The 72,089-nt window shown below is 37.1% G+C and overlaps 6 protein-coding genes across 6 annotated transcripts; all 6 read right to left on the bottom strand.

The window, feature by feature from the left end:
• Positions 1-3,279: 3,279 nt before the first annotated feature.
• LOC145903472 (uncharacterized) lies at positions 3,280-4,895 on the bottom strand. Its single transcript, XM_082991551.1, has 2 exons — positions 4,105-4,895; positions 3,280-3,899 (listed from the first exon to the last, which is right to left on the bottom strand). The coding sequence occupies exons 1-2, from the start codon at positions 4,513-4,515 to the stop codon at positions 3,606-3,608; spliced, it is 705 nt and encodes a 234-aa protein (XP_082847677.1). The 5' UTR covers positions 4,516-4,895; the 3' UTR covers positions 3,280-3,605.
• Positions 4,896-10,536: 5,641 nt separating this feature from the next.
• On the bottom strand, positions 10,537-13,681 carry LOC145902515 (uncharacterized). The gene is made up of 6 exons (XM_082990522.1): positions 13,188-13,681; positions 12,667-12,987; positions 12,458-12,541; positions 12,368-12,398; positions 12,165-12,257; positions 10,537-12,015 (listed from the first exon to the last, which is right to left on the bottom strand). The coding sequence occupies exons 1-6, from the start codon at positions 13,596-13,598 to the stop codon at positions 11,078-11,080; spliced, it is 1,878 nt and encodes a 625-aa protein (XP_082846648.1). The 5' UTR covers positions 13,599-13,681; the 3' UTR covers positions 10,537-11,077.
• A 6,966-nt stretch (positions 13,682-20,647) lies between these two features.
• LOC145902990 (uncharacterized) lies at positions 20,648-23,627 on the bottom strand. Its single transcript, XM_082991080.1, has 6 exons — positions 23,217-23,627; positions 22,529-23,020; positions 22,332-22,418; positions 22,241-22,271; positions 22,038-22,130; positions 20,648-21,981 (listed from the first exon to the last, which is right to left on the bottom strand). The coding sequence occupies exons 1-6, from the start codon at positions 23,625-23,627 to the stop codon at positions 21,083-21,085; spliced, it is 2,013 nt and encodes a 670-aa protein (XP_082847206.1). The 3' UTR covers positions 20,648-21,082.
• A 13,164-nt stretch (positions 23,628-36,791) lies between these two features.
• Positions 36,792-39,771, bottom strand: LOC145902989 (uncharacterized). The gene is made up of 6 exons (XM_082991079.1): positions 39,361-39,771; positions 38,673-39,164; positions 38,476-38,562; positions 38,385-38,415; positions 38,182-38,274; positions 36,792-38,125 (listed from the first exon to the last, which is right to left on the bottom strand). The coding sequence occupies exons 1-6, from the start codon at positions 39,769-39,771 to the stop codon at positions 37,227-37,229; spliced, it is 2,013 nt and encodes a 670-aa protein (XP_082847205.1). The 3' UTR covers positions 36,792-37,226.
• A 14,950-nt stretch (positions 39,772-54,721) lies between these two features.
• Positions 54,722-55,924, bottom strand: LOC145903633 (uncharacterized). Its single transcript, XM_082991742.1, has 2 exons — positions 55,851-55,924; positions 54,722-55,794 (listed from the first exon to the last, which is right to left on the bottom strand). Exons 1-2 carry the CDS (start codon positions 55,903-55,905, stop codon positions 54,896-54,898), a joined length of 954 nt encoding a protein of 317 aa, XP_082847868.1. The 5' UTR covers positions 55,906-55,924; the 3' UTR covers positions 54,722-54,895.
• Positions 55,925-65,693: 9,769 nt separating this feature from the next.
• On the bottom strand, positions 65,694-67,426 carry LOC145903347 (uncharacterized). The gene is made up of 5 exons (XM_082991423.1): positions 67,015-67,426; positions 66,317-66,808; positions 66,115-66,202; positions 66,025-66,055; positions 65,694-65,914 (listed from the first exon to the last, which is right to left on the bottom strand). The coding sequence occupies exons 1-3, from the start codon at positions 67,417-67,419 to the stop codon at positions 66,128-66,130; spliced, it is 972 nt and encodes a 323-aa protein (XP_082847549.1). The 5' UTR covers positions 67,420-67,426; the 3' UTR covers positions 65,694-65,914; positions 66,025-66,055; positions 66,115-66,127.
• Between the last annotated feature and the right edge of the window lie 4,663 nt (positions 67,427-72,089).

The following is a 72,089-nucleotide window of genomic DNA, read 5'->3' as shown; positions in this document are numbered from 1 at the left end:
ACGTCCCAAATTCCAACCTCACCCTATGGGGAGACACTGCTGCTCATGGAACCTTTCGCCCACTTATACCTTTTGGTTTTAGGAAACAGATTTTTGATTCCATACACAGGCTAGCTCACCCAGGACCTAAGAAAACTAGTGCTCAGATATGCAGCCGTTACGTTTGGCCACACATGAGAAAGGACATTCAGGTCTGGACAAAAAGCTGCGACCATTGTCAGTTGACTAAAATTAACAGGCATAATAAAACCCCTTTGATGAGTTTTCTGCCCGTATCTGATAAGTTTCTCAGAATTCATGCTGACTTAATTGGCCCTCTACCGCACTCTAATGGTTGTGCATATATTTTTGTTATCATAGACCGGTTCACTCGTTTCCCAGCGGCAGTGCCTTTGCCCAACTGCACAACTCAGACAGTCTTAAACGCGTTTATGCATAATTGGATTGCGTTATACGGCGTTCCAGAATCAATAACCACCGACAGAGGTTCACAATTCACAAGTGAAATGTGGAACAACGCAATGGCCTTCCTAGGTATCCAGCATATCACCACTACTGCGTTTAATCCCAAAAGCAATGGCCTCGTGGAACGATGCAATAAGACAATAAAATTAGCTTTGAAATCTTTAACTAACAACCCCGACTGGTATTACCAGCTCCCACTCGTCCTTTTGTCCATACGCTCAGCGCATAAGGAAACGCTCCAAGCATCACCAAGCGACATGCTGTATGGCAAAGCATTAAGATTACCAGGTCAATTTTTTGGGTTAAACAGCGCCGACAATATCCAAGACCCTTCAACGTTTATTAAGGCCCAGAACGATTATTTCCGGAAATTCACATATACGCCGCCCCGTTTCCCAAAGTCTAGACCCACGTATTTGGATAAACAATTAGCGAATTGCAAAAATGTGTACGTGCGAGTGGACCATCATAAGCCGCCGTTGATACCCGCTTACCAAGGCCCTTATAAGGTTCTGAGTAAAACTAACAAAACGTTTACCATAAGCAAGAACGATAAACCATATGTAGTGTCAATAGACCGCATTAAGGTCGCCACAAGTTTACTAGATATATTAGAAACCCCCAAGAATCTTCCACATAAACCCAGCGTTTCTCCTCCAGATGATTCAAATCATACCCAGACTAACAAAACGAGCAAGGAAGGCGAAGCCTCTACCACAGAAGCAGAACGTAGCGCACCGTTCACAACCACTCGGGTTTCCGGTAAACGCGTTGTCCGCATGCCGCCGCATTTACAAGATTACTCGTTGCAATATTAGCTCCTCACGCCAACCCCCTTTGTACATAATTGTATTATTGACCATGTCAGGAGCACAAACTACCCCATTTATGTCCCTGGGCCACTGCAAAATCAGCACAGGCCAATGCCTTGCCCATTCCCAAGTTTATGTTTGGACCCCGCAAGCAAACATAAATTGCCCTACCCTTACCCCAGTAGCATCCACGACCTTATTGCAACACCTTAATGATAAGCAACAAGCCTATCACCTAGAGATACCATCTCTTCAAATGTCCGTCCACCATTGGAAAAATTGTGAAGCATATAACTGCCTTCACAAGGTCGCAATTTGCACGTACAGTCACCTTGTCCTACAACCAATCCAATGCGATTTAGTCCAGCCCAATTATCAAGCACTATTACGCTCGCCTGCTGAGTCCACCTCGACTGCAATTGGTTTTTACCTAAACGATTTAAATGATCAATTACGATCAAGTTTCCAACACCTGAATGCCGATGTATCCTACCTGGAATGTCAACTGCAATCTTATCTCTCGTTGCTACTTGCAACTAACACGCGCATTAACCTCTCTCTTACTTTATCATTACTCACGGGACAACAGAAAGCAGCCATTACTGGAGAAACTATCACAGAGATAGGCTGCACGTACCGAAATGTACGCCTACTGCGCTCCTTACAATATAACAATGTATTTGCCACACGTCCTTTGTTTACCGAATTAGCCTGGCCAGCTAACTCGAAGCAAACCGTTTGGCAGCTGTACTCTAACGGTGAATTACACTCAAAGGTACAGTTTGTAGAGCACTACCAACCTAATAGGATTTTTCTCTTTAAAATACAAGGAAAAACCTACCGGTTTATTAATTGTACAATGTCCCATGTTGATACGAATATCAACCAATTAACCCCGCAATTGCTTCCTATAAATAAGTCGATTAAGTAAGATAACTTTATCGAAGCTTCCAACATTCTATAGAATGTTCCTATAGGAACCCCTCATTACCCGCTGAGGGATCTAGACTCAATTCTTGCGTCACTGGCACAGACCAAACGGCAGAATGAACGCTTAGACTCGTATTTTGGAGGCAAAAGGACTTCTCCAAAACGTCGGATGTGGCAAACTTTCGCATCCTCAAGCAGCATCCATTCAGTACTTAAACAAAGGTTATTAATGACACTCTCCTTTATAACAGACCCATTTTGGAGCAGTATTTTGGCTATTTTAGTCATTTCATCCTTAATTTGGGGTGTCATATTAACAGGCTTTGCAATTAAGCATGTCTGGCTACGCCTATACCCACGTGTAAGACCAACTATTGCTCATTATATAGCACGGGCTCGGACAAACTTAAATCCCTTTAATAGGAATGCACCAGGTAACGAACCTGAAGCAGCAGTACAAAACGAGGCTGAAAATAATCCCTTGCATGAATTGTACCCTGATTTACAAAATGTAAATGCCCAGCAAGAACCAGCCGCACCTCCCACTGCATAGGCGCATGGCCCTATCCATAAATCTTCTCGCATTGTTATCACCCCCACGACATGGTAATGACCCTTTGTGTATTCGCATGTCATTGCACATTTGTTGTGACTTTTCCTTGTGCACCATTATAACCGAGATTTCTCTATTAATAACATACCAAATTTGCGTATTATATCATATTTTTTCGCACCCACCATTTGCAATTCACTCGTTCAATCGCATTAACAACCTTTTTCATCGCCAACAGCTGATGTTATATTCATCACCTGCAAATCTGGGGGGAAGTATTTGTAACATACGTCACAGAAACCAGTGTTTGTATTGCGTAATGATTTGCGTGTGTAACATACGTCACAGAAACCAGTGCTTGTATTGCGTAGTGTTTTGCGCGCAACTTTGCACATGTACTGCATAATCCCACAATGTGACCCAAATCATTGAGCCATCGAATATTCTCGAGTAAAGTGATTCATTCAACATCCTGTTTACCACATAAAATGTTCTCCTATGCTTATGTCACATCACACCTATGTTCTTGTATTATATTACTTCAAGCGCCTCATGATATCACGTGACATTATTGACCAATCAGCTCTCATAATGGAGAGCGTTAAAAAGCCCTGGTTAGACCGGTAAATTCATTCTAATTCTATTTGATTCTACTTGATTCTATTTGCTGGCATACTAACAACGTTGTATTGAAAGTTGTAATGTACCGTCGTAATGAAGAAGATAACAGAAATGAATACAATTATTCGGGAAGAGATCTTGGTTCTGGGTGCTTTATAGAACGGGGCAGAAGTAGGTTTAACCATCCAAGAGACTCAATAACCGCTCAGGCCATCGAGACACTGTTAAATATCTTTGAGACCCTTAGAGTTATTTACAAACCAAACTTCCGCTATTTGCTTACAATTTAAAAAAATATATTTCAACGCTGTCAATGCAGGAATGGCTTTGATGATATCAGCTACTGCTGTAACAATGGTGCTGACGCCTTCCCCAAATCCTAAGAAACTTGCAGTTGTTCCTGTAGCTTTAATTTCAATCTTGCCACGGTGGTTTATTTTGGAAAATGTTGATGAGGCTCCCTCTGTGGCTTCACACTTCGATTCATTTCGGTGAACACTGAGCAACACTCCCGAATCCTGCCACACAAGGGTTTTTGCTTTAAATGTGAAGTTAGTTTGTGCTACTACTACATTGCTAATGGGGATTCTTCGTAAAGATGAAACATTCAAAAGTAATTTTTGTTATAATCTATGGATTGAGTGTGTGCGGAAAAAACTTTTGAATTAAAAACGCGCATTGGTATAATTTATTTACTTTTGGGATTAGATGTTATTTCTATACCTGTTTTTCCGATGTTGTTTTGCTCCTGTTGTAATACTCATCGAGCGACATTGAAAAATCATTCAAGAATTTTTCCAGCTTAACAGATACGGAATCCACGTCATATCCTTGTTCAATGATAAGTTTGTTGATATTTTCTTCAGTTTGTTTTACATCAGCGAAGATGGGAGAAAGATCCAAGGCTTTTGTGTCGATGATTTCCACAACAACAGTTGAGTGATCATGTTCAACAACATAACAACTCGAATGTGGATATAACTCCTCAAATGACTGAAGAAGACACGGAAAAACCTTTATGATCTCAAATTCTTCTTTTGATTGTGATTTGCTTTCTTCATCATCCTCAGTTGAACACCGTTTTAAATCAATCTTGATGTTTACTAAGTTTACAGATATATCTTTGGGAGCCATGACTATGTCCAAGTAACAATATCTGGATGTAATGAGCGACTGTTGTTTCTCAACGAACAGAAATGTGTCGTTACGCTGTAGCAGTTCTAACGCCAACGCTTCTCTTTTTTTAACGAATGCTCCAATCCTCGTTCTACCTCAACGAACAAAACGATCACGCGCTCAAAGAAAAAAAAAGGAAAAACGACAGCGCGAAACTTTAGTTTCGCCTGGAAAATATTTGTTCGCAACTTTGCGCGGTATACAGCAAATTCAAACAACGTTTAACCACATTTTCGTCCTGCAAACCGGAAATATACTGTTTTGCGCTATTTTCGATCGCTTCTGGCGGGAGAATAAAATTGTGGTTATGGTTATACCAATCGCTTATAAATTGACGATGATAATTTAAGATTTGACTCAAGGTGAATTGTTACAAACATTTTAAAGTGTCAGTCTTATTATGTCAGATAGGCAACATTTATTCAAAAGAAACCAGTACCAATTCTTTTATTGCTGCAATCCAACACCACCACAAACTTTCCTACAAAGTCAGTATTAATTCAAAGAAAATGAAGCTATCTGACTTAATCCAACATTAATAGTGTTTAAGTCGGTTAGACATCTAAACGTAATAAAAAGAGACCTGTTTTAAGATTTTCATTATTAGCAAACGCCTCCTTGCAAAACTACCACCATTATACAATTAACATAAGAATGGCGCTGCCTATTCAATCCTGTGCTTCCTTATTTATAAGCATCGCAGAATCGCGCAGACGGTTTTGCTTGACGAATTGGGAGAGGAACTATTGGTTAAAAGCCAGTCAACCATGAATATCGTAGAAGTCATAGCAAAAACGTCTGTTGTGCAACAAATGATGCTGCTACTATCTTATACGTTGCTATTGTTTTGTTCGCTCTCGGCTGTAAGTCCTTTTCCACAAAACTGTGTATTCGATATATAGAACTGTTTACCGTGTACAACTGCCAGTCCTGTATGTAGCCACTTGTCGTTATTGGCTCATTTGCAAATATCATTGAGAGCCAGTAGTACACACGATTCAGGGTTTCGTCAGTTCAGCTGGTGACTGTATCACTGGCTAGCTTTTGAACTAGCAGGCACAGAAATTTCCTTTTTACGGTACCTTTCGGTCCACGTCGATTCGATAGGTACTCAACTGGGTATCAACAACAAAACCACTGACATATGTGGATAAAATGAGCGAGTATTGTTTTGAAACGAACCGAAATGTTTGTCGCTACGCTGTAGCGATTCTTATGACAACCAAAAGGTTTTTGAGAAAGTAACAACGAAGCTACCGCTGCTCTGTACTTACTCGCCATGCGCATGATTGTGTCAGGTTGTAAACTAACTGCGTAAGGCCAAGAATGAAAACATGTCAAACATTTCTCTTTGTTTCAAATGATGTGTTCCCTCAGAAAAACTCGGTCGTTTCCTAAGTTTTATGTCGTGCTGAGGTCAGCGAATATCACCGAGTTGTCTCAAGCGCGCCGTCTCGTGGCTAATATTAACGACAAGTATATTTTGGGACCAGGCATCAGGAAAACGAAACAGTGGCCATCTGTCTGCAGCTTATACACAATTCGTTTTATTGGCTCCACTTTGCTTATCATTGATATTACCTGTGTTTGACACATGCAACGCTGACAAAAGTATCACAATATTGCCAATATAACAACTTGGTAAAAAACATGGTTATGAATTTTGTGTGGCGGTTGGTTATAAGACATAGTTCAATCACAAGATTACAAAATATTTTAATATGAGCAAGAAAATATTTTTTTTAAACAAGACTGATGATTAACATGAAGGAATGTCAACAACAATTTTCAGTTGCGGACATCAAGAAAATTTATACCGAAATTGGTGATAAAATTAGCCGAGCTCTACTTGAGGTTTTAGATGAAAGTGGGGCAGTTGCGACAACAATAAGGAAGAGTTCATTGGGTGATTATATTAAGAAATAATCCATCACATAACAAAAAATGCATGGGAAAAATGGAGCGGTAACGTTCATATGTACGAATTCAATTATCTAACAACACAAACAGATTCTGTGCACGTATAGCTATTTGCTATCAACAAGATAATATTTGCTATCAGCAAGATAATATTTGCCATCAAGATGGACCATGTTTGTTATTAGTTTCATCTCGCTGTAACAATTTCCAAAATGCTTGCATTGGCAGCTAGCTTAAACTTGAATAAGGTTTGAAATTTTAAAGCTTTTCGTGGTTGATCGGTCACGATTAAACTTTTTCGTTCGTGGTTGGTCATGCAGAACCACTACTTGCCGAGTGTTGGAAGCACAAGAGAGAAAAGAAACGTTGCAAGAAATCCTTTCATTTAGACAGGGTTAAGTTTCGTGCATAATTGTGCAATGTTGTTATCTGGCTCATAAATGGGTCAAAAATGGTGCGATCCACATTTTTCTTCATGAAAAGAAAAACACGAAATATCCAGATTTGTAATTTTCAAGAGGAGAAGGTTGATAGTTTGTTTGTGGTATAGGATAACATACAGAATACATATAGGATTTTTACAGCGTTCCGTCGTACTAACTAACTGGCAGGTATTTTCGTACATAAATTGTGTGCGCAGATATAAACTCACATACGTGATACGCAAAAAGGTACATAGTATTATTTTTAGGGATACTTTAGTGCATGTGACACAAAAATCCAACATTTTAATAAACTAAGAGATGTTCATAACTTTAAAACATTTTTTGCGAAAAAAGTTGCTTGATACGGCGACTGGTTTCTGAGATACAGCTGATGAAAGTCGCATATTTACCGCTGCGAACGAAATTGTGCGAAAGCGAGATTATTATTGCGTGACGTCATAAAAGGCGCTTTGGTCGTGCGAGTGCTGGCAGCAAGACTTATGCTAAGGAATGGAAAACATTGTAAAACTGGTTTAGTATAGTATTGCATTAAATAGGGGACAACAAGTGAACAAGTGCAACAAACGGATTTTGATGTTAATTTGAGTTGCAGACAGATGGCCGCTGTTTCGACCTATTATGTCTTTTTTAGTTGTGTAACAGTAAAACAGTTACTGGGACAGGGTGTTCTTGTTGTTACAGCATTTATGATCGCTAACGTGTTGCATGAACTTGAAAACACGACAGAGACAAACTGTTTTGCATTGTCGTTTTGTTCACTCACAGCAAAAGATAGTATAGGTTAATTGAATTTCATCCGCCGAGAAAGGCCAACCAAATTAGTTAATTATGCAACACTGTAATTCTGTCATTGTACCAATTTTTGCCTGGCAGTAGCGTTGCCTACGAGTTCGCGTCATAAAATGACTCGATGTATCGTACATATGTGACTCATGTGTTCTTCTTCTGTATTTATTACTTTATAAAATGGATTTTTTGAGGACAAAACACGTGTCATGGATTACAGCTCCACATGAAATCTGCAGCAAAGCAGAAAAATATTGAAATTGGTTATTTTCTATGTAGATAAAATGGATAATTTGAATATAATGAATCAAACGTGTTGCTGTTGATGGTAACCTGCAATGAATTAACTTTTACATCTATAGAGGTATTTAGTTCAATGACCATTCGAACGCCAGGGACCAAGCAAAACGAATGATGTTTGAAAACAATCAGAAATAGAATATACGAGATAAAGTTGAAAATCTATGTACGGTAATAGATGGCTGGTTTTAACAGGTTTAAAAAATTCGGTTTTCTTTGCAATAGTAAGCATGGTAAAAGCTTTGAATACAAAAAATAAAATTGTTAATACTACAATCTTTTCCAAAAAAATATAAAGAGCCAGAAAGTAAAATCCTTTGGATAGTGCAAAACACTTTTGCTAATTTTTGTAAACCTTTTTCCCCACAGTTACATAAATGTTTAATTTTTGCTTATGACGAGGGGAACGATTGGCTGAGAAACACAGAACAGGTTTACCTAGCAGTAATTTGTAGTGATTAGCCAACTGAGAATTTAACAGGCCCCCGCAAATGCCTTGGAAAATATGTCAATACGCTTGCGTAAGATTAAAACACAGCATTTTTGTTTAGATATGGTTCAGATTGGCAAGGACAAAACAGTTACCTTTGGTCATTTTTACAACCGTTCATATTTTCTGCAAAAATAGCTTAAAACCGCTTGGTAGAGAATTTGGTTTGTCATATTTCGAAACCTTTTTATCTTTTGTTTAAACTTGGTCTTTTGAAACTGCTTCCTATTTTTTTACATTTACACTGTATCTTTCTGTCGCTTTCGCTGGTTATCTCGCTTGCGTTACTTCTTCTCTCCTTTGTCGTGTAATCGCAGCAATTATCTCTTTGTTTCTGCTTCGTCTCTAATATCTCCCTATATATTTGCGACTCTTTACACAGTTTACACTTTACTCTTTTACACTTTACACAGAAGTACACAGATCATGGTTTTCGGCCAAACAGATCACATCGTGACCTCGCAGATCTTGGCCTTTGGTCTCATAGATCATACCTTGTTGTCTCATCGACTATCACAGATCTCGGTTTGTTCTGACAGGAACTGCAGCATGGTTTCTCACCGGGACTTTCTTGGCAGGTTTGATGATGGGTTTGCGGTGATGCAATTCGGTTCAAACCTTTCGACAAACAACAGCGACCCTTCAGCTTTATCACTGGAACAACATAACCCCAAAAATGGTGTAAAAGAAATAATCCAAACGAGTCATACCATACATTGCAGCAGCCGCCGTAGGAGTGGCAGGATGTGCTTCATTGGCCGCATTACCTGCATTTCTCGCATTTGCAGCCGCTGTTGAGTTTTCCACTTTGGCTGTCGTTGCAGGTGGTTCAGTTGCTATGGGTAGCGCAGGTGGTCTAGCGACCGGTGGTTTTACAGGTGTCATGACCGAGGTTTTCCAATTCACGATATGCGTCACTTGCCTACAAAATCAAAAGTATAAATTAAAATCATTGATGTTCTCTAAATTGGACGTTTTATGGCGTGCTTGCTCTTTATTATTATGTCGCTACAGTTTGTCGTTTATTATTGTTGTGATTCCCAGCATATGATGCTTTCATTTTTGCAATATTCGTAACATAGATATTTCCAGAATTGTAGTAAATTTTGTTTATTTTACTTATAGATTATGGTTGAACGGATAAAACATTTGATTTGTTCTGAACATACACAAAGTACAAAATATCATTGCTGTTTGTAGCTGCTGACGTATTGCACAAATAACCTCATAGTTTTATTTAGCTTCAGTCCCACAATTTGGTGTTGGATAAAAATTATCAAGCCGCGGTTGCATCCGGAAAGATTATAAAATAAGTTTTAAATGCGTTTAAATGTTACAAATAACTCACCTAGCAGCCTTGGAAGAAAGATGTAGCGTTATATAGACTTGCATTTTGGCAAACGTCCTGTGGAAACTAATCTCGATGTATCGTTCTTGAATAGTTTACAGTTGTTTCATAAGGAAGGTTGTAGATATGGAAGTTTATTTGTATTTTGATTTGAATCTTTGAACCGAATTAATTAACGCATATTGGGCCTAAATCTCGTTTTTTTTTACTGTAGGTCGGGAGTTCGACCGCTGTTGTCAATTTCCTGCTTGTATATTTATAGTTGTCAGTGGTTGTAGCGTCACCTAACGTAAGAATTCATTTGTATAACCAGACACAAGGTGTTGATGTTTGACTAACTGAAAGGCATGGGAATGTCTGTCTAAAATTTACCTTCTTTTTATTGTTTTGAACTCACTTTTGATATTTATGAAGTTTGGAAGCATACGAATGGTTCTTGGGACAACCAAGCCAATGTTTACGAAAAATATTGACGAAATCACCTTTACTCCACCACACTACTGCTCATATCCTTGACGCTCACAGACAACGAAAACGCGAAACTTAGTTTCGACCGAAAAACTCTTTTCTACAACTATCTGTTCTGATTACACCAAAGACATTCAGACAACGTCAAATAAGTTTACTACCCTTTTTGAAACTTCCATGCAATTACAAGGAGCTTAATTTATGTGGTCGTTCCTTCATGAGAAATATATTTTCAATAAGGCGAAATGAGCAATTCGCTTGTTGGTTGTAAAAGCAATCGCTTTATGTGTGTTCGTATTTTACTTACTTATTGGATTCGCCAGACAATAAGCTAACTTCCTTTCATAGAACTTTAATAGCATTTCGATTAAAAACAGTATTGTGTCGCAACTTATTTTGTAATACTACATTTATTTACAATTACTGTGATTATGTTAATTCGTTACACACACTATAGAGCGTTCAAACTAACAAAAATTTGCATTAATAACGGTTTGCATCAGGATTACTAAACACAGTTACATTTTAGGACTTTACGCAAAATTAACACAGATTCACAATCAAAAGTTCGCAGGAAAGAAAAAAATGTCATAAGCTTTCTAAATTTTACATGAACACGTGCTGACATTACGAAAACTAAAATCGGAAATCATCATGGTAGTCACGACACAAAAAAGTGATAAGAGTCCTCAAGCACGCAACGCTCGTTTCAAGTCAGTACACAGGAAAACTTTTGATGCGTAAAAACATACGATAACAAAACTACAGATGCGATTTCCTATGAGTAGACAAAGACAATACTAAGGTGCGTTTTAAAAAACAGAAAATCACTTTATGTTTTTTTGCACATTTAGAATTAATTTGTCTCATTTTTTGCAATTTATTCAAGCCGGTTTCGCTCCGCACATAAGGAAATTGAGCCAGCCCAGAAAATATTTGAAGCCTACGACTTTTGTCCTCGTCGCTCGAGAAATCTTTTGCTTTGCTGTAGATTTCTTTTGCTTTTTTTACGTATTTTACGTATTCCTTGTGGTATGCCTGTCCTTTGTACGAGTACATTTTGGCAAGCAATTCGTGGCATTTTCCAAAAACGACGTAGTCTTCAGCGTTCTCTCCCAATTTCTCGGTCACATACTCAATAGCTCCCTCCAGCGTGTCTTTTTCTTCCATGCCCACCAAGTTCGCCTGGATGTTTGCCAAAATTAATTTTCCTAATGTAATTCGCACAGTTTTTCTGATTGGATCTTCAGGGATCTTATTATCTAACTCCTTGATGCATTTTTCCATGAGCGGGACTGCAAACTTTTTTATAAAGTTGTTTAGATGCTTGTGTTTCTGAATCATTCTTTTCACGATGTCTTTGATCGCAGTCATCGAACGTTCAACATCATCAGCTGTGGAATTTTCCAGTTGTATGGATATGTAATGGAATAGAATAGCTTCACAGAAACATCCCTGGTGATATTTATTGTAGGCCAAATGCGTTACGTCCTGTGTTGAAACATGTTGCAGATTTTCTCGAAAAATGTCTAATAGTTCCGCAGCTATTTCTTCAGCTTCTGGGTATCGTCTTGTTTTAAGTAGGACAGAGTAGTATTTAAGCAAGAAATTTCCGTCCCTTAAATCCCTGCCTATTGCGTATCTTTCTTCTAGTGCTTCGAAAAGATCATTGTCTTCTATGTCGGTGTCATATGAAACATCTGTAAAAAAAATTATGCTCATTAAGTATAACCCAATAGGCTTCTAAATTACAACACTTTGGACAGTTTGCTACGATCATGATGTCAGGGAGATGTGTTTGTGAACCATTTGAATTTTTTATTCCATTTTAAAGTAGACTATACCATACCTGATTCAGAAAAAAACTTTTCCAGATCTTGGATATTGGGATTGCTTGGTTTTATTGATTTAGTCTCTCGCCCTTCTGCTGTTTCGTAGCTCCCTATATTGGATAAAATGCATCATTACGACAGGACAGTTTCTATTCAAAGTTGTCATTGTTACTGGGACTAGCCACTGTCATTGTAAATAGGATTTGCTTGCAATTCATACCTTTGCGCTTGTGTTGTTGAACAGGAAGCCTCTGGAACGACAGAAACAAATTTAAATCCAACGTTTTACAAAACGACCACATATACTTACGTCCTGTTCTAAATCACTCTTGTCCTTTAAATTATCCGCTTTGTTGGGTTTTGAAAGAACCTCCGCTTTGTATTTGTTAGTGATCTGCAAAATGACAATGTATTTGAACGCAGTTTATTACCTTTTTTAAAAATCGATGAGCTGTATATGTACTGGTTTGCATATATTGTACAAGCAGTGTTATCAGAATTTATTAGAGCTCTTATTACATTTTGACTTGATGTCTCATCTTCACTAAACAATTCAAGAACCAAACTTCCGCTCGCTACACCGGTTATTACGGATTTTAAATTCCAAAAAACATCTTTCAACGCTGTCAATACAGATGCAGGAATGGCTTTGATGATATCAGCTCCAGCTGTAACAACGGTGCTGACGCCTTCTCCGAATCCTAAGAAAATTGCAGCTATTCCCGTAGCTTTAATTTCAATCTTGCCACGGTGTTTTATTTTGGAAAATGTAGATGTGGTTCCCTCTGTGTTTTCACACTTCACTTTATGTTGAAAAACACTGGGCAACACTCCCGAATCCTGCGACACAAGGGTTTTTGCTTTAAATGTGAAGTTAGTTTGTTCTACTAATACATTGCTAATGGGGATTCTTCGTAAAGATGAAACAGTAAGAAGTAATTTTTGTTACAATCTATGGATTGGGTGCGGAAAAAACTTTGAATTCAAAGCGCGCATTGGTTTAATTTATTTAGTTTTGAAGTTAGGTGTAATTTCTATACCTGTTTTTCTGATGTTGTTTTGCTCCTGTTGTAATACTCATCGAGCGACATTGAAAAATCATTCAAGAACTTTTCCAGCTTAACAGATACGGAATCTATGTCACATCCTTGTTCAATAATAAGTTTGTTGATATTTTCTTCAGTTTGTTTTACATCAGCGGAGATGGGAGAAAGATTCAAGGAGTTTGTGTCGATGATTTCCACAACAACTGTTGAGTGATCATGTTCCACAACATAACAACTCGAATGTGGATATAACTCCTCAAATGACTGAAGAAGACACGGAAAAACCTTTATGATCTCAAATTCTTCTTTTGGTTGTGATTTGCTTTCTTCATCATCCTCAGTTGAACACTGTTGTAACTCAATCTTGACGTTTATTAAGTGTACAGATATTTCTTTGGGAGGCATGGCTATGCTTAAGTAAAAATATCTAGATAAAATGAGCGACTATTGCTTCTAAACGAACAGAAATGTGTCGTTACGCTGTAGCAGTTCTAACGGCAACCAAGCCAAATGTTACATTTTCGTTATTTATCAACTAAGCCAGCGCTTCCCTTTTTTTTAACGAATGCTCCAATTCTCGTTCTACCTCAACGAACAAAACGATCACGCGCTCAAAGAAAAAAAAAGGAAAAACGACATCGCGAAACTTTAGTTTCGCCTGGCAAATATTTGTTCGCAACTTTGCGCGGTATACAGCAAATTCAAACAACGTTTAACCACATTTTCGTCCTGCATACCGGAAATATACTGTTTTGCGATATTTTCAATCGCTTCTGGCGGGAGAATAAAATTGTGGTTATGGTTATACGAATCGCTGACAAATTGACGATGATAATTTAAGATTCGACTCAAGGTGAATTGTTACAAACATTTTAAAGTGTCAGTCTTATTATGTCAGATAGGCAACATTTATTCAAAAGAAACCAGTACCAATTCTTTTATTGGTGCATTCCAACACCACCACAAACTTTCCTACAAAGTCAGTATTAATTCAAAGAAAATGAAGCTATCTGACTTAATCCAACATTAATAGTGTTTAAGTCGGTTAGACATCTAAACGTAATAAAAAGAGACCTGTTTTAAGATTTTCATTATTAGCAAACGCCTCCTTGCAAAACTACCACCATTATACAATTAACATAAAAATGGCGCTGCCTATTCAATCCTGTGCTTCCTTATTTATAAGCATCGCAGAATCGCGCAGACGGTTTTGCTTGACGAATTGGAAGAGGAACTATTGGTTAAAAGTCAGTCAACCATGAAGATCGTAGAAGTCATAGCAAAAACGTCTGTTGTGCAACAAATGATGCTGCTACTATCTTATACGTTGCTATTGTTTTGTTCGCTCTCGGCTGTAAGTCCTTTTCCACAAAACTGTGTATTCGATATATAGAACTGTTTACCGTGTACAACTGCCAGTCCTGTATATAGCCACTTGTCGTTATTGGCTCATTTGCAAATGTCATTGAGAGCCAGTAGTACACACGATTCAGGGTTTCGTCAGTTCAGTTGGTGACTGTATCACTGGCTAGCTTTTAACCCTTTAAGCGCCACGGTCAACTGTGTACCAAAGGGGGGATTTTCCCTAAAATTATATCTCCCGTTGTAATTGGCCTGGCGACCTAAGGTTTTCAGCAACAAACAGCTTGAAGTTTATCATAAAAAAAAAATATACATATATTTGCATTGAAATTTTTCGAGTAATTAGTCACTTTTTGATGATGATTTATCATAAAAAACAAACCAGCACAGCATGTGGTCTGATTGCATGTCTCAACAAACGGCCGATTACCCTTTGGGAGTAGCGCGAAACGTTCTACAGACGAATTGTGCGCGAGGGTCTCAGCTTTCGATCGGCGGTTTCCGTTTCTCTCTGTGACGTCACAATGACGAGATGTACGCATGCAAATTTAGACTTGTGGGAATGCTGTAGTTTTTGCGTACAAAACAACAAAATAGCAGGGAGAAATGTACATAACATAAAATAAACATTTTGAGAGTGCAGTATAAAAAAAAGTAAAAATTATAATAAATAAAGAAAGAAAAAAAAATTTTTTTCGCCGAAGCCAAAAAAAAACTCCAATTTACAAAAAAAGGAGAAAACCTTCATTTATTTTAGTTACAGGTTTTTATTCTGGTTCCATAACACTGGTTTTGCTTCCTAACAACAGACAATTGAGTAATTCTTTCCGCAGCATAACAATCGCCAATGGTTTTCGGAAGGGTATATCCAAGCATATCCACAAAAAGTTCAATGATGATGATTTGGTCATGTCACAGTCACCTATGTAACATCTCTGATGCATAATTTGCTATCAAAGCATCATATATGGAAGCATACTCATGTAATTTGTTCAAGAATCAAACACAAGTGGATGTGGCTGTGGGCGTCACCTAGTAACTAGGGTAGCTTTAATTTCATACAACTGATTTTTTCCTTGTCTTTTTTCTACATTGTCTTTGTTATGTTGTGGAAAAGGTTTATATGCACTGGTAGAAGGCTTTTCCATTCAATTATCAATACATATTGATGTTATGCCTTATTTTTCATCAATATATATTGACGTTTCATGTCGTGCTGAGGTCAGCGAAAATTATCGAGTTGTCTCAAGCGCGCCGTCTAGTGGCTAATACTAACGACAAGTATATTTTGGGACTAGGCATCAGGAAATCGAAACAGTGGCCATCTGTCTGCAGCTTATACACAATTCGTATTATTGGCTCCACTTCGTTTATCATTGATATTACCTGTGTTTGACATATGCAACGCTGACAAAAGAATCACAATATTGCCAATATAACAACTTGGTAAAAAAGATGGTTATGAATTTTGTGTGGCGGTTGGTTACAAGACATAGTTCAATTACAAGATTACTAAATATTTTAATATGAGCAAGAAAATATGTTTTGAAAAATAACAGTGATGATTAAAATGAAGGAATGTCAACAACAATTTTCAGTTGCGGACATCAAGAAAATTTATACCGAAATTGGTGATTATATTAGCCGAGCTCTACTTGAGGTTTTTGATGAAAGTAGGGCAGTTGCGACAAAAATAAGGAAGAGTGCATTGGGTGATTATATTAAGAAATAATCCATCACATAACAAAAAATGCATAGGAAAAATGGAGCGGTAACGGTCATATGTACGAATTCAATTATCTAACAACACAAAAAGATTCTGTTCACGTATAGCTATTTGCTATCAACAAGATAATATTTGCTATCAGCAAGATAATATTTGCTATCAACAAGATATACGTTGTTTACTATTAGTTTTATCTCGCTGCAACAATTTCCAAAATGCTTGCATTGGCAGCTAGCTTAAACTTGAATAAGGTTTGAAGTTTGAAATGCCTTTCGTGTTTGATCGGTCATTCTCGTTCGTGGTTGGCCATGCGGAACCACTACTTGGCCGAGTGTTAGAAGCACAAGAGATAAAAGAAACGTTGCAAGAAATCCTTTCATTTAGGCAGGGTTAAGTTTTGTGCATAATTGTGCATTGTTGTTATCTGGCTCATAAATGGGTCAAAAATGGTGCGATCCACATTTTTCTTCATGAAAAGAAAAACACGAAATATCCAGATTTGTAATTTTCTAGAGGAGAAGGTTGATAGTTTGTTTGTGGTATTTGATAACATACAGAATGCATATAGAATTTTTACAGCGTTCCGTCGTACTAACGAACTGGCAGGTATTTTCGTACATAAATTGTATGCGCAGATCTAAACTTACATAAGTGATATGCAAAAAGGTACATAGTAGTTTTGAGATACAGTTGATGAAAGTTGCACTTTTACCGCTGCGAACGAAATTGTGCGAAAGCGAGATTATTGTTGCGTGACGTCATAGAAGGCGCTTTGGTCAAGCGAGTGCTGGCAGCAAGACATGCGTAGGAATGGAAAACATTGCAAAATTGGTTTAGTATAATTTTGCATTAAATAGGGGACAACAAGCGAACAAGTGCAACAAACGGATTTTGATGTCAATTTGAGTTGCAGACAGATGGCCGCTGTTTCGACCTATTATGTCTTATTTAGTTGTGTAACAGTAAAACAATTACTGGGTCAGGGTGTTCTTGTTGTTACAGCATTTATGATCGCTAACGTGTTGCATGAACTTGAAAACACGACAGAGACAAACTGTTTTGCATTGTCGTTTTGTTCACTCACAGCAAAAGATAGTATAGGTTAATTGAATTTTATTCGCCGAGAAAGGCCAACCAAATTAGTTAATTATGCAACACAGTAATTCTGTCATAGTACCAATTTTTGCCTGGCAGTAGCGTTGCCTACGAGTTCGCGTCATAAATGATTTATTTAATTCGCCACAATCAACCACTAACGTAATTTTTGCAATATAGTTCGTAACTAGAAATTGGAATCATCAAATTAAAGTCAACACAAAGGTGAGGTAAAAGTTATGACATCACACCCAAAATGACGTCATTTAATGTCACTGAGCAAAGAAACGCACCATTCCCGTTTTGTGTGTTGTAAAACCCTGTCCTGACCTTTGAGTCAACGTAATCTGTGTTTGAAACTATTCGATATCTGCAATATAAGGCGCCTTCTCCTATCTAAACAGTGCATTTTTTCGACGCAAGCGCCTTGTGTGATGTCATTTTCGCCACAGCGCAAAAGGTTTACGATTTTTTGTCGCCGCTACTTTTTGTGTAGTTTTCTCCATTTTTTAGTTGACGTAGAACCGATAAACTTTGGATATATGTTTGTTGCATACGTACCTTTACTTTGACGCAAAGTTGACATGCACTTTAACGGAGGAGTGGGGAGAAAAAGGCAGGAATTTTTTAGGTTTTTCAAGTAACAGCTACAGCGTCAACTGGAGACCAAAGTAATTTTTTCACTCGAAATACAAACCTTTACTGACAACTATTATATATATGGGAGATGATCTATTGAAGTCACATATGTGACTCATGTGTTCTTCTTCTGTATTTATTACTTTAAAATCGTTATTGTGCACAAGTATATGGAATGGATTTTTTGAGGACAAAACACGTGTCATTGGTTACAGCTCCACATGAAATCTGTAGCAAAGCAGAAAAATATTGAAGTTGGTTATTTTCTATGTAGATAAAATGGATAATTTGAATATAATGAATCAAACGTGTTACTTTTGATGGTAACCTGCAATGAAGTAACTTTTACATGTATAGCGGTATTGAGTTCAATGACCATTCGGACGCCAGGGACCAAGCAAAACGAATGATCTTCGAAAACAATCAGAAACAGGATGTACGAGATAACGTTGAAAATCTATGTAGGGAAATTGATGTCTGGTTTAAACAGGTTTGAAAAATTCGGTTTTCTTTGCAACAGTAAGCATGGTAAAAGCTTTGAATATAAAAAATAAAATTGTTAATACTACAATCTTTTCCAAAAAAAAATACAAAGAGCCAGAAAGTAAAATCCTTTGGATAGTGCAAAACACTTATGCTAATTTTTGTACACCTTTTTCCTCAAAGTTACAACAATGTTTAATTTTTGCTTATGACGAAGGGAACGACTGGCTGAGAAAGAACAGGTTACTTGCCTTGCAGTAATTTGTAGTGATTAACCCACTGATAATTTAATAGGCTCCCGCAAATGCTATTAAAAATATGTCAATACGCTTGCGTGATTAAAACAGGTCATTGTTTTTAGATATGGTTCAGTTTGGAAAAGTCATGTCGAAAAAAGAAATTCGAATTTAAACAAGTCCTAGAGAGAAGGAAAGACAGCATAATATAAGCTATAACGTCGACAAAATTTGATCAGAAAATTGCTTTACTTTCCAAAGAGTGTCGCAAAAGAAATAACAAAGCTAAAAGCATTGCTGCAATTGGAGTGGCCGCGGTCACGGCTTTAACAGCTGCGGGCATTGCAACTTGGTTGCTGTGGGTCCACCATGATTGTTTTTCTGTTTGTGGGGGTAATTTGTTTCATGCAAAATCGACATTGTCATCATGTTGCAACCTTGAAATGTTGTAGTTTAGACTAATCATTAACTTTGAGGTTTTAATAATGATTATACCATATTGATGGTATGGCAAAATTACTCAAAATTTAGTAAAAATTGGTGTTTTTTTGAAGTGTAATTTGCTATTTTTTGCCACGTTATTTACGTAATTTATGCCAGAAGAGCAGCCCTGTTTAAATTGTAGCAAATGAGACACAATAAATGATGTTTTTCTATCAGTAACAAATTCTCTAAGTCGCTGAGCAGTGTTTTGAATGCATAAGTGCGTTATTAGTAATATAATACGTATCGTATACTTCAGTAATGCAAATACTCGTCACAATAAAACATGTTATATGTTTTTGAAAAAAATATTTCAAAACGGTTTTGGTTTCACACTTCACTATATGTTGATAAACACTGGGCAACACTGACGAATCCTGTGACACATAGGTTTTTGCTTCAAATCTAAAGTTAGTTTGTTCCACCACACGGTTGATTGATGAAACGTTTTCAGTTGTTGCGTAAAGAAGGTTGTAAATATGAAAGTATATTTGTAGTTGGATTTAAATCTTTGTGCCGAGTTAATTAATGTCATACTGGGCACAAATCCCGTTTAGGTTTTCCATTTGGTTTATAAATATTATATAGATGCAATATTTTACCACATCGGGATTCGAACCAAAGGCACCTGGCCAGGAGTCCTGACTAGGCTTACCTGTTGAATTATAGGTTAGGAGTTCGACCGCTTTTGTCAATCGCCCGCTTGTATATTTGCAGCGGTCTGTGGCTGAAGCGCCACCAAACGTAACAATTCGTTTGTATAACCAGACACAAGGTGTTGATGTTTGTTTAACTTCAATCAATTGGGCGCAATTGCAATCGACCCAAAAATGTAAAATGCACCTTCCTACTATTGTTTTAAACTTAATTTTGATATTTATAAAGTTTGCAAGCATACGAATCATTCTTGGGACAATCAAGCCAATGTTTACGAAAAATATTGACGAAATCACCTTTACACCACCACACCACTGCCCATATCCTTGACGCTCACATAAACTCTTTTTCACAACGACCTGATCTAATTACACCCAAGACACAATGTCAAGTAAGTTTGGTGCAATTGTTAAAAGTTTCATGCAATTACAGCAATGGTGGTTAATTCATGTGGTCGTTCATTCATACGAAATATATCTTCACTAACGCGAAAAGAGCAATTCGCTTGTTGGTTGTAAAAGCAATCGCTGTGTGTTCGTATTTTACTGACTTGTTGGATTCGCCAGACAATAAGCTAACTTCCTTTCATAGAACTTTGATAGCATTTCCATTGAAAAAAGTATTGTTGTTGCAACTTAGTTTGTGATACCACATTTATTTACAACTACTATGATTATGTTAATTCGCTACAGCGCACACAGCGTTCAAACTAACAAAAATTTACATTAACAAACGGTTTGAACAGGATTACTAAACACAATTACATTTTGGGAAGACAAATGCGTACAGAGGAAAACTACTGATGCGAAAAAGCATACGATAACAAAACTACAGATGTGATTTCTTATGAATAGACAATATGTAAGGTGCGTTTCAGAAAACAGGAAATCACTTTGGACATAGTCAACGTCTAGAACAGGATATTATTGTCTATTCCCAGGACATTTCCAACATAGTCTAGCGCCTCCCACGCAATAACACACAGTTATTTGACCATATGAATTGGATGACGCAATTCATTGCCTAACAGCACTGCTAGCTACAAATCACCGAAACTTGAATGCTAATACACATGGAGCTAAAGTCAAATTGTAATTACAAATAATGTGTTCAATTAAATTTTTAGATTCATTATATGATGCAATCATATGAAATTCATTTACACATATTTTATGCACATTTCATTTCTTTACAAGCACAAAACTGCATTAATATGTGTCTTTGTCGTAGAGGTCAAAACCAATAACTCCGCCTTTAAGCATTCTCCTTAGGTCAGTTTTACTCCCCAAAGTGAATTCACGATGCATGTCTGCGGGAGGAAATTTAGTCAGCAGAGAAATTTTTTGAAGTCTATGACTTTTGTCCTCATCACTCGAGAAATCTGTTGCTTTGTTGTAGATTTCTTTTGCTTTGTTCAAGTGATTGTCGATTTCCTTGTGGTATGCCTTTCCTTTGTGGATGTACATTTCGGCAAGTAATTCGTGGCATTCTCCAAAAACAACGTAGTCTTCAGCTTTCTTTCCCAATTTCTCAGTCACATACTCAATAGCTCCCTCCAGCGTGTCTTTTTCTTCCATGCCCTTCAAGGTCGCCTGGATGTTCGCCAAAATTATTTTTCCTGACGTAACTCGCAGGGTTTTTGTGATAGGATCATCGTATATCTTTTTACCAAACTCCTCGATGCTTTTTTCCATGAGTTGGACTACGAACCTTGTGATGAAGTTGTTTAGATGCTCATTTTCACGAATCATTCTTTTCACGATGTCTTTGATCGCAGTCATCGAACGTTCAACGTCATCAGCTGTGGAATTTTCCAGTTGTACGGATATGTAATGGAATAGAATAGCTTCATAGAAACATTCCTGGTGAAATTTACTGTTGGCCAGATGCGTCACATCCTGTGTTGAAACATGTTGCAGATTTTCCCTAAAAAAGTGTAATAGTTCTGCAGCTATTATTCCAGCTTCTGAGTATCGTCTTGTTTTAAGTAGGACGGAGTAGTATTTAAGCAAGAACTTTCCGTCCCTTAAATCCCTGCCTATTGCATATCTTTCCTCTAGTGCTTCGAAAAGATCATTGTCTTTAACATCGGTGTTATGTAAAAAATCTGCAAGGAAATGCTCATTAGATATTATCTAAATAGGCTGAAGTAGACTACCATACCTGATTCAGAAAATAACTTTTCCAGATCTTGGATATTGGGATTGCTTGTTTTCATTGACTTAGCCTGTCGCCCTTCTGTTGTTTCGTAGCTCCCTGCATTGGATAAAATGCATCATTACGACAAGACTATACCCATTCAAAGTTGTCATTGTTACTGGGACTAGCAACTATTATTGGAAACGGGATTTGCTTGCAATTCATACCTTTGCGCTTGTGTTGTTGAACAGGAAGCCTCTGGAACCACAGAAACAAATTCAATTTCTATAAGTTTACAAAACGACCACATATACTTACGTCCAGTTCTAAATCACTTTTTTCCTTTAAAGAACCCGCTTTGTTGGGTTTTGAGAGAAGAGCCTCCGCTTTGTATTTGTTAGTGATCTGCAAAACGACAAAGTTTTTGAACGCTTTTTTTAAACCGATGATCTGTGTATGTACTGGTTTGCATATATTGTACAGGTAGCGTTATCGGAATATATTTTTTTGTTTACCTTTAGCAGCTTTTCAGATTTATCAAGAAGATCTTCCCATGTTAATTTTTCCAGCACAGTATATTCGAACGAAAGCAACGTGAAGTTAAAATTTACAGATCTGTCAAAATGGTCTCGCAATGCCAAATTAACTTCATTTTTAATTTGGCCACTAAATAGAGCTCTTATTGCATTTTGACTTGATTCCTCATCTTCACTAAACAATTCAAGAACCAAACTTCCGCTCGTTACTCCGGTTATTACGGATTTTAAATTCCAAAAAACATCTTTCAACGCTGTCAATACGGATGCAGGAATGGCTTTGATGATATCAGCTCCTGCTGTAACAACGGTGCTGACGCCTTCCCCGAATCCTAAGAAACTTGCAGCTGTTCCTGTAGCTTTAATTTCACACTTGCCATTGCCTTTTTTTTTAAAAAATGTAGATGTGGTTCCTTCTGTGGTTTCATACTTTGCTTCATTTTGGTAAACACTGGTCAGCACTCTCGAATCCTGCGACACAAAGGTTTTTGCTTTAAATTTTAAGTTAGTTTTTTTGACACATTGATGAAAAGGTAAGAAGTTATTTCTATTATAATCTATGGACGTGATTTGCGCGGAAAGTTTAAGTTTTTCAAAAGGTTTTTCGAAAGTCAAAGCGCGCATTGGTTTGATTTATTCAGTTTTTGGGTTGGGTATCATCTTATACCTTTTTGTTTGATGTTGTTTTGCTTCTGTTGAAATACTCCTCCAGTGACATTGAAAAATCATTGAAGAACTTTTCCAGCTTAACAGATACGAAATCTATGTCACATCCTTGTTCAGTGATAAGTTTGTTGATGTTTTCTTCAGTTTGTTTTACATCAGCGAAGATGGGAGAAAGATCCAAGGCTTTTGTGTCGATGATTTCCACAACAACAGTTGTGCGATCATGTTCCACAACATAACAACTCGAATGTGGATAGAACTCCTCAAATGACTGAAGAAGACACGGAAAAACCTTTGTGATCTCAAATTCTTCTTCTGATGGTGATTTACTTTTTTCATCATTCTCAGTTGAACACTGTTTCAACTCAATCTTGACGTTTATTAAGTGTACAGATATCTCTTTGAGAGCCATGATTATCTCTAGGTAAGAATATTTGGATATAATGAGCGACTATTGTTTCTAAACGAACAATAATGTTTGTCGTTACGCTGTAGCGATTCTAACCACCACCAAACGTAGCCTTTTCGTAAATTAGAAACAAAGCCAACGCTTTCCTGTATCAATAGTGACTGCTCCAATCCTCGCTCTTCCTCAACAAATCTTTGTTACTATATTTAAATTCAATGATAAGCCATATCAAAGGCTCTACGTTTGTGTCAAAAATTTATTACTTGCTATGAGTCTATAAATTATAGCTTATTACCTTGCATATTGACGTACTTCCTGTCAAGGCTGTTTAATTCGGCCCTGTCTATACATCAGAACCTTTTATCTGTGTTTATAAATCATAGTCGTTTTAATAGCTTTGCTAATTGACGTATTTCCTGCCAAGTCTGTTTTTATTTCGGCTCTGCGTTTGCGTCTTTTTGGAGCTTGCAGTGAGTTTGTGCCTTGATTGATCACTTTACTTATTGACGTTTCCCGTCAAATCCAGATTTGGCAATAATTCTTACTTACTTACTTACGTTTCTTTGTACAATCATTTATTATTATAAATCAACATAGTACAAGTATGATAAACGACTACAAGTTAAGTTAAAGGGAGAATTAAAACCTACACATTAGTGCGGATCTATTCAACATTTTATTGTACATAATGTGCTTGATCATGTTAGAGTAGTGGAAAAATCGTGTTCATGTTTTAACCTTGTTATTTGTTGCTATTTACTTGTAAACTTCATAAAATGTATTTTTACTCTACTTTTATGTAAACTAATTATCATGGCCCCTTTGTTTGTGTCAAACTTTTATCACTTACTACGAGTCTATAAATTATGGCTTTTTACCTTGCATATTGACAAACTTTCTGCCAAGGCTGTCCTGTGTTATATCTATACATCAGAACCTGTTAACTGTGTTCATAAATTAGAGACTACTCTATTGCTTTGCTCATTGACGTATTTCCTGTCAAGTCTTTTTTTATTTCGGTTCTACGTTTGTGTCAGTGCTGTAGAGCTTGCACTGGGTTTGTGCCTTGATTGATCACTTTACTTATTGACGTATTTCCCGTCAAATCCAGATTTAGCAATAATTCTTACTTGCTTACGGTTATTTAGACAATCATTTATTATTCGAAATCAACCTAGCATAAGTATGATAAACGCCTAAAAGTTAAATTAATGGAAAATTATTAATAATATTTTTAATTTCAGCGAGAGGTTAAACCTACGCAATAATGTTGATCTATTCAACATTTTATTGTCCATGTTGCTTGATCATGACAGTGTAATGCCAAACTTATCTTGATTTTTCACTTTGCTTTATGTTGCTGCGCCAAATCCGTCAAGCACATGAGTACATTTCCAGTTGTGAATATGATGTATATTCTGTTGTTCTGTTTGATTGATAAGTGGTTGGCCACTTCTTGGCCACTTCTTGACCACTTCATTAAAATGACCGCTTCTTATGTCCGCACGAGATCTCACGCGATTGTTTGCAGAAGGTTCGCTTCTCTCACATGACTGCCTCATACGGCATTATTATGCCTTTAAGCATTTTACTGCTTTTTTTCACGTTGCCTTTAGTTCGAAAGCGACCATCGTACACTTGATGCATTGTCAAGATTTGGCCAAGAGACATAACTCGTGCAGCTCGGTGGTTTGACGCGTTTTAAACATCTTGACCCTTATCAACTCTAAAAGTACGATAGCTACAGCATTCATCTTCGCAGTACTTATAGTGGATACCAACATGAACCAGCACAGCGAATTTCAGCTCTATGAATACAAAAATGTGTTAGATATTGAATGATTATCGTTGAAACAGGCCGCTAATCAGAATTTCAAGTAGCTTGACCCTTATTAACTCCAAAACTACTCAAGCCACAACATTAATCTTTACAGTAGTATTAGAGGATGCCAACATTAAACATTACAGCGAATTTCAGCACTGTACATCGAAAAATGTGTAGGATATTCGATTATTTGCCTTAAAACGGGCGCAAATTCTATGACGGTGGTTTGACGCGTTTTCAACATCTTGACCCTTATCAACTCTAAAAGTACGATAGCTACAGCAGTCATCTTTGTAGTACTTATAGTGGATACCAACATGAACCAGCACAGCGAATTTCAGCTCTATGAATACAAAAATGTGTTAGATATTGAATGATTATCGTTGAAACAGGCGCGAATCAGAATTTCAAGTAGCTTGACCCTTATTAACTCCAAAACTACTCAAGCCACAACATTAATCTTTACAGTAGTATTAGAGGATGCCAACATTAAACATTACAGCGAATTTCAGCACTGTACATCGAAAAATGTGTAGGATATTCGATTATTTGCCTTAAAACGGGCGCAAATTCTATGACGGTGGTTTGACGCGTTTTCAACATCTTGACCCTTATCAACTCTAAAAGTACGATAGCTACAGCAGTCATCTTTGTAGAACTTATGGTGGATACCAACATGAACCTGCACAGCGAATTTCAGCACTATGCATACAAAAATGTGTTAGATATTGAATGATTATCGTTGAAACAGGCGCGAATCAGAATTTCGAGTAGCTTGACCCTTATTAACTCCAAAACTACTTAAGCCACAAGATTAATCTTTGCAGTAGTATTAGAGGATGCCAACATTAAACATTACAGCGAATTTCAGCACTGTACATCGAAAAATGTGTAGGATATTCGATTATTTGCCTTAAAACGGGCGCAAACTCTATGACGGTGGTTTGACGCGATTTAAACATCTTGACCCTTATCAACTCTAAAAGTACGATAGCTACAGCATTCATCTTTGCAGTACTTATAGTGGATATCAACATGAAACAGCCCAGCGAATTTCAGCACTATGCATACAAAAATGTGTTAGATATTGAATGATTATCGTTGAAACAGGCGCTATTAAAAATTTCAAGTAGCTTGACGCTTATTAACTCCAAAACTACTCAAGCCACAACATTAATCTTTGCAGTAGTCTTAGAGGATGCCAACATTAAACATTACAGCGAATTTCAGCACTGTACATCGAAAAATGTGTAGGATATTCGATTATTTGCCTTAAAACGGGCGCAAACTCTATGACGGTGGTTTGACGCGATTTAAACATCTTGACCCTTATCAACTCTAAAAGTACGATAGCTACAGCATTCATCTTTGCAGTACTTATAGTGGATATCAACATGAAACAGCCCAGCGAATTTCAGCACTATGCATACAAAAATGTGTTAGATATTGAATGATTATCGTTGAAACAGGCGCTAATCAGAATTTCAAGTAGCTTGACGCTTATTAACTCCAAAATTACTTAAGCCACAACATTAATCTTTACAGTAGTCTTAGAGGATGCCAACATTAAACATTACAGCGAATTTCAGCACTGTACATCGAAAAATGTGTAGGATATTCGATGATTTGCCTTAAAACGGGCGCAAACTCTATGACGGTGGTTTGACGCGTTTTAAACATCTTGACCCTTATCAACTCTAAAAGTACGATAGCTACAGCATTCATCTTTGCAGTACTTATAGTGGATATCAACATGAAACAGCCCAGCGAATTTCAGCACTATGCATACAAAAATGTGTTAGATATTGAATGATTATCGTTGAAACAGGCGCTAATCAGAATTTCAAGTAGCTTGACCCTTATTAACTCCAAAACTACTTAAGCCACAACATTAATCTTTGCAGTAGTCTTAGAGGATGCCAACATTAAACATTACAGCGAATTTCAGCACTGTACATCAAAAAATGTGTAGGATATTCGATTATTTGCCTTAAAACGGGCGCAAACTCTATGACGGTGGTTTGACGCGTTTTAAACATCTTGACCCTTATCAACTCTAAAAGTACGATAGCTACAGCAGTCATCTTTGCAGAACTCATAGTGGATATCAACATGAAACAGCACAGCGAATTTCAGCACTATGCATACAAAAATGTGTTAGATATTGAATGATTATCGTTGAAACAGGCGCTAATCAGAATTTCAAGTGGCTTGACGCTTATTAACTCCAAAACTACTTAAGCCACAACATTAATCTTTGCAGTAGTCTTAGAGGATGCCAACATTAAACATTACAGCGAATTTCAGCACTGTACATCGAAAAATGTGTAGGATATTCGATTATTTGCCTTAAAACGGGCGCAAACTCTATGACGGTGGTTTGACGCGTTTTAAACATCTTGACCCTTATCAACTCTAAAAGTACGATAGCTACAGCATTCATCTTTGCAGTACTTATAGTGGATACCAACATGAAACAGCCCAGCGAATTTCAGCACTATGCATACAAAAATGTGTTAGATATTGAATGATTATCGTTGAAACAGGCGCTAATCAGAATTTCAAGTGACTTGACGCTTATTAACTCCAAAACTACTTAAGCCACAACATTAATCTTTGCAGTAGTCTTAGAGGATGCCAACATTAAACATTACAGCGAATTTCAGCACTGTACATCAAAAAATGTGTAGGATATTCGATTATTTGCCTTAAAACGGGCGCAAACTCTATGACGGTGGTTTGACGCGTTTTAAACATCTTGACCCTTATCAACTCTAAAAGTACGATAGCTACAGCAGTCATCTTTGCAGAACTCATAGTGGATATCAACATGAAACAGCCCAGCGAATTTCAGCACTATGCATACAAAAATGTGTTAGATATTGAATGATTATCGTTGAAACAGGCCGCTAATCAGAATTTCAAGTAGCTTGACGCTTATTAACTCCAAAATTACTTAAGCCACAACATTAATCTTCGCAGTAGTCTTAGAGGATGCCAACATTAAACATTACAGCGAATTTCAGCTCTGTACATCGAAAAATGTGTAGGATATTCGATGATTTGCCTTAAAACGGGCGCAAACTCTATGACGGTGGTTTGACGCGTTTTAAACATCTTGACCCTTATCAACTCTAAAAGTACGATAGCTACAGCATTCATCTTTGCAGTACTTATAGTGGATATCAACATGAAACAGCCCAGCGAATTTCAGCACTATGCATACAAAAATGTGTTAGATATTGAATGATTATCGTTGAAACAGGCGCGAATCAGAATTTCAAGTAGCTTGACCCTTATTAACTCCAAAACTACTCAAGCCACAACATTAATCTTTACAGTAGTATTAGAGGATGCCAACATTAAACATTACAGCGAATTTCAGCACTGTACATCGAAAAATGTGTAGGATATTCGATTATTTGCCTTAAAACGGGCGCAAATTCTATGACGGTGGTTTGACGCGTTTTCAACATCTTGACCCTTATCAACTCTAAAAGTACGATAGCTACAGCAGTCATCTTTGTAGAACTTATGGTGGATACCAACATGAACCTGCACAGCGAATTTCAGCACTATGCATACAAAAATGTGTTAGATATTGAATGATTATCGTTGAAACAGGCGCGAATCAGAATTTCGAGTAGCTTGACCCTTATTAACTCCAAAACTACTCAAGCCACAACATTAATCTTTGCAGTAGTATTAGAGGATGCCAACATTAAACATTACAGCGAATTTCAGCACTGTACATCGAAAAATGTGTAGGATATTCGATTATTTGCCTTAAAACGGGCGCAAACTCTATGACGGTGGTTTGACGCGATTTAAACATCTTGACCCTTATCAACTCTAAAAGTACGATAGCTACAGCATTCATCTTTGCAGTACTTATAGTGGATATCAACATGAAACAGCCCAGCGAATTTCAGCACTATGCATACAAAAATGTGTTAGATATTGAATGATTATCGTTGAAACAGGCGCTAATCAGAATTTCAAGTAGCTTGACGCTTATTAACTCCAAAATTACTTAAGCCACAACATTAATCTTTACAGTAGTCTTAGAGGATGCCAACATTAAACATTACAGCGAATTTCAGCACTGTACATCGAAAAATGTGTAGGATATTCGATGATTTGCCTTAAAACGGGCGCAAACTCTATGACGGTGGTTTGACGCGTTTTAAACATCTTGACCCTTATCAACTCTAAAAGTACGATAGCTACAGCATTCATCTTTGCAGTACTTATAGTGGATATCAACATGAAACAGCCCAGCGAATTTCAGCACTATGCATACAAAAATGTGTTAGATATTGAATGATTATCGTTGAAACAGGCGCTAATCAGAATTTCAAGTAGCTTGACCCTTATTAACTCCAAAACTACTTAAGCCACAACATTAATCTTTGCAGTAGTCTTAGAGGATGCCAACATTAAACATTACAGCGAATTTCAGCACTGTACATCAAAAAATGTGTAGGATATTCGATTATTTGCCTTAAAACGGGCGCAAACTCTATGACGGTGGTTTGACGCGTTTTAAACATCTTGACCCTTATCAACTCTAAAAGTACGATAGCTACAGCAGTCATCTTTGCAGAACTCATAGTGAATATCAACATGAAACAGCCCAGCGAATTTCAGCACTATGCATACAAAAATGTGTTAGATATTGAATGATTATCGTTGAAACAGGCCGCTAATCAGAATTTCAAGTAGCTTGACGCTTATTAACTCCAAAATTACTTAAGCCACAACATTAATCTTTGCAGTAGGTTTAGAGGATGCCAACATTAAACATTACAGCGAATTTCAGCACTGTACATCGAAAAATGTGTAGGATATTCGATGATTTGCCTTAAAACGGGCGCAAACTCTATGACGGTGGTTTGACGCGTTTTAAACATCTTGACCCTTATCAACTCTAAAAGTACGATAGCTACAGAATTCATCTTTGCAGTACTTATAGTGGATACCAACATGAACCAGCACAGCGAATTTCAGCACTATGCATACAAAAATGTGTTAGATATTGAATGATTATCGTTGAAACAGGCGCTAATCAGAATTTCAAGTGGCTTGACGCTTATTAACTCCAAAACTACTTAAGCCACAACATTAATCTTTGCAGTAGTCTTAGAGGATGCCAACATTAAACATTACAGCGAATTTCAGCACTGTACATCGAAAAATGTGTAGGATATTCGATGATTTGCCTTAAAACGGGCGCAAACTCTATGACGGTGGTTTGACGCGTTTTAAACATCTTGACCCTTATCAACTCTAAAAGTACGATAGCTACAGCATTCATCTTTGCAGTACTTATAGTGGATATCAACATGAAACAGCCCAGCGAATTTCAGCACTATGCATACAAAAATGTGTTAGATATTGAATGATTATCGTTGAAACAGGCCGCTAATCAGAATTTCAAGTAGCTTGACGCTTATTAACTCCAAAATTACTTAAGCCACAACATTAATCTTTGCAGTAGTCTTAGAGGATGCCAACATTAAACATTACAGCGAATTTCAGCACTGTACATCGAAAAATGTGTAGGATATTCGATGATTTGCCTTAAAACGGGCGCAAACTCTATGACGGTGGTTTGACGCGTTTTAAACATCTTGACCCTTATCAACTCTAAAAGTACGATAGCTACAGCATTCATCTTTGCAGTACTTATAGTGGATATCAACATGAAACAGCCCAGCGAATTTCAGCACTATGCATACAAAAATGTGTTAGATATTGAATGATTATCGTTGAAACAGGCGCTAATCAGAATTTCAAGTAGCTTGACCCTTATTAACTCCAAAACTACTTAAGCCACAACATTAATCTTTGCAGTAGTCTTAGAGGATGCCAACATTAAACATTACAGCGAATTTCAGCACTGTACATCAAAAAATGTGTAGGATATTCGATTATTTGCCTTAAAACGGGCGCAAACTCTATGACGGTGGTTTGACGCGTTTTAAACATCTTGACCCTTATCAACTCTAAAAGTACGATAGCTACAGCAGTCATCTTTGCAGAACTCATAGTGGATATCAACATGAAACAGCCCAGCGAATTTCAGCACTATGCATACAAAAATGTGTTAGATATTGAATGATTATCGTTGAAACAGGCCGCTAATCAGAATTTCAAGTAGCTTGACGCTTATTAACTCCAAAATTACTTAAGCCACAACATTAATCTTTGCAGTAGTCTTAGAGGATGCCAACATTAAACATTACAGCGAATTTCAGCACTGTACATCGAAAAATGTGTAGGATATTCGATGATTTGCCTTAAAACGGGCGCAAACTCTATGACGGTGGTTTGACGCGTTTTAAACATCTTGACCCTTATCAACTCTAAAAGTACGATAGCTACAGAATTCATCTTTGCAGTACTTATAGTGGATACCAACATGAACCAGCACAGCGAATTTCAGCACTATGCATACAAAAATGTGTTAGATATTGAATGATTATCGTTGAAACAGGCGCTAATCAGAATTTCAAGTGGCTTGACGCTTATTAACTCCAAAACTACTTAAGCCACAACATTAATCTTTGCAGTAGTCTTAGAGGATGCCAACATTAAACATTACAGCGAATTTCAGCACTGTACATCAAAAAATGTGTAGGATATTCGATTATTTGCCTTAAAACGGGCGCAAACTCTATGACGGTGGTTTGACGCGTTTTAAACATCTTGACCCTTATCAACTCTAAAAGTACGATAGCTACAGCAGTCATCTTTGCAGAACTCATAGTGGATATCAACATGAAACAGCCCAGCGAATTTCAGCACTATGCATACAAAAATGTGTTAGATATTGAATGATTATCGTTGAAACAGGCCGCTAATCAGAATTTCAAGTAGCTTGACGCTTATTAACTCCAAAATTACTTAAGCCACAACATTAATCTTTGCAGTAGTCTTAGAGGATGCCAACATTAAACATTACAGCGAATTTCAGCACTGTACATCGAAAAATGTGTAGGATATTCGATGATTTGCCTTAAAACGGGCGCAAACTCTATGACGGTGGTTTGACGCGTTTTAAACATCTTGACCCTTATCAACTCTAAAAGTACGATAGCTACAGCAGTCATCTTTGCAGTACTTATAGTGGATATCAACATGAAACAGCCCAGCGAATTTCAGCACTATGCATACAAAAATGTGTTAGATATTGAATGATTATCGTTGAAACAGGCGCTATTTAAAATTTCAAGTAGCTTGACGCTTATTAACTCCAAAACTACTTAAGCCACAACATTAATCTTTGCAGTAGTCTTAGAGGATGCCAACATTAAACATTACAGCGAATTTCAGCACTGTACATCAAAAAATGTGTAGGATATTCGATTATTTGCCTTAAAACGGGCGGAAACTCTATGACGGTGGTTTGACGCGTTTTAAACATCTTGACCCTTATCAACTCTAAAAGTACGATAGCTACAGCATTCATCTTTGCAGTACTTATAGTGGATATCAACATGAAACAGCCCAGCGAATTTCAGCACTATGCATACAAAAATGTGTTAGATATTGAATGATTATCGTTGAAACAGGCGCTAATCGGAATTTCAAGTGGCTTGACGCTTATTAACTCCAAAACTACTCAAGCCACACCATTAATCTTTGCAGTAGTCTTAGAGGATGCCAACATTAAACATTACAGCGAATTTCAGCACTGTACATCGAAAAATGTGTAGGATATTCGATGATTTGCTTTAAAACGGGCGCAAATTTTATGACGGTGGTTTGACGCGTTTTAATCATCTTGACCCTTATCAACTCTAAAAGTACGATAGCTACAGCATTCATCTTTGCAGTACTTATAGTGGATATCAACATGAAACAGCCCAGCGAATTTCAGCACTATGCATACAAAAATGTGTAAGATATTCGATGATTATCTTTAAAACAGTTGATTCGAATTTGATATAGCTTGTATCCACTGAAGTAGTAAACCTGCAACATTCATGATAGTGCTCTTACGGGTCTATCCATCAGTTGAACAACACTATTCCGATATGAAATTTTTTTTTTGATTTTATTCACAATAGAATATTTTGTTTACAGAAGTGAAATTTTGTTTACAAACTCAAAATTTTGTTCTCAAAAGGGAAATTTTGTTTGCAAACTTGAAATTTGGTTTACAAAAGGGAAACTATGATTTCGTTTGATGTTTACAAAAGAAATTGTAGTTCGTCGTGTTTCCGCCAAAGTTTTCACCTAGGATTGTTTGGCATTTTGATAGTGCATTATAAAAGTTTTCATAAAATCAACACCGAACATCTACCTAGCGTTTTCTCATTCCCCGCTACTTCCTAAAACAAATTCATGAATGCTTTTTGGTGTGGCAAGAAAAACATAAAACATGTAGCGTATTACGTTTTTCAATGATCGTCTTGACGTGGCTGCAGTATATATCTGCTAAATTTCAATTCGCTTGTATGTAAAAGTAAATACTTACATGCGATCACCTGTAAAAGACAAGGTTATTACGCGCTATACGTCAAAATAAAGAGAAGTTTTTCGGCATTGTCTGCTACATGACTGTGGTATTTGTCTGCTAAATTGCAAATCAATTAATTTAGTCCACCATTGCGACAATTAACAAGAATTATTATTTCCTAAATCGAAGTGTCCGACGAACATTTGCTACACCTACAGCTAAATCACGCAAATTTGGGTTTGATTGTAATGCCAGTTGATGTTATCCAGTATTTCTATGATAAGATCGTTTAAGAACTAAGAATCAATCGCCAAATCAAGGCAAATTGTACCGCATATCTACATAGTCCTCTTGCGACACCATGCGAAAAATTGGAAATTTGAAAACAAAATTTCAAAACGAAAATTTCGTTTTCAAATTTTTTTTTTGTGTCGGACCGTGCTATAGGGCACCTACTAGCAGCTCCATATGAAATCTGCAGCAAAGCAGAAAAATATTGAAATTGGTTATTTTCTATGTAGATAAAATGGATAAAATATAATGAATCAAACGTGTTACTTTTGATGGTAACCTGCAATGAAGTAACTTTTACATGTATAGCGGTATTGAGTTCAATGACCATTCGGACGCCAGGGACCAAGCAAAACGAATGATCTTCGAAAACAATCAGAAACAGGATGTACGAGATAACGTTGAAAATCTATGTAGGGAAATTGATGTCTGGTTTAAACAGGTTTGAAAAATTCGGTTTTCTTTGCAATAGTAAGCATGGTAAAAGCTTTGAATATAAAAAATAAAATTGTTAATACTACAATCTTTTCCAAAAAAAAATACAAAGAGCCAGAAAGTAAAATCCTTTGGATAGTGCAAAACACTTATGCTAATTTTTGTACACCTTTTTCCTCAAAGTTACAACAATGTTTAATTTTTGCTTATGACGAAGGGAACGACTGGCTGAGAAAGAACAGGTTACTTGCCTTGCAGTAATTTGTAGTGATTAACCCACTGATAATTTAATAGGCTCCCGCAAATGCTATTAAAAATATGTCAATACGCTTGCGTGATTAAAACAGGTCATTGTTTTTAGATATGGTTCAGTTTGGAAAAGTCATGTCGAAAAAAGAAATTCGAATTTAAACAAGTCCTAGAGAGAAGGAAAGACAGCATAATATAAGCTATAACGTCGACAAAATTTGATCAGAAAATTGCTTTACTTTCCAAAGAGTGTCGCAAAAGAAATAACAAAGCTAAAAGCATTGCTGCAATTGGAGTGGCCGCGGTCACGGCTTTAACAGCTGCGGGCATTGCAACTTGGTTGCTGTGGGTCCACCATGATTGTTTTTCTGTTTGTGGGGGTAATTTGTTTCATGCAAAATCGACATTGTCATCATGTTGCAACCTTGAAATGTTGTAGTTTAGACTAATCATTAACTTTGAGGTTTTAATAATGATTATACCATATTGATGGTATGGCAAAATTACTCAAAATTTAGTAAAAATTGGTGTTTTCTTGAAGTGTAATTTGCTATTTTTTGCCACGTTATTTACGTAATTTATGCCAGAAGAGCAGCCCTGTTTAAATTGTAGCAAATGAGACACAATAAATGATGTTTTTCTATCAGTAACAAATTCTCTAAGTCGCTGAGCAGTGTTTTGAATGCATAAGTGCGTTATTAGTAATATAATACGTATCGTATACTTCAGTAATGCAAATACTCGTCACAATAAAACATGTTATATGTTTTTGAAAAAAATATTTCAAAACGGTTTTGGTTTCACACTTCACTATATGTTGATAAACACTGGGCAACACTGACGAATCCTGTGACACATAGGTTTTTGCTTCAAATCTAAAGTTAGTTTGTTCCACCACACGGTTGATTGATGAAACGTTTTCAGTTGTTGCGTAAAGAAGGTTGTAAATATGAAAGTATATTTGTAGTTGGATTTAAATCTTTGTGCCGAGTTAATTAATGTCATACTGGGCACAAATCCCGTTTAGGTTTTCCATTTGGTTTATAAATATTATATAGATGCAATATTTTACCACATCGGGATTCGAACCAAAGGCACCTGGCCAGGAGTCCTGACTAGGCTTACCTGTTGAATTATAGGTTAGGAGTTCGACCGCTTTTGTCAATCGCCCGCTTGTATATTTGCAGCGGTCTGTGGCTGAAGCGCCACCAAACGTAACAATTCGTTTGTATAACCAGACACAAGGTGTTGATGTTTGTTTAACTTCAATCAATTGGGCGCAATTGCAATCGACCCAAAAATGTAAAATGCACCTTCCTACTATTGTTTTAAACTTAATTTTGATATTTATAAAGTTTGCAAGCATACGAATCATTCTTGGGACAATCAAGCCAATGTTTACGAAAAATATTGACGAAATCACCTTTACACCACCACACCACTGCCCATATCCTTGACGCTCACATAAACTCTTTTTCACAACGACCTGATCTAATTACACCCAAGACACAATGTCAAGTAAGTTTGGTGCAATTGTTAAAAGTTTCATGCAATTACAGCAATGGTGGTTAATTCATGTGGTCGTTCATTCATACGAAATATATCTTCACTAACGCGAAAAGAGCAATTCGCTTGTTGGTTGTAAAAGCAATCGCTGTGTGTTCGTATTTTACTGACTTGTTGGATTCGCCAGACAATAAGCTAACTTCCTTTCATAGAACTTTGATAGCATTTCCATTGAAAAAAGTATTGTTGTTGCAACTTAGTTTGTGATACCACATTTATTTACAACTACTATGATTATGTTAATTCGCTACAGCGCACACAGCGTTCAAACTAACAAAAATTTACATTAACAAACGGTTTGAACAGGATTACTAAACACAATTACATTTTGGGAAGACAAATGCGTACAGAGGAAAACTACTGATGCGAAAAAGCATACGATAACAAAACTACAGATGTGATTTCTTATGAATAGACAATATGTAAGGTGCGTTTCAGAAAACAGGAAATCACTTTGGACATAGTCAACGTCTAGAACAGGATATTATTGTCTATTCCCAGGACATTTCCAACATAGTCTAGCGCCTCCCACGCAATAACACACAGTTATTTGACCATATGAATTGGATGACGCAATTCATTGCCTAACAGCACTGCTAGCTACAAATCACCGAAACTTGAATGCTAATACACATGGAGCTAAAGTCAAATTGTAATTACAAATAATGTGTTCAATTAAATTTTTAGATTCATTATATGATGCAATCATATGAAATTCATTTACACATATTTTATGCACATTTCATTTCTTTACAAGCACAAAACTGCATTAATATGTGTCTTTGTCGTAGAGGTCAAAACCAATAACTCCGCCTTTAAGCATTCTCCTTAGGTCAGTTTTACTCCCCAAAGTGAATTCACGATGCATGTCTGCGGGAGGAAATTTAGTCAGCAGAGAAATTTTTTGAAGTCTATGACTTTTGTCCTCATCACTCGAGAAATCTGTTGCTTTGTTGTAGATTTCTTTTGCTTTGTTCAAGTGATTGTCGATTTCCTTGTGGTATGCCTTTCCTTTGTGGATGTACATTTCGGCAAGTAATTCGTGGCATTCTCCAAAAACAACGTAGTCTTCAGCTTTCTTTCCCAATTTCTCAGTCACATACTCAATAGCTCCCTCCAGCGTGTCTTTTTCTTCCATGCCCTTCAAGGTCGCCTGGATGTTCGCCAAAATTATTTTTCCTGACGTAACTCGCAGGGTTTTTGTGATAGGATCATCGTATATCTTTTTACCAAACTCCTCGATGCTTTTTTCCATGAGTTGGACTACGAACCTTGTGATGAAGTTGTTTAGATGCTCATTTTCACGAATCATTCTTTTCACGATGTCTTTGATCGCAGTCATCGAACGTTCAACGTCATCAGCTGTGGAATTTTCCAGTTGTACGGATATGTAATGGAATAGAATAGCTTCATAGAAACATTCCTGGTGAAATTTACTGTTGGCCAGATGCGTCACATCCTGTGTTGAAACATGTTGCAGATTTTCCCTAAAAAAGTGTAATAGTTCTGCAGCTATTATTCCAGCTTCTGAGTATCGTCTTGTTTTAAGTAGGACGGAGTAGTATTTAAGCAAGAACTTTCCGTCCCTTAAATCCCTGCCTATTGCATATCTTTCCTCTAGTGCTTCGAAAAGATCATTGTCTTTAACATCGGTGTTATGTAAAAAATCTGCAAGGAAATGCTCATTAGATATTATCTAAATAGGCTGAAGTAGACTACCATACCTGATTCAGAAAATAACTTTTCCAGATCTTGGATATTGGGATTGCTTGTTTTCATTGACTTAGCCTGTCGCCCTTCTGTTGTTTCGTAGCTCCCTGCATTGGATAAAATGCATCATTACGACAAGACTATACCCATTCAAAGTTGTCATTGTTACTGGGACTAGCAACTATTATTGGAAACGGGATTTGCTTGCAATTCATACCTTTGCGCTTGTGTTGTTGAACAGGAAGCCTCTGGAACCACAGAAACAAATTCAATTTCTATAAGTTTACAAAACGACCACATATACTTACGTCCAGTTCTAAATCACTTTTTTCCTTTAAAGAACCCGCTTTGTTGGGTTTTGAGAGAAGAGCCTCCGCTTTGTATTTGTTAGTGATCTGCAAAACGACAAAGTTTTTGAACGCTTTTTTTAAACCGATGATCTGTGTATGTACTGGTTTGCATATATTGTACAGGTAGCGTTATCGGAATATATTTTTTTGTTTACCTTTAGCAGCTTTTCAGATTTATCAAGAAGATCTTCCCATGTTAATTTTTCCAGCACAGTATATTCGAACGAAAGCAACGTGAAGTTAAAATTTACAGATGTGTCAAAATGGTCTCGCAATGCCAAATTAACTTCATTTTTAATTTGGCCACTAAATAGAGCTCTTATTGCATTTTGACTTGATTCCTCATCTTCACTAAACAATTCAAGAACCAAACTTCCGCTCGTTACTCCGGTTATTACGGATTTTAAATTCCAAAAAACATCTTTCAACGCTGTCAATACGGATGCAGGAATGGCTTTGATGATATCAGCTCCTGCTGTAACAACGGTGCTGACGCCTTCCCCGAATCCTAAGAAACTTGCAGCTGTTCCTGTAGCTTTAATTTCACACTTGCCATTGCCTTTTTTTTTAAAAAATGTAGATGTGGTTCCTTCTGTGGTTTCATACTTTGCTTCATTTTGGTAAACACTGGTCAGCACTCTCGAATCCTGCGACACAAAGGTTTTTGCTTTAAATTTTAAGTTAGTTTTTTTGACACATTGATGAAAAGGTAAGAAGTTATTTCTATTATAATCTATGGACGTGATTTGCGCGGAAAGTTTAAGTTTTTCAAAAGGTTTTTCGAAAGTCAAAGCGCGCATTGGTTTGATTTATTCAGTTTTTGGGTTGGGTATCATCTTATACCTTTTTGTTTGATGTTGTTTTGCTTCTGTTGTAATACTCCTCCAGTGACATTGAAAAATCATTGAAGAACTTTTCCAGCTTAACAGATACGAAATCTATGTCACATCCTTGTTCAGTGATAAGTTTGTTGATGTTTTCTTCAGTTTGTTTTACATCAGCGAAGATGGGAGAAAGATCCAAGGCTTTTGTGTCGATGATTTCCACAACAACAGTTGTGCGATCATGTTCCACAACATAACAACTCGAATGTGGATAGAACTCCTCAAATGACTGAAGAAGACACGGAAAAACCTTTGTGATCTCAAATTCTTCTTCTGATGGTGATTTACTTTTTTCATCATTCTCAGTTGAACACTGTTTCAACTCAATCTTGACGTTTATTAAGTGTACAGATATCTCTTTGAGAGCCATGATTATCTCTAGGTAAGAATATTTGGATATAATGAGCGACTATTGTTTCTAAACGAACAATAATGTTTGTCGTTACGCTGTAGCGATTCTAACCACCACCAAACGTAGCCTTTTCGTAAATTAGAAACAAAGCCAACGCTTTCCTGTATCAATAGTGACTGCTCCAATCCTCGCTCTTCCTCAACAAATCTTTGTTACTATATTTAAATTCAATGATAAGCCATATCAAAGGCTCTACGTTTGTGTCAAAAATTTATTACTTGCTATGAGTCTATAAATTATAGCTTATTACCTTGCATATTGACGTACTTCCTGTCAAGGCTGTTTAATTCGGCCCTGTCTATACATCAGAACCTTTTATCTGTGTTTATAAATCATAGTCGTTTTAATAGCTTTGCTAATTGACGTATTTCCTGCCAAGTCTGTTTTTATTTCGGCTCTGCGTTTGCGTCTTTTTGGAGCTTGCAGTGAGTTTGTGCCTTGATTGATCACTTTACTTATTGACGTTTCCCGTCAAATCCAGATTTGGCAATAATTCTTACTTACTTACTTACGTTTCTTTGTACAATCATTTATTATTATAAATCAACATAGTACAAGTATGATAAACGACTACAAGTTAAGTTAAAGGGAGAATTAAAACCTACACATTAGTGCGGATCTATTCAACATTTTATTGTACATAATGTGCTTGATCATGTTAGAGTAGTGGAAAAATCGTGTTCATGTTTTAACCTTGTTATTTGTTGCTATTTACTTGTAAACTTCATAAAATGTATTTTTACTCTACTTTTATGTAAACTAATTATCATGGCCCCTTTGTTTGTGTCAAACTTTTATCACTTACTACGAGTCTATAAATTATGGCTTTTTACCTTGCATATTGACAAACTTTCTGCCAAGGCTGTCCTGTGTTATATCTATACATCAGAACCTGTTAACTGTGTTCATAAATTAGAGACTACTCTATTGCTTTGCTCATTGACGTATTTCCTGTCAAGTCTTTTTTTATTTCGGTTCTACGTTTGTGTCAGTGCTGTAGAGCTTGCACTGGGTTTGTGCCTTGATTGATCACTTTACTTATTGACGTATTTCCCGTCAAATCCAGATTTAGCAATAATTCTTACTTGCTTACGGTTATTTAGACAATCATTTATTATTCGAAATCAACCTAGCATAAGTATGATAAACGCCTAAAAGTTAAATTAATGGAAAATTATTAATAATATTTTTAATTTCAGCGAGAGGTTAAACCTACGCAATAATGTTGATCTATTCAACATTTTATTGTCCATGTTGCTTGATCATGACAGTGTAATGCCAAACTTATCTTGATTTTTCACTTTGCTTTATGTTGCTGCGCCAAATCCGTCAAGCACATGAGTACATTTCCAGTTGTGAATATGATGTATATTCTGTTGTTCTGTTTGATTGATAAGTGGTTGGCCACTTCTTGGCCACTTCTTGACCACTTCATTAAAATGACCGCTTCTTATGTCCGCACGAGATCTCACGCGATTGTTTGCAGAAGGTTCGCTTCTCTCACATGACTGCCTCATACGGCATTATTATGCCTTTAAGCATTTTACTGCTTTTTTTCACGTTGCCTTTAGTTCGAAAGCGACCATCGTACACTTGATGCATTGTCAAGATTTGGCCAAGAGACATAACTCGTGCAGCTCGGTGGTTTGACGCGTTTTAAACATCTTGACCCTTATCAACTCTAAAAGTACGATAGCTACAGCATTCATCTTCGCAGTACTTATAGTGGATACCAACATGAACCAGCACAGCGAATTTCAGCTCTATGAATACAAAAATGTGTTAGATATTGAATGATTATCGTTGAAACAGGCCGCTAATCAGAATTTCAAGTAGCTTGACCCTTATTAACTCCAAAACTACTCAAGCCACAACATTAATCTTTACAGTAGTATTAGAGGATGCCAACATTAAACATTACAGCGAATTTCAGCACTGTACATCGAAAAATGTGTAGGATATTCGATTATTTGCCTTAAAACGGGCGCAAATTCTATGACGGTGGTTTGACGCGTTTTCAACATCTTGACCCTTATCAACTCTAAAAGTACGATAGCTACAGCAGTCATCTTTGTAGTACTTATAGTGGATACCAACATGAACCAGCACAGCGAATTTCAGCTCTATGAATACAAAAATGTGTTAGATATTGAATGATTATCGTTGAAACAGGCGCGAATCAGAATTTCAAGTAGCTTGACCCTTATTAACTCCAAAACTACTCAAGCCACAACATTAATCTTTACAGTAGTATTAGAGGATGCCAACATTAAACATTACAGCGAATTTCAGCACTGTACATCGAAAAATGTGTAGGATATTCGATTATTTGCCTTAAAACGGGCGCAAATTCTATGACGGTGGTTTGACGCGTTTTCAACATCTTGACCCTTATCAACTCTAAAAGTACGATAGCTACAGCAGTCATCTTTGTAGAACTTATGGTGGATACCAACATGAACCTGCACAGCGAATTTCAGCACTATGCATACAAAAATGTGTTAGATATTGAATGATTATCGTTGAAACAGGCGCGAATCAGAATTTCGAGTAGCTTGACCCTTATTAACTCCAAAACTACTTAAGCCACAAGATTAATCTTTGCAGTAGTATTAGAGGATGCCAACATTAAACATTACAGCGAATTTCAGCACTGTACATCGAAAAATGTGTAGGATATTCGATTATTTGCCTTAAAACGGGCGCAAACTCTATGACGGTGGTTTGACGCGATTTAAACATCTTGACCCTTATCAACTCTAAAAGTACGATAGCTACAGCATTCATCTTTGCAGTACTTATAGTGGATATCAACATGAAACAGCCCAGCGAATTTCAGCACTATGCATACAAAAATGTGTTAGATATTGAATGATTATCGTTGAAACAGGCGCTATTAAAAATTTCAAGTAGCTTGACGCTTATTAACTCCAAAACTACTCAAGCCACAACATTAATCTTTGCAGTAGTCTTAGAGGATGCCAACATTAAACATTACAGCGAATTTCAGCACTGTACATCGAAAAATGTGTAGGATATTCGATTATTTGCCTTAAAACGGGCGCAAACTCTATGACGGTGGTTTGACGCGATTTAAACATCTTGACCCTTATCAACTCTAAAAGTACGATAGCTACAGCATTCATCTTTGCAGTACTTATAGTGGATATCAACATGAAACAGCCCAGCGAATTTCAGCACTATGCATACAAAAATGTGTTAGATATTGAATGATTATCGTTGAAACAGGCGCTAATCAGAATTTCAAGTAGCTTGACGCTTATTAACTCCAAAATTACTTAAGCCACAACATTAATCTTTACAGTAGTCTTAGAGGATGCCAACATTAAACATTACAGCGAATTTCAGCACTGTACATCGAAAAATGTGTAGGATATTCGATGATTTGCCTTAAAACGGGCGCAAACTCTATGACGGTGGTTTGACGCGTTTTAAACATCTTGACCCTTATCAACTCTAAAAGTACGATAGCTACAGCATTCATCTTTGCAGTACTTATAGTGGATATCAACATGAAACAGCCCAGCGAATTTCAGCACTATGCATACAAAAATGTGTTAGATATTGAATGATTATCGTTGAAACAGGCGCTAATCAGAATTTCAAGTAGCTTGACCCTTATTAACTCCAAAACTACTTAAGCCACAACATTAATCTTTGCAGTAGTCTTAGAGGATGCCAACATTAAACATTACAGCGAATTTCAGCACTGTACATCAAAAAATGTGTAGGATATTCGATTATTTGCCTTAAAACGGGCGCAAACTCTATGACGGTGGTTTGACGCGTTTTAAACATCTTGACCCTTATCAACTCTAAAAGTACGATAGCTACAGCAGTCATCTTTGCAGAACTCATAGTGGATATCAACATGAAACAGCCCAGCGAATTTCAGCACTATGCATACAAAAATGTGTTAGATATTGAATGATTATCGTTGAAACAGGCCGCTAATCAGAATTTCAAGTAGCTTGACCCTTATTAACTCCAAAATTACTTAAGCCACAACATTAATCTTTGCAGTAGTCTAAGAGGATGCCAACATTAAACATTACAGCGAATTTCAGCACTGTACATCGAAAAATGTGTAGGATATTCGATGATTTGCCTTAAAACGGGCGCAAACTCTATGACGGTGGTTTGACGCGTTTTAAACATCTTGACCCTTATCAACTCTTAAAGTACGATAGCTACAGAATTCATCTTTGCAGTACTTATAGTGGATACCAACATGAACCAGCACAGCGAATTTCAGCACTATGCATACAAAAATGTGTTAGATATTGAATGATTATCGTTGAAACAGGCGCTAATCAGAATTTCAAGTGGCTTGACGCTTATTAACTCCAAAACTACTTAAGCCACAACATTAATCTTTGCAGTAGTCTTAGAGGATGCCAACATTAAACATTACAGCGAATTTCAGCACTGTACATCGAAAAATGTGTAGGATATTCGATTATTTGCCTTAAAACGGGCGCAAACTCTATGACGGTGGTTTGACGCGTTTTAAACATCTTGACCCTTATCAACTCTAAAAGTACGATAGCTACAGCATTCATCTTTGCAGTACTTATAGTGGATACCAACATGAAACAGCCCAGCGAATTTCAGCACTATGCATACAAAAATGTGTTAGATATTGAATGATTATCGTTGAAACAGGCGCTAATCAGAATTTCAAGTGACTTGACGCTTATTAACTCCAAAACTACTTAAGCCACAACATTAATCTTTGCAGTAGTCTTAGAGGATGCCAACATTAAACATTACAGCGAATTTCAGCACTGTACATCAAAAAATGTGTAGGATATTCGATTATTTGCCTTAAAACGGGCGCAAACTCTATGACGGTGGTTTGACGCGTTTTAAACATCTTGACCCTTATCAACTCTAAAAGTACGATAGCTACAGCAGTCATCTTTGCAGAACTCATAGTGGATATCAACATGAAACAGCCCAGCGAATTTCAGCACTATGCATACAAAAATGTGTTAGATATTGAATGATTATCGTTGAAACAGGCCGCTAATCAGAATTTCAAGTAGCTTGACCCTTATTAACTCCAAAATTACTTAAGCCACAACATTAATCTTCGCAGTAGTCTTAGAGGATGCCAACATTAAACATTACAGCGAATTTCAGCACTGTACATCGAAAAATGTGTAGGATATTCGATGATTTGCCTTAAAACGGGCGCAAACTCTATGACGGTGGTTTGACGCGTTTTAAACATCTTGACCCTTATCAACTCTAAAAGTACGATAGCTACAGCATTCATCTTTGCAGTACTTATAGTGGATATCAACATGAAACAGCCCAGCGAATTTCAGCACTATGCATACAAAAATGTGTTAGATATTGAATGATTATCGTTGAAACAGGCGCGAATCAGAATTTCAAGTAGCTTGACCCTTATTAACTCCAAAACTACTCAAGCCACAACATTAATCTTTACAGTAGTATTAGAGGATGCCAACATTAAACATTACAGCGAATTTCAGCACTGTACATCGAAAAATGTGTAGGATATTCGATTATTTGCCTTAAAACGGGCGCAAATTCTATGACGGTGGTTTGACGCGTTTTCAACATCTTGACCCTTATCAACTCTAAAAGTACGATAGCTACAGCAGTCATCTTTGTAGAACTTATGGTGGATACCAACATGAACCTGCACAGCGAATTTCAGCACTATGCATACAAAAATGTGTTAGATATTGAATGATTATCGTTGAAACAGGCGCGAATCAGAATTTCGAGTAGCTTGACCCTTATTAACTCCAAAACTACTCAAGCCACAACATTAATCTTTGCAGTAGTATTAGAGGATGCCAACATTAAACATTACAGCGAATTTCAGCACTGTACATCGAAAAATGTGTAGGATATTCGATTATTTGCCTTAAAACGGGCGCAAACTCTATGACGGTGGTTTGACGCGATTTAAACATCTTGACCCTTATCAACTCTAAAAGTACGATAGCTACAGCATTCATCTTTGCAGTACTTATAGTGGTTATCAACATGAAACAGCCCAGCGAATTTCAGCACTATGCATACAAAAATGTGTTAGATATTGAATGATTATCGTTGAAACAGGCGCTATTAAAAATTTCAAGTAGCTTGACGCTTATTAACTCCAAAACTACTCAAGCCACAACATTAATCTTTGCAGTAGTCTTAGAGGATGCCAACATTAAACATTACAGCGAATTTCAGCACTGTACATCGAAAAATGTGTAGGATATTCGATTATTTGCCTTAAAACGGGCGCAAACTCTATGACGGTGGTTTGACGCGATTTAAACATCTTGACCCTTATCAACTCTAAAAGTACGATAGCTACAGCATTCATCTTTGCAGTACTTATAGTGGATATCAACATGAAACAGCCCAGCGAATTTCAGCACTATGCATACAAAAATGTGTTAGATATTGAATGATTATCGTTGAAACAGGCGCTAATCAGAATTTCAAGTAGCTTGACGCTTATTAACTCCAAAATTACTTAAGCCACAACATTAATCTTTACAGTAGTCTTAGAGTATGCCAACATTAAACATTACAGCGAATTTCAGCACTGTACATCGAAAAATGTGTAGGATATTCGATGATTTGCCTTAAAACGGGCGCAAACTCTATGACGGTGGTTTGACGCGTTTTAAACATCTTGACCCTTATCAACTCTAAAAGTACGATAGCTACAGCATTCATCTTTGCAGTACTTATAGTGGATATCAACATGAAACAGCCCAGCGAATTTCAGCACTATGCATACAAAAATGTGTTAGATATTGAATGATTATCGTTGAAACAGGCGCTAATCAGAATTTCAAGTAGCTTGACCCTTATTAACTCCAAAACTACTTAAGCCACAACATTAATCTTTGCAGTAGTCTTAGAGGATGCCAACATTAAACATTACAGCGAATTTCAGCACTGTACATCAAAAAATGTGTAGGATATTCGATGATTTGCCTTAAAACGGGCGCAAACTCTATGACGGTGGTTTGACGCGTTTTAAACATCTTGACCCTTATCAACTCTAAAAGTACGATAGCTACAGCATTCATCTTTGCAGTACTTATAGTGGATATCAACATGAAACAGCCCAGCGAATTTCAGCACTATGCATACAAAAATGTGTTAGATATTGAATGATTATCGTTGAAACAGGCGCGAATCAGAATTTCAAGTAGCTTGACCCTTATTAACTCCAAAACTACTCAAGCCACAACATTAATCTTTACAGTAGTATTAGAGGATGCCAACATTAAACATTACAGCGAATTTCAGCACTGTACATCGAAAAATGTGTAGGATATTCGATTATTTGCCTTAAAACGGGCGCAAACTCTATGACGGTGGTTTGACGCGATTTAAACATCTTGACCCTTATCAACTCTAAAAGTACGATAGCTACAGCATTCATCTTTGCAGTACTTATAGTGGTTATCAACATGAAACAGCCCAGCGAATTTCAGCACTATGCATACAAAAATGTGTTAGATATTGAATGATTATCGTTGAAACAGGCGCTAATCAGAATTTCAAGTAGCTTGACGCTTATTAACTCCAAAATTACTTAAGCCACAACATTAATCTTTACAGTAGTCTTAGAGGATGCCAACATTAAACATTACAGCGAATTTCAGCACTGTACATCGAAAAATGTGTAGGATATTCGATTATTTGCCTTAAAACGGGCGCAAACTCTATGACGGTGGTTTGACGCGTTTTAAACATCTTGACCCTTATCAACTCTAAAAGTACGATAGCTACAGCAGTCATCTTTGCAGAACTCATAGTGGATATCAACATGAAACAGCCCAGCGAATTTCAGCACTATGCATACAAAAATGTGTTAGATATTGAATGATTATCGTTGAAACAGGCCGCTAATCAGAATTTCAAGTAGCTTGACGCTTATTAACTCCAAAATTACTTAAGCCACAACATTAATCTTTGCAGTAGTCTTAGAGGATGCCAACATTAAACATTACAGCGAATTTCAGCACTGTACATCGAAAAATGTGTAGGATATTCGATGATTTGCCTTAAAACGGGCGCAAACTCTATGACGGTGGTTTGACGCGTTTTAAACATCTTGACCCTTATCAACTCTAAAAGTACGATAGCTACAGCATTCATCTTTGCAGTACTTATAGTGGATACCAACATGAAACAGCCCAGCGAATTTCAGCACTATGCATACAAAAATGTGTTAGATATTGAATGATTATCGTTGAAACAGGCGCTAATCAGAATTTCGAGTGACTTGACGCTTATTAACTCCAAAACTACTTAAGCCACAACATTAATCTTTGCAGTAGTCTTAGAGGATGCCAACATTAAACATTACAGCGAATTTCAGCACTGTACATCAAAAAATGTGTAGGATATTCGATTATTTGCCTTAAAACGGGCGCAAACTCTATGACGGTGGTTTGACGCGTTTTAAACATCTTGACCCTTATCAACTCTAAAAGTACGATAGCTACAGCAGTCATCTTTGCAGAACTCATAGTGGATATCAACATGAAACAGCCCAGCGAATTTCAGCACTATGCATACAAAAATGTGTTAGATATTGAATGATTATCGTTGAAACAGGCCGCTAATCAGAATTTCAAGTAGCTTGACGCTTATTAACTCCAAAATTACTTAAGCCACAACATTAATCTTTGCAGTAGTCTTAGAGGATGCCAACATTAAACATTACAGCGAATTTCAGCACTGTACATCAAAAAATGTGTAGGATATTCGATGATTTGCCTTAAAACGGGCGCAAACTCTATGACGGTGGTTTGACGCGTTTTAAACATCTTGACCCTTATCAACTCTAAAAGTACGATAGCTACAGCATTCATCTTTGCAGTACTTATAGTGGATATCAACATGAAACAGCCCAGCGAATTTCAGCACTATGCATACAAAAATGTGTTAGATATTGAATGATTATCGTTGAAACAGGCGCTATTTAAAATTTCAAGTAGCTTGACGCTTATTAACTCCAAAACTACTTAAGCCACAACATTAATCTTTGCAGTAGTCTTAGAGGATGCCAACATTAAACATTACAGCGAATTTCAGCACTGTACATCAAAAAATGTGTAGGATATTCGATTATTTGCCTTAAAACGGGCGGAAACTCTATGACGGTGGTTTGACGCGTTTTAAACATCTTGACCCTTATCAACTCTAAAAGTACGATAGCTACAGCATTCATCTTTGCAGTACTTATAGTGGATATCAACATGAAACAGCCCAGCGAATTTCAGCACTATGCATACAAAAATGTGTTAGATATTGAATGATTATCGTTGAAACAGGCGCTAATCGGAATTTCAAGTGGCTTGACGCTTATTAACTCCAAAACTACTCAAGCCACACCATTAATCTTTGCAGTAGTCTTAGAGGATGCCAACATTAAACATTACAGCGAATTTCAGCACTGTACATCGAAAAATGTGTAGGATATTCGATGATTTGATTTAAAACGGGCGCAAATTTTATGACGGTGGTTTGACGCGTTTTAATCATCTTGACCCTTATCAACTCTAAAAGTACGATAGCTACAGCATTCATCTTTGCAGTACTTATAGTGGATATCAACATGAAACAGCCCAGCGAATTTCAGCACTATGCATACAAAAATGTGTAAGATATTCGATGATTATCTTTAAAACAGTTGATTCGAATTTGATATAGCTTGTATCCACTGAAGTAGTAAACCTGCAACATTCATGATAGTGCTCTTACGGGTCTATCCATCAGTTGAACAACACTATTCCGATATGAAATTTTTTTTTTGATTTTATTCACAATAGAATATTTTGTTTACAGAAGTGAAATTTTGTTTACAAACTCAAAATTTTGTTCTCAAAAGGGAAATTTTGTTTGCAAACTTGAAATTTGGTTTACAAAAGGGAAACTATGATTTCGTTTGATGTTTACAAAAGAAATTGTAGTTCGTCGTGTTTCCGCCAAAGTTTTCACCTAGGATTGTTTGGCATTTTGATAGTGCATTATAAAAGTTTTCATAAAATCAACACCGAACATCTACCTAGCGTTTTCTCATTCCCCGCTACTTCCTAAAACAAATTCATGAATGCTTTTTGGTGTGGCAAGAAAAACATAAAACATGTAGCGTATTACGTTTTTCAATGATCGTCTTGACGTGGCTGCAGTATATATCTGCTAAATTTCAATTCGCTTGTATGTAAAAGTAAATACTTACATGCGATCACCTGTAAAAGACAAGGTTATTACGCGCTATACGTCAAAATAAAGAGAAGTTTTTCGGCATTGTCTGCTACATGACTGTGGTATTTGTCTGCTAAATTGCAAATCAATTAATTTAGTCCACCATTGCGACAATTAACAAGAATTATTATTTCCTAAATCGAAGTGTCCGACGAACATTTGCTACACCTACAGCTAAATCACGCAAATTTGGGTTTGATTGTAATGCCAGTTGATGTTATCCAGTATTTCTATGATAAGATCGTTTAAGAACTAAGAATCAATCGCCAAATCAAGGCAAATTGTACCGCATATCTACATAGTCCTCTTGCGACACCATGCGAAAAATTGGAAATTTGAAAACAAAATTTCAAAACGAAAATTTCGTTTTCAAATTTTTTTTTTGTGTCGGACCGTGCTATAGGATAACATACAGAATACACATAGGATTTTTACAGCGTTCCGTCGTACTAACGAACTGGCAGGTATTTTCGTACATAAACTGTGTGCGCAGATATAAACTTACATACGTGATATGCAAAAAGGTACATAGTATTCTTTTTAGGGATACTTGAGTGCATGTGACACAAAAATCCAACATTTTAATAATTAAACTAAGAGATGTTCACAACTTTAAAACATTTTTTGCGAAAAAAAGTAGCTTGATACGACGACTGGTTTCTGAGATACAGCTGATGAAAGTCGCATTTTTACTGCTGCGAACGAAATCGTGCGAAAGCGAGATTATTGTTGCGTGACGTCATAGAAGGAGCTTTAGTCGTGCGAGTGCTGGCAGCAAGCCTAATGCGTAGGAATGGAAAACATTGCAAAATTGGTTTAGTATAATTTTGCATTAAATAGGGGACAACAAGTGAACAAGTGAAACAAAAGGATTTTGATGTCAATTTGAGCTGCAGACAGATGGCCGCTGTTTCGACCTATTATGTCTTATTTAATTGTGTAATAATAAAACAGTTACTGGGACAGGGTGTTCTTGTTGTTACAACATTTATGATCGCTAACGTTTTGCATAAACTTGAAAACACGACAGAGACAAACCGTTAGTTTGGCATTGTCGTTTTGTCCACTCACAGCAAAAGATAGTATAGGTTAATTGAATTTTGACCGCCGAGAAAGGCCAACCAAATTAGCTAATTATGCAACGCAGTTATTCTGTCATAATACCACTTTTTACCGGACAGTAGCGTTGCCTACGAGTTCGCGTCATAAATGATTTATTTAATTCGCCACAATCAACCACTAACGTAATTTTTGTAATATAGTTCGTAACTAGAAATTGGAATCATCAAATTAAGTTATGACATCACACCCAAAATGACGTCATTTAATGTCATTGAGCAAAGAAACGCACCATTCCCGTTTTGTGTGTTGTAAAACCCTGTCCTGACCTTTAAGGCAACGTAATCTGTGGATTCTCCTATGTTTGAAACTATTCGATATCTGCAATATAAGGCGCCTTCTCCTATCCAAACAGTGCATTTTTTCGACGCAAGCGCCTTGTGTGATGTCATTTTCGCCACAGCGCAAAAGGTTTACGATTTTTGGCCGCCGTTACTTTTCGTACAGTTTTCTACATGTTTTAGTTGACGTGTAGAACCTAAAAGCTTTGAATATATATTTTTTGTAGATGTACCTTTAGTTTTACGCAAAGTTGCCATGGCCGTGTCATACGCATTTTAACGAAGGAGTGGAGAGAAAAAGGCAGGAATGTTTTAGGTTTTACAAAGAACAGCTCCAGCGTCAACTGGATACCAAAGTATTTTTTTACTCGAAATACAAACCTTTACTGACAACTATTATATATATGGGAGATGATCCAATGAAGTCACATGTGACTCATGTGTTCTTTTTCTGTATAAATTACTTTAAAATCGTTATTGCGCACAAGTATATGGAATGGATTTTTTGGCGACAGTACACGTGTCATGGGGCACCTACTAGCAGCTCCATATGAAATCTGCAGCAAAGCAGAAAAATATTGAAATTGGTTATTTTCTATGTAGATAAAATGGATAAAATATAATGAATCAAACGTGTTACTTTTGATGGTAACCTGCAATGAAGCAACTTTTACATCTATAGAGATATTTAGTTCAATGACCATTCGGACGCCAGGGACCAAGCAAAACGAATGATCTTCGAAAACAATCAGAAACAGGATGTACGAGATAACGTTGAAAATCTATGTAGGGAAATTGATGTCTGGTTTAAACAGGTTTGAAAAATTCGGTTTTCTTTGCAATAGTAAGCATGGTAAAAGCTTTGAATATAAAAAATAAAATTGTTAATACTACAATCTTTTCCAAAAAAAAATACAAAGAGCCAGAAAGTAAAATCCTTTGGATAGTGCAAAACACTTATGCTAATTTTTGTACACCTTTTTCCTCAAAGTTACAACAATGTTTAATTTTTGCTTATGACGAAGGGAACGACTGGCTGAGAAAGAACAGGTTACTTGCCATGCAGTAATTTGTAGTGATTAACCCACTGATAATTTAATAGGCTCCCGCAAATGCTATTAAAAATATGTCAATACGCTTGCGTGATTAAAACAGGTCATTGTTTTTAGATATGGTTCAGTTTGGAAAAGTCATGTCGAAAAAAGAAATTCGAATTTAAACAAGTCCTAGAGAGAAGGAAAGACAGCATAATATAAGCTATAACGTCGACAAAATTTGATCAGAAAATTGCTTTACTTTCCAAAGAGTGTCGCAAAAGAAATAACAAAGCTAAAAGCATTGCTGCAATTGGAGTGGCCGCGGTCACGGCTTTAACAGCTGCGGGCATTGCAACTTGGTTGCTGTGGGTCCACCATGATTGTTTTTCTGTTTGTGGGGGTAATTTGTTTCATGCAAAATCGACATTGTCATCATGTTGCAACCTTGAAATGTTGTAGTTTAGACTAATCATTAACTTTGAGGTTTTAATAATGATTATACCATATTGATGGTATGGCAAAATTACTCAAAATTTAGTAAAAATTGGTGTTTTCTTGAAGTGTAATTTGCTATTTTTTGCCACGTTATTTACGTAATTTATGCCAGAAGAGCAGCCCTGTTTAAATTGTAGCAAATGAGACACAATAAATGATGTTTTTCTATCAGTAACAAATTCTCTAAGTCGCTGAGCAGTGTTTTGAATGCATAAGTGCGTTATTAGTAATATAATACGTATCGTATACTTCAGTAATGCAAATACTCGTCACAATAAAACATGTTATATGTTTTTGAAAAAAATATTTCAAAACGGTTTTGGTTTCACACTTCACTATATGTTGATAAACACTGGGCAACACTGACGAATCCTGTGACACATAGGTTTTTGCTTCAAATCTAAAGTTAGTTTGTTCCACCACACGGTTGATTGATGAAACGTTTTCAGTTGTTGCGTAAAGAAGGTTGTAAATATGAAAGTATATTTGTAGTTGGATTTAAATCTTTGTGCCGAGTTAATTAATGTCATACTGGGCACAAATCCCGTTTAGGTTTTCCATTTGGTTTATAAATATTATATAGATGCAATATTTTACCACATCGGGATTCGAACCAAAGGCACCTGGCCAGGAGTCCTGACTAGGCTTACCTGTTGAATTATAGGTTAGGAGTTCGACCGCTTTTGTCAATCGCCCGCTTGTATATTTGCAGCGGTCTGTGGCTGAAGCGCCACCAAACGTAACAATTCGTTTGTATAACCAGACACAAGGTGTTGATGTTTGTTTAACTTCAATCAATTGGGCGCAATTGCAATCGACCCAAAAATGTAAAATGCACCTTCCTACTATTGTTTTAAACTTAATTTTGATATTTATAAAGTTTGCAAGCATACGAATCATTCTTGGGACAATCAAGCCAATGTTTACGAAAAATATTGACGAAATCACCTTTACACCACCACACCACTGCCCATATCCTTGACGCTCACATAAACTCTTTTTCACAACGACCTGATCTAATTACACCCAAGACACAATGTCAAGTAAGTTTGGTGCAATTGTTAAAAGTTTCATGCAATTACAGCAATGGTGGTTAATTCATGTGGTCGTTCATTCATACGAAATATATCTTCACTAACGCGAAAAGAGCAATTCGCTTGTTGGTTGTAAAAGCAATCGCTGTGTGTTCGTATTTTACTGACTTGTTGGATTCGCCAGACAATAAGCTAACTTCCTTTCATAGAACTTTGATAGCATTTCCATTGAAAAAAGTATTGTTGTTGCAACTTAGTTTGTGATACCACATTTATTTACAACTACTATGATTATGTTAATTCGCTACAGCGCACACAGCGTTCAAACTAACAAAAATTTACATTAACAAACGGTTTGAACAGGATTACTAAACACAATTACATTTTGGGAAGACAAATGCGTACAGAGGAAAACTACTGATGCGAAAAAGCATACGATAACAAAACTACAGATGTGATTTCTTATGAATAGACAATATGTAAGGTGCGTTTCAGAAAACAGGAAATCACTTTGGACATAGTCACCGTCTAGAACAGGATATTATTGTCTATTCCCAGGACATTTCCAACATAGTCTAGCGCCTCCCACGCAATAACACACAGTTATTTGACCATATGAATTGGATGACGCAATTCATTGCCTAACAGCACTGCTAGCTACAAATCACCGAAACTTGAATGCTAATACACATGGAGCTAAAGTCAAATTGTAATTACAAATAATGTGTTCAATTAAATTTTTAGATTCATTATATGATGCAATCATATGAAATTCATTTACACATATTTTATGCACATTTCATTTCTTTACAAGCACAAAACTGCATTAATATGTGTCTTTGTCGTAGAGGTCAAAACCAATAACTCCGCCTTTAAGCATTCTCCTTAGGTCAGTTTTACTCCCCAAAGTGAATTCACGATGCATGTCTGCGGGAGGAAATTTAGTCAGCAGAGAAATTTTTTGAAGTCTATGACTTTTGTCCTCATCACTCGAGAAATCTGTTGCTTTGTTGTAGATTTCTTTTGCTTTGTTCAAGTGATTGTCGATTTCCTTGTGGTATGCCTTTCCTTTGTGGATGTACATTTCGGCAAGTAATTCGTGGCATTCTCCAAAAACAACGTAGTCTTCAGCTTTCTTTCCCAATTTCTCAGTCACATACTCAATAGCTCCCTCCAGCGTGTCTTTTTCTTCCATGCCCTTCAAGGTCGCCTGGATGTTCGCCAAAATTATTTTTCCTGACGTAACTCGCAGGGTTTTTGTGATAGGATCATCGTATATCTTTTTACCAAACTCCTCGATGCTTTTTTCCATGAGTTGGACTACGAACCTTGTGATGAAGTTGTTTAGATGCTCATTTTCACGAATCATTCTTTTCACGATGTCTTTGATCGCAGTCATCGAACGTTCAACGTCATCAGCTGTGGAATTTTCCAGTTGTACGGATATGTAATGGAATAGAATAGCTTCATAGAAACATTCCTGGTGAAATTTACTGTTGGCCAGATGCGTCACATCCTGTGTTGAAACATGTTGCAGATTTTCCCTAAAAAAGTGTAATAGTTCTGCAGCTATTATTCCAGCTTCTGAGTATCGTCTTGTTTTAAGTAGGACGGAGTAGTATTTAAGCAAGAACTTTCCGTCCCTTAAATCCCTGCCTATTGCATATCTTTCCTCTAGTGCTTCGAAAAGATCATTGTCTTTAACATCGGTGTTATGTAAAAAATCTGCAAGGAAATGCTCATTAGATATTATCTAAATAGGCTGAAGTAGACTACCATACCTGATTCAGAAAATAACTTTTCCAGATCTTGGATATTGGGATTGCTTGTTTTCATTGACTTAGCCTGTCGCCCTTCTGTTGTTTCGTAGCTCCCTGCATTGGATAAAATGCATCATTACGACAAGACTGTACCTATTCAAAGTTGTCATTGTTACTGGGACTAGCAATTATTATTGGAAACGGGATTTGCTTGCAATTCATACCTTTGCGCTTGTGTTGTTGAACAGGAAGCCTCTGGAACCACAGAAACAAATTCAATTTCTATAAGTTTACAAAACGACCACATATACTTACGTCCAGTTCTAAATCACTTTTTTCCTTTAAAGAACCCGCTTTGTTGGGTTTTGAGAGAAGAGCCTCCGCTTTGTATTTGTTAGTGATCTGCAAAACGACAAAGTTTTTGAACGCTTTTTTTAAACCGATGATCTGTGTATGTACTGGTTTGCATATATTGTACAGGTAGCGTTATCGGAATATATTTTTTTTGTTTACCTTTAGCAGCTTTTCAGATTTATCAAGAAGATCTTCCCATGTTAATTTTTCCAGCACAGTATATTCGAACGAGAGCAACGTGAAGTTAAAATTTGCAGATGTGTCAAAATGGTCTCGGATTGCCAAATTAACTTCATTTTTAATTTGGCCACTAAATAGAGCTCTTATTGCATTTTGACTTGATTCCTCATCTTCACTAAACAATTCAAGAACCAAACTTCCGCTCGTTACTCCGGTTATTACGGATTTTAAATTCAAAAAAACATCTTTCAACGCTGTCAATACGGATGCAGGAATGGCTTTGATGATATCAGCTCCTGCTGTAACAACGGTGCTGACGCCTTCCCCGAATCCTAAGAAACTTGCAGCTGTTCCTGTAGCTTTTATTTCAATCTTGCCATGGTGTTTTGTTTTGGAAAATGTTGATGAGGTTCCCTCCGTGGTTTCACACTTCGATTCATTTCGGTGAACACTGAGCAACACTCCCGAATTCTGTCACATAAAGGTTTTTGCTTTAAATGTGAAGTTAGTTTGTGCTACTACTACATTGTTAATGTCGATTCTTCATAGAGATGAAAAAGTAAAAAGTTATTTCTGCAATAAACTATGGATGGGGCTTGCGCGAAAGGTTTTTTTAAAACTTTTGAATTCATTGGTTTAATTTATTTAGCTTTAGGGTTAGGCGTTATTTCTATACCTGCTTTTCTGATGTTGTTTTGCTCCTGTTGTAATACTCATCGAGCGGCATTGAAAAATCATTCAAGAACTTTTCCAGCTTAACAGATACGGAATCCACGTCACATCCTTGTTCAATGATAAGTTTGTTGATGTTTTCTTCAGTTTGTTTCGCATCAGCGAAGATGGGAGGAAGATCCAAGGCTTTCGTGTCGATGATTTCCACAACAACTGTTGTGTGATCATGTTCAACAACATAACAACTCGAATGTGGATAGAACTCCTCAAATGACTGAAGAAGACACGGAAAAACCTTTATGATCTCAAATTCTTCTTTTGTTTGTGATTTGCTTTCTTCATCATCCACAGGTGAACACTGTTTCAACTCAATCTTGATGTTTACTAAGTTTACAGATATCTCTTTGAGAGGCATGACTAAGTTAGAATATCTGGACAAAAAGTGTGACTATAAGTGCAAAAAGGCCATAGCATTGGAGAGCTGCAGACAGGGTGTTTACACGCACGCTTTCGACCTGTGAGATCTCAACAGTCCAGCTGTTGACAGTGGCACTATGCTAGCTTTTACACTAGCAGGGCACACTAGTCTCCACTTTGTAGTACCTGTTGTTTCTACTCTAACATAAATGTTTGTCGTTACCCTGTAGTGATTCTAACCACCACCACCAAATGTTACCCTTGTAAATTAGCAACAAAGCCAACGCTTCCCCGTGTCAATAGCGACTGCTCCAATCTTTGTTCTACCTCAACGAACAAAACGGTGACGCACTCGAACAAAAAAACAGACAACGGCAAAGCGAAATTTTAGTTTTGCCTGGCAACTGATTTTTCACTTTGCGCCGTAGTGAAACAAATTTAAACAACGTTTAACTACATTTTCGTCTTGCTGACCGGAAATGAACAAATCGCTCAAATTAAATTGTTGTTAATATTTTAATATGTCGGTCTTACTGTGTCAGATACGCACAATTTAATCAAATGAAACCAGTGTTAATTTTTTACCGCTGCAACCCAACACTATCACAAACTTTCCTACAAACTTACTATTATTTCAAAGAGTATATAAAGCTATCTTACTTAATCCAACATTAATAGTGCCAAGCACATTAAGTTGGTTAGACATCCAAAAAGACTTCCACTTTGTGGTGACTATGCAATTACCGTCATCCGTTGGGCACCAAACTAGGTGCAACCTTACGGAGAAAACAAGGTGGAAACACTATGGCCAAGCAAAGCTCAACTAATAGTGCCGTCACTCCCCGTGTCGCAATAATCATAAGATAAGCAAAGCGGGGACATAGTTTTGTAGAAGACATTTTTTATACAAACGGTCATGGGTTATCAACACAAAGGGTGGAAACGGTAGCGCGCATGATTAACTACAACGATGTGAGTTGCAGGAGAAACAAAATGTAGAAGAGTTTTGTGAACAAAGCACATAAAAAAAAACGACATGGTTTCGTATCTCCAAACCTATCTTTTTACATGATTCAAATATTGAAAGTGTTTAAGATTTACAATGAGGTTCACGTAGTTGCGTTGTTGCAAAATATGACAAACACCAAAACAACGCTTCTCCTTTTTCTGTTGACCGTTGAGGCGGAAATGCGAATAGTGGCGGTGCCACCAAGCTCCACTGTGATTCAATGCATAATGGTCGGTGGATCGTGCTTAGTCAGCAACAGTATTGCACCTTAGCATAAACATTTATCAACCTTAGCATAAACATTTATTTTATACATAACGAAGAATTTGGCAAACATAACGATGTAAAGTTTGGTTAGACATCCAAAAGTAATAAAAATATATCTGTTTTATGATTTTTAAAACTAGCAAACATCCCCTTGCAATGCTACCGTCATTTCACATCCAACCTGAGAATGGCGCTGTCTAGCCAATCATGTGCTTCCTTAATTATAGGCAAGCGAAACGCGTTTACTACGCAATTGATAATTAATGTAACTTTACTTTCATGCTATTCTGTGGTGCCAACTTCTCCCAATAAACAGAAAATGTACATTGGGTGGGTTCATGGCTCATTTGCAAAATATTATTGAGAGCCAGTAGTATACACTCTGTTTGGACCAATAAGATTTCGTCAGTGCAGCTGCTGAATGTATCACTGGGCTTAGTTTTTAAACTAGCAGGCACAAAAAAAATTTTCTCTTTAGAGTACCCAACGCAATCAGTTTCGGCTTGGAAAACTGTTTTTTCGTAACTTTACGCGGTAACAACAAACAATTTCACACCAATTTAAACAACGACAAACACTTGCTCGTGGTGGTAAATATTATCATGAGCAAAGTGTTTGTCGTTGAAACATTCAACGCGTTTTTTTCTTTATCGTTGCTGTGAACATGTATTTGCTAATACCCCGAATTTAAATCAAGTGTCAAGAAGCAGCGACATCCTGACAATTCATCAATACTGTCGAAATGTGTAAGGACGTCAGGTCAAAGGGGGTAGTGGGACATATCTTCCCTGCGATATCTGACTTGAATATGATTTCAAAGGAACTACGGGGCTACCGTTTGAGTATAATCGCTTTCATTAGCTCACAAAACGGAACAAATTCAGACGAATCACCTGTGCAAAACCACCTCAACAAAACGTTTTTCAAAAATCTTAATGAATTCATAAACCGACATCAAAACGGGAAAGGTAGGTTCTGATATGAACCTACTAACCTACCAGTTACCTGCGATATAGGTAAGTGTTCCAAGCAAAGGAAAGGCAAGTTGCATCACACTCGTTTAAGACGACAATTTTCATACTGACCAAATCCCACGTCAATGGTCACAACTAAGTCATTTTTACTTTATTGGCAAATGGGTCAAATGTCATCTTACAGATTTAAATTTATTTCTTCTCATATACTTAGTCGGCTGAGTGGCGTGCATCGATAGAAGATCAGATCGTGGAAACCGTATTCAATTTTATGCTTTAGTTTTTTTCTTGACATACGAAAAGGGGGTCCTAAAACTGTTTTGGCGAATGACTACGAGGCTTTAAGCTTGTCTTTGACAGGTATCTCGCCTGTCATTTCCTTGTTTTTCATACAAGGGAAATAAAATTTGACAGTTAAATACTACAGCCCTGTTGAAGGCGAAACCTGGAAGCCTTATTCAAGTGTATGTGTTTTCCATTTGTATGTGTTTTCCCCTTGTTTTCCATCCAAGCGAAATAAAATTTGGCGGTTAGATACTACATGCTTTAGTTTCTTGTTGACGTACGAAAAGGCGTTCTTAAAATTGTTTTGGCGAATGTCATCGCGGTTTAAGTTTGTCTTAGGCATAGCGGTGTTCGCTTGTCAATTCTTTGTTTTTTCATCCAAGCGAAATAAAATTTGGCAGTTAAATACTACAGGCTTGTCGAAGGCGATTCCTGAAACCTTATTCAGGTATATGCTTTAATTTTTGGTAACATACGAAATGGCATTCTAAAACTGTTTTGGCGAATGATGCCGCGTTGAAAGCATGTCTTTGACAGGTATCTCGCCTGTCATTTCCTTGTTTTCCATCCAAGGGAACTAAAATTTGGCAGTTGAATACTCTAGCCAATTTGGGGACGATTCGTAAAAACCGAATTTGACTACATACTTAGTTTTTTATTGACCTACGAAAAGGCGTTCTTGTGACTCTTATGGTGAATTTAAGCTTTGCCAGGTGATCTCCTATCATTTCTTTGTTTTACATTCAAACGAAATAAATTTAGCAATTAAATGCTCTAGGTACGTTGGAGACGGTCCTATTGAACCATATTCGTCTATATGCTTTGGTTTTTTTTTACGTATTTAAAGACAAGCAAAGTGGAGCAAATAATATGAATTGTGTAAGCTGCAGACAGATGTCCACTGTTTCGACCTAAAAGGTCTCATTAGTACAGCTGGTGTGACTTTCAGACGACTTTGCTGACCAAACGGCCAAGCAAAGACTTCCACTTTGTGGTGACTATGCAATTACCGTCATCCGTTGGGCACCAAACTAGGTGCAACCTTACGGAGAAAACAAGGTGGAAACACTATGGCCAAGCAAAGCTCAACTAATAGTGCCGTCACTCCCCGTGTCGCAATAATCATAAGATAAGCAAAGCGGGAACATAGTTTTGTAGAAGACATTTTTTATACAAACGGTCATGGGTTATCAACACAAAGGGTGGAAACGGTAGCGCGCATGATTAACTACAACGATGTGAGTTGCAGGAGAAACAAAATGTAGAAGAGTTTTGTGAACAAAGCACATAAAAAAAAACGAATTTTGACATGGTTTCGTATCTCCAAACCTATCTTTTTACATGATTCAAATATTGAAAGTGTTTAAGATTTACAATGAGGTTCACGTAGTTGCGTTGTTGCAAAATATGACAAACACCAAAACAACGCTTCTCCTTTTTCTGTTGACCGTTGAGGCGGAAATGCGAATAGTGGCGGTGCCACCAAGCTCCACTGTGATTCAATGCATAATGGTCGGTGGATCGTGCTTAGTCAGCAACAGTATTGCACCTTAGCATAAACATTTATCAACCTTAGCATAAACATTTATTTTATACATAACGAAGAATTTGGCAAACATAACGATGTAAAGTTACCACAAACAGAGCGCCTTGACAAACCGACCCACGATCATCGAATCATTAACAACCTTACTTTTCAACATCATGTTAAAATGATAGTCAAAACCTTAGCCCCGGAAAAATCCTTCAGATCACCACGAAGGCGACATCTAGCGGAAGCCCTGGTGATTTGCAAAGTTTCTCTAAATCTGATGAACAAGTTTGGATGAAATTATAAAAAAGTAAAATGGCTTGTTGCCCGTGCAGGTGACTTTCAATGACTACCCAGCACGCGTCCTTGGGCCACAACGATTGCTTCGAAATTATTTGTGTTTTGGCAAAAAAAAACAACTTACAAACTTAAAACTTGGGTGCAAAATATCTGGAGTTGACGAGTCTAAATAGGAAAGCTAAAGTTAAAATGCTATTGATCATATTAAGTTAGTAAACGTTTCGAACTCTTACTAAGTTTATCATCAGTACTACAGTGAACTACTTGCGAAAAGCGTCAAGGTAAAAAAAGGACTTAACTTTATGCAATCCCTGTCTATCCACAACAAGAGCAAATTCAATTTGATCTGTGAAAACCTCACACATGTTCGGATTTACTTTTAAGGTCCATAGCATTTTGCTATAACCCTTCAGAATTGTTTGTTAAATTTTCGATTATATTAATCATTCGACAATGGTTTTAATATGGATGTCATGGTAGATAATATGCATATTTTGACTACGATACTAACCGTCAAACAAAGTGCATATATTTTTGAATAACAGCGACGCAAAAATAACTAACGAGTCATACTATGCATTCCAGCAGCCGCTGTGGGAGTTGCAGGATGTGCATCATTGGCCGCATTACTTGCATTCCTCGCATTTGCAGCCGCTGTTGAGTTTTCCACTGTGGCTGTCGTTGCAGATGGTTCAGTTGCTATGGGTAGCGCAGGTGGTCTAGCGGCCAGAGGTTTTACAGGTGTCATGACCGAGGTTTTCCCATTCCTCCGGATTTAGAGGGATCTAGACCTGACGAACAACAGCAAAGGTATAAACGAGGGCGTGGATTTAGATGATAGCCATAAAGATACAGTGGTAAAAGCAAGGTTGATATTGACGATATGCGTCTCTTGCCTATAAAATAAAAAGCATAAATTAAAATCATTGAAGTTCTCTAAATTGGCCGATTTTTGGCGGTGCTTGCTTTTTATTATTATGTCCCTACACTTTGTCGTTTATGTTGTGATTCCTAGCATATGATGCTTTCATTTTTGCAATATTCGTAACATAGATATTTCCAGAATTGTAGTACGTTTTGTTTACGTTACTTATAGATTATGTTTGAACTGATAAAACATTTGTTTTGTTCTGAACATACACAAAGTACAAAATATCGTTGCTGTTTGTAGCTGCTGACGTACTGCACAGATAACTTCATAGTTTTATTTAGCTTCAGTCCCACAATTTAATGTTGGATAAAAATTATCCAGCCGCGGTTGCATCCGGAAAGATTATAAAATAATTTATAAATGCGTTTACATGTTACAAATAAATCACCTAGCAGCCTTGGAAGAAAGATGTAGCATTATATAGACTTGCATTTTGGCAAACATCCTGCGGGAAGTGATCTTGATGTATCGTTCTTGAATAGTTTACAGTTGTTGCGTAAAAAAGGTTGTAGATATTGAAGTTTATTTGTATTTTGATTTAAATCTTTAAACCGAATTAATTAACGTCATACTGGGCATAAATCCCGTTTTTTTGTACTATAGGTCGGGAGTTCGACCGCTGTTGTCAATTTCCTGCTTGTATATTTATAGCTGTCAGTGGTTGTAGCGTCACCTAACGTTACAATTCATTTGTATAACCAGACACAAGGTGTTGATGTTTAACTAACTCAAAGGCATGGGACTGTCTGTCTAAAATTCACCTTCTTAGTATTGTTTTGAACTCACTTTAGATATTTATACAGTTTGCAAGCATACGAATGATTCTTGAGACAACTAAGCCAATGTTTAAAAAAATATTGACGAAATCACCTTTACTCCACCATACCACTGTTCGACGCTCACAGACAACGACAGCACGAAACACAGTTTCGACCGAAAAACTCTTTTCCACAATTACCTGTTCTGGTTACACCAAAGACATTCACACAACGTCAAATAAGTTTACTGCACTTGTTTAGTTCCGTGCAATTACAAAGGAGGTTAATTTATGTGGTCGTTCATTCATACGAAACATATCTTCACTAACGCGAGATGAGCAATTCGCTTGTTGGTTGTAAAAACAATCGCTTTATGTGTGTTCGTATTCCACTTGGTGGATTCGCCAGACAATAAGCTAACTTCCTTTCATAGAACTTTAATAGCCTTTCCATTGAAAAAAGTATTGTGTCGGAACTTATTTTGTTATGCCACATTTATTTACAATTACTGTGATTATGTTAATTCGTTACACACACTAGAGAGCGTTCAAACTAACAAAAATTTACATTAACAAACGGTTTACATCAGGATTACTAGACACAGTTACATTTTAGGATTTTGCGCAAAACTACCACAATTTTACAACCAAAATTTCGCATGCTGGAAAGAAAAAATATCATAAGCTTTCTAACTTTTACATGAAGACGTGCTGACATTCCAAAACTGAAATCGGAAATCATCCAGGTAATCACAACAGAAAAATGTGATCAAGTCTTCAAGCACGCAACGTTCGTTTCAATAAAAATGCGTACACCGGAAAAATACTGATGCGATTTCCTGGCATTAGACAATATTTTAGGTGCGTTTCAGAAAACAGGAAATCACTTTGGGTTAAGTTTAACATCAACGCCTAGAACAGTATATCACCGTCTTGTCAAAAGTCGCAAACATAACATTCCCAACATAATCTAGCGCCTCCCACGCAATCGTACACAGTTAATTGACCATGTAAAGTGAATGACGCAATTCATTGCCTAACACCACTGCTAGCTACAAAATCACTGAAAATTTAATGCTATAAAATACACATAGAGACAAAGTTAACTTGTGACTGTGATTGCAAATAATATACTCATTTATGTTCGTCAAACATAAATCATACTTTGTCTCAATGAAATTACTCCTGAATTTACATGGAATTCAATTATAACATTTTTTATGCACATTTCGTGTCTCTAGAAGCACAAAACCACATTAATATGTGACATCATCGTAGAGGTTAGAACTAATTAGTCTGCTTTTTAGAAATTGACTTAAGCTAGTTTTCCTAAAATGGTTGTCACGCTCCATCACACTACGAAATTGAGAGAGCAGAGAACATTTTTGAAGCCTACGACTTTTGTCGTCGTCACTCGAGAAATCTGCTGCTTTGCTGTAGATTTCTTTTGCTTTTTTCGCGTGACTGCATATTTCCTTGCTGTATGCCCGCCCTTTGTACGTGTACATTTCGGCAAGCAATTCGTGACATTCTCCCAAAACAACGTAGTCTTCAGCTTTCTTTCCCAATTTCTCAGTCACATACTTAATAGCTCCCTCCAGCGTGTCTTTTTCTTCCATGCCCTTCAAGGTCGCCTGGATGTTCGCCAAAACTAATTTTCCTGACGTAATTCGCACGATTTTTGTGATAGGATCATTGTATATCTTTTTACCAAACTCCTCGATGCTTTTTTCCATGAGTGGGACTACGAACCTTTTGATGAAGTTGTTTAGATGCTCATTTTCACGAATCATTGTTTTCACGTTGTCTTGAATTGCTTTCATTGAACGTTCAACATCATCAGCTGTGGAATTTTCCAGTTGTGCGGATATGTAATGGAATAAAATTGCTTCATAGAAACATTCCTGGTGAAATTTACTGTCGGCCAGATGCGTCACATCCTGTATTGAAATATGTTGCAGATTTTCTCGAAAAATGTGTAATATTTCCGCAGCTATTTCTTCAGCTTCTGAGTATCGTTTTGTTTTAAGTAGGACAGAGTAGTATTTCAGCAAGAACTTTCCGTCCCTTAAATCCCTGCCTATTGCGTATCTTTCTTCCAGTGCTTCGAAAAGATCATTGTCTTCTACATCAGTGTGATATGAAAGATCTGTAAAAAAAAAAATATGCACATTAAATTTTGCTTGCATAGAATTTTAAATTACAACACTTGACCACGTAAACATTGAACAGATTGCTACGATCATGGTGTTAGGCAGAAGTGTTTGTGAACCATTTAATTTTTTTATTCCATTTTAAAGTAGACTAAACTATCCCTGATTCAGAAAATATCTTTTCCAGATCTTGGATATTGGGATTGCTTGGTTTTATTGATTTAGTCTGTCGCCCTTCTGTTGTTCCGTAGCTCCCTACATGGAACAAAATACATCATTACAGCAGGACAGTTTCTATTAAAAGTTGTCATTGTTACTGGCACAAGCCATTGTCATTGTAAATGGTATTTGCTTGCAACTCATACCTTTGCGCTTGTGTTGTTGAACAGGAAGCTTCTGGAACGACAGAAACAAATTTAAATCCAACGTTTTACAAAACGACCACATATACTTACGTCCTGTTCTAAATCACTTTTGTCCTTCAAAAAAAAACGCTTTGTTGGGTTTTGAAAGAAGAGCCTCTGCTTTGTATTTGTTAGTGATCTGCAAAACGACAAAGTATTTGAACGTCTTTTTTTAAATCGATGAGTTGTATATGTACTGGTTTGCATATACTGTACAGGGAGTATTATCGGAATGTATTTTTTATTTGATTACCTTTAGCAACTTTTCGGATTTATTAAGAAGATCTTCCCATTCATTTTTTTCCAGCACAGTATATTCGAACGAGAGCAACGTGAAGTTAAAATTTACAGATGTGTCAAAATGGTCTGACAATCCCAAATTAATTTTATTTTCAATTTGGCCATTAAATAGAGCTCTTATTGCATTTTGACTTGATTCCTCATCTTCACTAAACAATTCAAGAACCAAACTTCCGCTCTTTACTCCTGTTAGTACGGATTTGAAATTGCAAAAAACATCTTTCAACACTGTCAATACGGATGGAGGAATGGCTTTGATGATATCAGCTACTGCTGTAGCAACGGTGCTGACGCCTTCCCCCAATCCTAAGAAACTTGCAGCTGTTCCTGTAGCTTTAATTTCAATCTTGCCACGGTGTTTTATTCTGGAAAATGTTGATGAGGTTCCCTCTGTAGTTTCACACTTCGATTTATTTCCGTGAACACTGGGCAACACTCCCGAATCCTGGGACACAAATGTTTTTGCTTTAAATCTAAAGTTAGTTTGTTCTGCCACAATGTTAATAGGGGATTCGTATAGATCCAAAAGTAAAAAGTTATTTCTTCAATAATCTATGGATAGGGTTTGCGCGAAAAGTTTTTCAAAACCTTTTGAATTTAAGCGCATTGGTTTAATTTGTTTAATTTTGGGGTTAGGCGTTATTTCTTTACCTGTTTTTCCAATGTTGTTTTGCTCCTGTTGTAGTACTCATCGAGTGACATTGGAAAATTTAAGAACTTTTCCAGCTTAACAGATACAGAATCCACGTCACATCCTTGTTCAGTGATAAGATTGTTGATGTTTTCTTCAGTTTGTTTCACATCGGTGAAAATGGGAGAAAGATCCAAGGCTTTTGTGTCGATGATTTCCACAACAACTGTTGAGTGATCATGTTCAACAACATAACAACTCGAATGTGGATAGAACTCCTCAAATGACCGAAGAAGACACGGAAAAACCTTTATGATCTCAAATCCGTCTGGTTGTGATCTACTTTCTTCTACATCCTCAGTTGAACACTGTTTTAAATCAATTTTGACGTTTATTAAGTTTACAGATATCTCTTTGAGAGGCATGACTATGTCCAAGTAAAAATACCTGGATGAAATGAGCAATTTTTCTATTTAAACAAAGCCATTTCAACCACCACCAAAGGATACTTTTTCGTAAATTATCAAAAGCCAACGCTTGTCTGTATCAGTAGCCACTACTCCTTAAAATCCTTGCTCTTCCTCAACAAACAAAACGGTTGTGCACTCAAACAAAAAGCCGGACCTTTTTTCACAAATTAAAGCAGAAATACCAAATAAATTCACACAATGTTTAATGAGAGTTTGATTTATTTGAATCGCCTGTATAGTCTCTATGACTGACAGAGACCCAGTAACGGATTAGTACAAAATATGATAAATATTCCTAAGTCGTCGGTCTGTTTCAAGTTTTTATTACATAGCGAAATATACTCTCACAATGTTTAAACAACTAATTTTTCGAATTGTGTAAGCTGCAGACAGATGGCCACTATTTCGACCTAAAGGTCTCACCAGTGCAGCTGGTGTGACTATTAGACGACTTTGCCGACAAAATGGCCAAGCAATGACTTCCACTTCGTGGTGACTATAAAGTCACCGTCATCCGTTGGGCACTAAACTAGGTGCAACCTTACAGAGAAAACAAGGTGGAAACACTGTGGCCAAGCAAAGCTAAACCAATAGTACCGTCAGGCCCCGTGTCACAGTAAGGTCTCATCAGTGCAGCTTGGCCGTTTGGTCAGCAAAGTCGTCTGATAGTCACACCAGCTGTTTTGTCAACATTTTAAAATGTCGATAAGATAGGCATACTTAATCAACAGATACAGAGGTTAATTCCTTTATTGGTGCAACCCAACACTATCTTAAACTTTTCTACAAAGTTACTATTATTTTAAAGTGTATAACGCTTATTTTACTTACTCCAACATTAAGAGTACCAGGCATATAAGGTTGAGCAGACACCTAAAAGTAACAGAGAGATGCCTGTTTTATGATTTTCATAACTAGCAATTGCCTCCTTGCAAAGTTACCGTTATTTCACAAGGTTAGAATCGCGTTATCTAGTCAATCATGCTTCCTTAATTACGGGCATTGCAGGGTTTGTGACGGCTTTGCTCGACGTACTGGAAGTGGAACTATTGATTTGTGGCCAGTCAGCCATGGAGATTTACAACGCCACAGAAAAAACTTCTACTGTTCAGTAAATGATGTTGCCACTACCTTACGTTGCTACTTTTTTCTTCGCTCATGATAAACTATGGAATTTATAAGTTGTTTTGTTAACAGCACCACATCACTTTCTTTAATGAAAATAGCTGTATACTAAGAAAAACGCACTACTAAGCCCAAAGCAAACGATGCTAAAAGCAACTCTAACCTGCTGCTATTCTGTGGTGCCAGCTTCGCTCAATAAACAGGAAATGTATTTTGCGTAGGTGCATGACTAAATGTGGGCTCATCACAAAACGGCTATGAGTCATATTCCACAACCTGCGAAATTTTTTTTCGGGGTATAGAACTGAATACCCGTGGTACAACTGCCAGTCCTGTCTGCAGCTCAATAAACAGGAAACGTATTTTGCGTAGGTGCATGACTAAATATGGGCTCATCGCAAAACGGCTATGAGTCATATTCCACAACCTGCAAAATTTTTTTTCGGGATATAGAACTGAATACCCGTGGTACAACTGCCAGTCCTGTCTGCAGCTCATTGGTAGTTATTGACTCATTTGCGGATATCGTTAGGAGCCAGTGGCAAAAGGTTTCGTCAGTGCAGCTGGTGACTAGCTGTAAACTAGCTGACACGGAAATTTCCATTTTGCGGTACCTGTCGGTTACCGTCGACCCGTTGACATATGTGGATAAAACGACCACTAGTTTTCAATCGACCTGAAATGTTTGTCGTTATGCTGTAGCGATTCTTAAAACCAGTAGGGTATACATGCCTTTTTTATGCCTTTATTAATAACGTAAAAGCGGCCAAACAAATAAACTCTCCGCACAAGAGTCATTCTTGTCATTGCCATGCATACATAGTCTCAGGTCACCACACCCATAAACAGTCTTATCGATATAGATAACATATTGGCTAGAGACGGTAAGGAGAAGGCGACAAAAATAATGTAACATACGACCCCCTCTGCGAAAGAGGAATGTCCACGCTCTACAATTAGCTATAAAGATTTCAATAGAGTTGAATATGCAATAGCAAGAAATTCCCGAAACCAAGAAAATCACTGATCAACATTTCGTGCGACAAAACGACTTCTTGAAGAACAGTACACTGTGTCGTGCCATAAGTGCGATAAGTAAGGTGAGAGGTGACATTACGCACAAAATTATGAAAAAAATCACGAAGCCAGATAACCAGTAAACTGCAAAAAGTGTCTACTGTCAATCTTCGGCAGAATAAAAACTGGGCCGAAGGGTATTTCTCCGTAAGCGAAGACGTGACTTTGTGTGGTGACGAACGCGTGCGGGAATAAAGTTTGCTGGCAATACGACTTTATTAGCTGAGTTAGCTTGCGTAGAGTCGACCTCCGTGAGTTATCCAATGGTAGGCGAGAGAAGTTGCCCATGCTTGGCTTTAGCCTATTGAAATGTATTGTCTGGTCCCTGCCGTCATCGCTTCGCTTCGTTATAGTATATGGGCCCTTGTATCACATGTAAGACGGCAGTGTCTAGTATATCTACCAACCTTTCCATGGCCTCCGTTTCGGTACAAGTGGAGCTCGACTTGGTTTGGACGGCAGCTTCCGGGTACCGCAAACATGGCATGTGAGACAGTGCCCTTCTACTGAAATTCGGACTCTCGTGTCCAATAAAAACGTTATATTACGTGCTTGGGTGTGCGAAGTTTTCCCATGTGACCACCTCCGTGCTTTTGGTCACGCAACAGCTCTAAAATTACTTTTATTTCTGTTTGTGGAACCAACAGTTGAAGGTGGTTACCAAAAGCATTGCGTGTGCCACCTAGAAGGGAAATTCGTCTTCTTGATGGATCAGGTCGTTTGGTTCAGAAAATAGCCTCCTGCTCAAGGCATGTGCATTCGTTTGTTTGGCTCCCGGGCGATGAACTAACATAAAATGAAAACACAACAAAATCTCAAATCTACGGACACACTGACTGCAACGGACAGAACTGAGTATGATTTCTGTGGGTTTACTTGGTGCACTCATGCGTGAAAACTTATCTCGTGTTTGCGTTGTGCGCGTGCTTGTAGTGTTGTGTTAGTTTATCCATTGCAATCTAGTTAATTGTACGTTATTTTAATGCCTTCTTGGCTGTGATAAGTTGAATTTTATTTGAATAAGGTGGAGCCATGTAGGCATTTAGTTTTAAATCGTTTTTGGTTCTAGTTTGATTTCCATAGCCATTGGAGTGATGCGTGGTCAGTGCGAAGTAAAAACCTCTTGTCTAAATAACCTGCGACAGCACACAGCCAACGGCGAAGTTGTCCAATACAAAATGTTTCGGCGCATCAGTGTAGCGCAAAATAAGCTGGGAAACAAATATTTGTTTACTAAAGGCCTGATGGGAACTACGATTATTCGTACAACGAGCACGCCAGCTTTGCAAAGTACTTTTTAACTTTCGGAAGCAACCTCCACACCCAGAAACTGTCTCACTTCCTTAACGTTTTGGGCTACAGGCCAGTCTCTCACAGCGGAACCATGCGACAACATGTCCCAAAAATTTTACTTCCGATTGCAGGATGCTACATTTGGAAGATTTTAGAGTTAAACCGTCAGCCATCGTATACACTGAAAAACAGCGTCGTGTATGTTCTTTCAATATTGCTTCAATTAGTATTCATGATTTCCACTTCACGTCAATAATAACTATGAAGAAACAATGTTTCATGTAGAAATTCTTATACAACGCGTGTAGTGCAGATTTAGATCATTTAGGGTATTTGAAATCTTCAAACCGCAAAACTTTACTGCGTTGTCTTTTCCTGCGTTTTGTTTCGTGCTGAAGTCGGCGAAAATCATCGAGTTGTCTCAAAGGCGCCGTCTAGTGTCTAATATCACTCTTTACTTGCGGCAGCTGCAACCTCATCAACGACGAAATTGGATCTTGTCACGGAGCACACAGCGTGTTTGTTTAAGTTAAATGAAAACATATATGTCGTTTTGAAATAATAAACCGAAAATTGTTTTAAAGCATTATTCCGCAGCTTTGGCGCAAATATATAGTATTTGAATCAAACACGAAATGCATTCGAAAAACCTGCTTTATTTGTTGATTAAAATCTTTTATATTTTGGATTTTTAAATGTCGCAATACAGAAAAAAAATTACTACAAGCGGCATGAGTGCTTTGAATCTTCCAAAGTGCGACGCACGATAAAAAAATTGTCAAAAACAGGTAATATCATTGAACAATTACATTAAACTTAACCCTGTCTGAATAAAGCGATTCCAACAGAAGTTTGTATCTGTGTTCTCTTTCCTAGACGAGATATCAGTGAATGCGTTGTATCCAGCATTGCGCAATTATTCGGGGTTTATTGTTCTCTACGTCTTGATAGTTATGTATATACCAATGATTCACAATTTTTTTTTATCGTGCGTCGCACTTGGGAAGATTCAAAGCACTCATGCCGCTTGTAGTAATTTTTTTCTCTGTATTGCGACATTTAAAAATTGATTTTAATCAACAAATAAAGCAGGTTAATCGACTGCATTATGTATTTGATTGAAATACTAT

Source organism: Ascidia mentula, chromosome 5 (assembly GCF_947561715.1).
Source record: "Ascidia mentula chromosome 5, kaAscMent1.1, whole genome shotgun sequence".
Lineage (NCBI taxonomy): Eukaryota > Metazoa > Chordata > Ascidiacea > Phlebobranchia > Ascidiidae > Ascidia > Ascidia mentula.
This window is presented reverse-complemented; position numbering and strand designations above follow the sequence as displayed.

Coding starts and splice junctions, on each gene's coding strand:
- LOC145903472 (XM_082991551.1), bottom strand. CDS start 4,515: ATGGCTCCCAAAGATATATCTGTAAACTTAGTAAACATCAAGATTGAT. Junction 3,900..4,104: donor AAACAACATCGGAAAAACAG/GTATAGAAATAA, acceptor CTTGTGTGGCAG/GATTCGGGAGTGTTGCTCAG.
- LOC145902515 (XM_082990522.1), bottom strand. CDS start 13,598: ATGCCTCCCAAAGAAATATCTGTACACTTAATAAACGTCAAGATTGAG. Junction 12,988..13,187: donor AAACAACATCAGAAAAACAG/GTATAGAAATTA, acceptor CTTGTGTCGCAG/GATTCGGGAGTGTTGCCCAG. Junction 12,542..12,666: donor ATGAGACATCAAGTCAAAAT/GTAATAAGAGCT, acceptor GTCATTTTGCAG/ATCACTAACAAATACAAAGC.
- LOC145902990 (XM_082991080.1), bottom strand. CDS start 23,627: ATGGCTCTCAAAGAGATATCTGTACACTTAATAAACGTCAAGATTGAG. Junction 23,021..23,216: donor AAACAACATCAAACAAAAAG/GTATAAGATGAT, acceptor TTTGTGTCGCAG/GATTCGAGAGTGCTGACCAG. Junction 22,419..22,528: donor AATCTGAAAAGCTGCTAAAG/GTAAACAAAAAA, acceptor GTCGTTTTGCAG/ATCACTAACAAATACAAAGC.
- LOC145902989 (XM_082991079.1), bottom strand. CDS start 39,771: ATGGCTCTCAAAGAGATATCTGTACACTTAATAAACGTCAAGATTGAG. Junction 39,165..39,360: donor AAACAACATCAAACAAAAAG/GTATAAGATGAT, acceptor TTTGTGTCGCAG/GATTCGAGAGTGCTGACCAG. Junction 38,126..38,181: donor AAAGTTATTTTCTGAATCAG/GTATGGTAGTCT, acceptor ATTTCCTTGCAG/ATTTTTTACATAACACCGAT.
- LOC145903633 (XM_082991742.1), bottom strand. CDS start 55,905: ATGAAAACAAGCAATCCCAATATCCAAGATCTGGAAAAGTTATTTTCT. Junction 55,795..55,850: donor AAAGTTATTTTCTGAATCAG/GTATGGTAGTCT, acceptor ATTTCCTTGCAG/ATTTTTTACATAACACCGAT.
- LOC145903347 (XM_082991423.1), bottom strand. CDS start 67,419: ATGCCTCTCAAAGAGATATCTGTAAACTTAATAAACGTCAAAATTGAT. Junction 66,809..67,014: donor AAACAACATTGGAAAAACAG/GTAAAGAAATAA, acceptor TTTGTGTCCCAG/GATTCGGGAGTGTTGCCCAG. Junction 66,203..66,316: donor AATCCGAAAAGTTGCTAAAG/GTAATCAAATAA, acceptor GTCGTTTTGCAG/ATCACTAACAAATACAAAGC.